Source organism: Nuphar pumila, chromosome 2, assembly GCF_984573655.1.
Source record: "Nuphar pumila chromosome 2, dmNupPumi1.hap1.1, whole genome shotgun sequence".
Lineage (NCBI taxonomy): Eukaryota > Viridiplantae > Streptophyta > Magnoliopsida > Nymphaeales > Nymphaeaceae > Nuphar > Nuphar pumila.
In genome coordinates, this window is record NC_143250.1 from 98,173,365 (window position 1) to 98,245,453 (window position 72,089).

Consider the following 72,089-nt stretch of genomic DNA (forward strand, 5'->3'; position numbering starts at 1 on the left):
AGACCCAGGCCTGAATTGAGTTCCAACTAAGATCCGCAATTTTTCAATATGAAAATGATAAAAAATGCTTTTATTGGGTATGGTCTGAGTCTGATTCATGTAATCCTTATAGGATCTGGGTATGGTTTCTCTTATGGTGTCCGATTAGACCTGGATCTGGACCCTGTACCATCATCTCAAATCAGGTTTGGGTTTGGTTTCACCTGGGTTCAAACCAAACCTGACCAAATGACACCCCTAGGTACAACTGAACCAGGCTCAGTAGGACTCGACCTTTTTTTTTCTTTTTTCAATTTATTACATGGGAAGACTGACACTGAGTTGGGAGACTTGCGAACTAGAAAGAATTCCCGAGCCAGTTTGGTTGCAGTCATCTCCCCATGTTCATACCCTTAATGTCCAAGTTGTTTTGATCAAATCTGACTCCACAATCCACCATTGGATCATATTTTTTGTCCACTGCTGATTTTTGAATCGCCAAGAAATCCAGAACACAGGTCAGAATTTGGTGATTTAAATGGTTTTCACTAAATGAATGATGTAGATCACATCTGTGGAACGTGATTTTTATTCTTTTCCCCACAACAAAGCTGGGGGAGGCCCTCTCCTTTTATAAATTGTGTTTAGCACAGGATGTAGGGCAGATTATACTATGAGGTAGTTATTCAACCACCCATATACCAGAGGAGTTGATTGGAGCCCACATTGGTTGTGGAGTCAGATTTGATCAAAACAACTTGCATCAATGAAATCCCAAGGAGGGGTATGAAGATAGGGATGCCATACAGGTTGAGCGGAACCAATTTGAGCTATGATCCCAATGAGAAGAAGCATAAAATCCCCGAAGCCGCCCCCATCGCCTTGTGGCAAGGCAGGATCTGGGTATCGAACTTGCGATGCCCTTCATTTCATCTTGAGTGTCTTAAGGCAACCCACCTCGTCAGACGTACGGAGCCCTTTGGGCCTGTAGATCCAACATTACTGTGTTTTTAACTCCCAAGATGCTCTGCAGTTTTCATTAGTAAATTAATCGCATTTCTTATGTGATTTGCACGCGGGATTTGGCTGGATTTAAATCATGTTATTTGTCAGATAATGGGAGGTTTCATCAGTTACAAGATCTAAAATAAATGCAAGTGCATATCAGATGCCTTTACACACAGGAAGGAAATGACAAACGTTTAGAACGGCAACTTGGTTGCCCCAAAAATATGATGATATTTTAATCAATTTTTTAGTTTTTCTTACATATTTATGACACTCATGCTTCACAGAAACTATTGCAGGAAATACAATTACAATATACAAGCTGCCTTGATCGTGTGAGCTTATTGTAAGTAGGCCAATATCAGTGGCTGTAGGCGCATTTAGCAATTGGCAGAGAGAGAGAGAGAGAGATGATCAGCATTATCACTCATGATGATCAACAAAATGTTGAACCCATGAACCGAACAAAATAGAAAAACAAAACTAAAATATAGAAAAACAAAAGCAAAAGAAAAAGAAACTACAGCCAGCTAGCAACAAACAACAAAGCCAAGCTCAACCAGGATCCTCTAGATAAGAAGGAACCACCAATGAGTGAACGTTGTTCAGACGGAAGGAGAGGTCTCTAAGATGCGTACGTAGAATGGCGTATACATCAATCAAGATTTTATAAACAAGATTATTAAGGATGACCGGAATTTGACGGAAAGTAGCATCATTGCGTGCCATCCAAACAAACCACCAAGTAGTAAGCAACCATGTCTTCCAGATCAGTCTCCACAGCTTGCAACGCCTAATTTCAATAGGGCCTAGGAGCAGATCAAGCGCAAAAAACTCCTCTTTGACAATTACGTTCGGAGATCTCCACGTGCTATTAAATAGGGCCACGAAGATTGGGCAGGACCAGAATAAATGAAAAGTAGTTTCTTCAGCAGCTTCACACAACACACACCAACTTGGAAACTGAAAGCCCAACTTCTTTAAATAACTGTGAGTCTGAACCCTATCATGCAAAATTAACCAAGCCAAGACCCGAGATCTTGGGGTAGGGCCCTTGCCCCATAACACACACATACGGAACCAATCTGCCCCTGGGGGGAGCAACGATCTATACACTTTGTGGGTGTGGAACGTACCATTTGGTGCAATAGCCCAATGCAACCACTGATCATAATTACCTGCATCCCCAATTTGATCTCTGAAGGACGATAAGGCTCTCAGCCACATGCTTCGCAAGTGCGAGATCGTCAGCCCCCGGGTACCATGACGAAAATTAGATAAATCAGGAGCACCATATTTAGCATGAAGCAAACGAGCATGGGCCATCCAACATTGCTTGGCCACAAGAGCAATACTCCTTTGTCTTGGAGCAAAAACACCTAAGTCAGCCATACGCTTAGGTAACACCACCGTTCGCCAACCAACCAAATGACGCTTACTCTTAAGCTGACATCCAGACCAAAGAAAATCCGTCATTAAACTACAAATCTGCTTCTCCACGCCCACATACATCATGAATATTGACATGAAGAATTCAGGGATAGAAGAAAGAACATGTCTGATTAAAGTCAGACGGCCAGCAATGGAGAGATAAGACGCCTGCCACGAAAAAAGCTTGTTTTCACTTTTTGAATAGTTGGAGCCCAAGCAGCGGAAGAGAGACGCTTCACTTGTAACGGCAGACCCAAATACGTCATCGGCAACTCAGAGATTGCACAATTGAAAATCCGTTGACCCGCTGCAAGCATAGGATACTGAACATTGAACATAGTAATAGAGCATTTGCTATCATTTAGGGAAAGCCCAGAAAGAGAAAGAAAGAACTGGAGAATAAGCTTGAATCTAAGCATTTGCTGCACATTTGCTCGCCCAAAAATAATCATATCATCAACATAAATAAGAATATGTCCGAAAAATCTGGAAGATCTAGAGGATCTATCAGGCGCTTCTCCGCAGCACGCTTGAGCAACACCACGAGACCCTCAACAATGACATTGAACAACAAAGGCGATAGAGGGCAGCCTTGCCTTAGTCCATGCCCCAATTTGATCTGACCACCTCTAGTGCCGTTAATCTTAATCATGACCTGAGCATTAGAGACCAATTCCCTCACCCACCCAGAAAAACGACGACCAATGCCAAAATTGGATAACATTTGAAATAAGAAGGGCCAATGCACAAAATCAAAGGCTTTATGAAAATCTAATTTAAGAGAAAAATAAGCCTGACCACTAAGATGTAAGGAGTGAATGACTTAAGAGGCCAAGATGAATGAATGTTGAATCCTCTTATTGTGGATAAAGGCGAACTGAGAGTTCGAAAAAATTTGGTGAGCCACGACCTTCAACCTATTAGCCAACACTTTGGCAATCATCCGATAAAGAGCACTCATAACAGAAATTGGGAGAAATTTAGAGATATCAGTTGCAACATCATCTTTCAGAATTAAAGAAATAATTGCCAAGTGGGTTTGAATAGGAAATCTGGAGTTGAGATAGAACTCATCAAACATGTTAATAACATCGAGCATCATACAAGACCAAAAAATTCTGAAGAAATCCACATGAAACCCATCATAACCTGGAGCTTTCCACCGTGACAAACCTTTGATTGCCTAAAAATCTCATCTTCAGAGAACTTCATTTGCTTAATTCTAGCTTGATCTTGCCGAATCGAACCAACAAAAACAGGACCAATGACACCCTTCGCAGAAAGTGAAACAGAATATAAATCTTTGAAATACTGAGTGATAACTGAAATAACGTGCTGATTAAGGTACGAAACATTCCCGATGGTGATTGATGAGATGACATTTCTCCTATGACGATGAAAAGCATATGAGTGAAAAAATTTAGTATTACCGTCTCCGGCCGCAAGCCATTTCACCCTAGCCCGTTGCTTCCATCTAATTTCCTCTTTGACCCTCCAGTTCTTCAAAAGCGTTGATAACTCAATAGATCTGACCTGCAAACTTTGCAAGTGTGAATCAGATAGAGACTCTGGGGAAGACATAGTTTAATACAATGCTGAAATCTCTTGCTCCCAAGCAATCATTTGCTGAAATTTAACCACGTCTCGATTATGGAGCCAAGCTTTGATATCCTTAGCGAGACAAGACAACTTCTCATGACACCGGATAGCTGCCCACTGCTCATTAGAGGGCTTGTTCCAAGAGTCTGAAATAATAGTATGAAAATCTGGCTCCTGGAGCCACAATTGTTCAAACACAAAACTCCTGGCATAATTAAAACCACCCCCCAAGTAGTGATTAACTGACCATGGTCCGAGATAGAAGGAGCCAACAAGACACATTTGACATCTAAAATAAGATCCAACAAATTTGGAGTGACAAAAACCCTGTCAAGAACTCTGCAGCATAAGCGAATCCACCTATTCGACTAAGAGTAACGCTCTCCAATAAAAGGAATTGGGTAAAGGTGATGCTGATGAACAAAATCTTGAAAACCTCGCATAAATGGATTGGGAAGAACAAGGTTATTAGAATCCTGAATAGACAAAAGACAATTAAAGTCTCTCATAAGAAAATGGTACTCCCCGTTTGAGACGACGATCCTATTTAAGTCGTTCCAGAAAGCAAGCCTCGTGACAGCGTGATTAAGACCATATACAACAATGACCACAACCCTCCTGTCACTGTCTTGCAAAGAGAAGGCAACAGACAAAGAAAACAGACCCATGTTCAATTGAAAAATATTTAAAGATTGCTTCCCCAAAATAAGGATACCACCGGCATGGTTGACCGCAGACTTAAAAAAATAGTCAGCACCCCTCCATATACTAGAGGCAACAGAGCGAGAAACTTCATCCATCTTAGTTTCACAAATAACAACTTCTCCTGTCTAACCCAATTCGCCAGAAACCTATGCTTAGAGAGGTAATTCAAGCCCCTGATATTCCAGCAAAGAGACTTCATGACACACACTCTGAAAAAATCTGGGGTGTGTGACCTCGCTGACCTTCGTGGAGACCTGCCATCGAAAGTCGTAATATTCAGTGGGTTGATCCTCTTGCTTCTACTACCACTGTTAACTTGCTGGTGCCAAACAACCCCATACGCTGAGTAGCCCTCGAAGGAAAATATTACACACACACAGAGAGAGAGAGAGAGAGAGAGAGAGAGAGAGAGAGAGAGAGAGAGAGAGAGAGAGAGAGAGAGAGAGAGAGAGCTGCAGCTAACTTGATAAATATTACAGATACTAATGCTAATGCAATAACAACTCTCACAATGGGCGACCAGGGGAAGGGCCACTTGTAATACACCTGAGAGTTTATCAGCTGAGTAACAGAACTGGTGACATGAAACTTCTGCAACCTCATACCATTCTTCACCGCCCTGTTGGATCCATAATCTGTGAGAACACAGCACTCGGGTGCATCTTCACTGAATCAATGCTGGTGAAGCTCCCCCCTTCCAAGCTAATTCCGGTGGTCTGATTGTCATCACCAAGCCCATTCAAGTCATCGGTTGGTTTCGACAGGGCAAAGAGTGGCGCCTCATGATCATCAAAGTCTCTCAGAAGACCGGCGGCCATTCCCTCCCTGTTTGCTTCCTCTGCGCTCGACTGCAGGCTGAGAGCGAACTCCAAATTCCACAGCACATTGGCCATAGTTGGACGCTGCGTCCCCTTGTCCGCCAAGCATTTCTCTGCAGTCTCTGCAAACCTCTGCATGGACTCAGGCGCGATCTTCCCTTTCAAGAAGGGATCAATGATTTGCTTAAGCACCCCCTTCCTTTGGCATCGTAGTACCCAATCAGCGAGGCAGATCTTTCCCTGTGGGCGCGACCTGTCGAGTGCAGGACGAGCACAGAGGACCTCAAACAGCACCACCCCGAACGAGTACACGTCTGATTTTTCGGTGAGCTGCTGCATGCGGTAGTACTCCGGGTCGACGTAACCGAAGGTGCCCTTTACAACCGTGCTCACATGGGTGCCATCCATGGCCGAGCCCATCCTCGAGAGCCCAAAATCAGAGACCTTTGCCACCCAATTCCCATCAAGGAGTATGTTGGTGGTCTTAACATCTCTGTGTATGATCGTGTACTTGGCTCCGGTGTGGAGATAGTGCAACCCCTTAGCCGCGCCGATGCAGATATGGAGCCTCTGTCTCCAAGACAAAGGCGGCTTATTGGAGCCATAGAGATGTTCGCGCAGGGTCCCGTGAGCCATGTAGTCGTAGACCAATATCATCTCGCAACTGTCCTCGCAGTAGCCAATTAGCGACACCAAGTGGCAATGGCGAAGCTTCGAGAGCATCTCGATCTCGTTCTTGAATTCGTGAAGACCCTGCTGCGAGAGCTCGCTCCCTCGTTTGATGGCGACTTCGGTTCCGCTGTCCATGTCGCCCTTGTAGACCTTGCCGAAGCCACCAACCCCAAGGAGTAGAACATCGTCGAATTGGTTGGTGGCCGCGACTATCTCCGAAAACGAGAAGTGCCGGCATGGAATGTAAGAGGTGTAGCTTCCAGCAGATTCACTCTTTCCCGATTGCTTTGTGGCTACTGAAAAAGCAGTCGACTTGCCGTTTCTGGCTTGCGCATAGGGCGATGGTGGTATCCACACAGACCCACCACCATCGCTCCCCTTGTCCTTCCTCTTCTGCTGCCGCCTGCACAACACGCAGCATAGGCAAGCAACAACAATAAGGGCGGCAGCTACGCCACCCACCGCACCTGCAATTATCTTGCAGTGTCCACCCCCGTCCCTACCTTGAGAACTCGGACTGGTTTGAGGCGGTGGAGGTGGTGGGAGGTTAGGATTTGGTCCAGCAAGGTTATTGTCACTATCACTGATCTTGAAGACCTCAAGCCCATTAAGAATCGCATCTGCGTATTCCGAATCCGAACCGCTTTTCTCAGCAGGATGGAGAGCAATCCACAAACCACTTTGCCCACCGCCTTGTGGTGGCACGATTATCACGTAGTCTTTGTACACCACCACGCCAGTGTAAGGACGAGAATCAACTTCTTGTTGAGCAGAGTAAATCACATCGATCGCGGACTCTGCGGTTTTGTTGTTCACATACACGTCGAACACCCTCTGGTTCGGCTTGGAGACCTCCAACTGTATCTCGCAGAAATGGAGCCTGATCAGATAGCGGAATCCATTGTCCACCGGAATCGACCAAGTGAGGTTGTAGTTCAAGTTCACAGACGCATTAGGGCCCATCGACCGAGCAGTCGCGTACACGTCCCGAGGAGCAATGTACTCGGGAACGGTGTTTGAGTACCGGATGGTGACATTGCCATCAGCGGGATACGAGACTCCCACACCAGCAGCAAAGATGTAAGGATCATCTTGATCCCAGATCCGGAAGAGGCCCGAATCAGCAACAGGCGAGACGTAAGCCCCACCAACATTTAGCCGAATGATGGTTTGCAGAGCGTCGGAATCGTGTCCTGTGAATTGTAAGGCTGAGTCAACCAAGGATGGGGCTTTGAGGAGAGGGGAAAGGAACAATTCCGGAGAAGAGATAATCTCGATGCCATTTACGAAGGCGAACGAATTTGGGGTGCTTGGTGAGGGAGTGAAGGTGAGGGTGAGGTTGCCAGGAGAACGGACGGTGAGGAAGAATTCACGGACAATGTAGGCCTGGTTGAGAGCAGTGGCGGTGATGGTGGCGCTGAAGTTGCCGAGCAGAGTGTAAGGGCTGGTTGTGACGGAGAAGTAGGCGTTGTTGGGGTCTAAAGAGTTGTAGGAAGAAGGGTAGAAGTAGAGCCGGACGAAATGGCGACCACTGGATAGGTTATTGAACGTGTAGGAAGACGAGGAAGTGAAGATGCGGGCAGTCTTGTAGGGAACTTCAGAAAGAAGGTGAGGGTCGATGGTGGCAGCTTGGGCGGAGAAGGAAGTTGGTGATTTTGAGGGAGCGAAGAGGGCGTTCAAGTCGTTGGTCCAGCGGCGTTTATCGGCATCAGGAGCATCAGAGGACGCCCCACAGTTGAGAAGGATGGTGTCTGCGGGTTTGAAAGAAGAGGCAGAGCGAACCAAAGAAGGAAACGGGAAGAAACAGAGGATACTCAAGAAAAGTAAAGGTGGTGAAAAGGCTGATTTCTTCATTTCCTCGAGCTTCTTAGAACCGACCTGAAACCCAAACACGGAGCTTCTTATTCTTACTTGGAAGAAAAAACCCTGCGTGTAGATTTTCCACAAGATTTCTCTTTTATCAATGAGGGAAAAAATTCAAACAAGAATGAACTTAAATCTGCAACGCCTAAAGCTCGACGAACTAATCGATTTCACAAATTTCGACATCGAAATTTCTGACAGACCGCCGCTTGAACTAAAAATCAAAGTCGACACGAAGTGTTTGGTTATTGGTAAGATTCAAGAACGCAAAACCGACTAAGAAGGGACTCGCCAAAAGAAGAGTGTTCACGTTTACGGAAACCTCAAATCCCAGAGCTAAACTTCTCGAAAATCCCGCAAAAAATGCGAAAAAGCTCATAGGAAGCGAATTCGTAAGAATCCACCCACCGCAAACGCAACTTAACCAGAGCGAGAGAGAGATGGTACGACTGCCGGAAAACTCGGCCGGCAGTTTTAAACTCGTGCCGGAAATGAGACGGATCTCGAGAACGTGACCTCCGGTGGCCAGAGAAAAGCACCAGTCGGAAGCGAAAAGATTACGTCGGAGGTACCTCAGATTCCGACAAGCGACCTGCGGCAGCCAGAGAGAAAGCTACCAGTACGGAGTCAACAAACTACGCTGGAATCGCGTCAGATTCCGGCGATCGATCAGCGGCAAAAAGAAGAAACATATACCGGAGTGTGACGAAGAGTAGGCAGCCGGCTTTCCCTCGGCGACCGGAAAACCGGTTAAGAAGCCGAAGAACCTGGCCGGAAAGAGCATCAGATTCCGTCTAGCAGATGGAAAAAGGTATGAGATTCTCTTCTGCACTGGACGGAGACGACAGTCGACGCCGGATATGGTTGGGATCAACGCTGGCGCGCTCCGATGTGCTCAGGTCGACGTGACCAAATATTCTCTTTATATACATTTTTTTCTTTGGATATTGCTAGTGTTCACCTTTTTCGATACTCTTTTCCAACAAAATAGTTACAAAGGCACTAAGAGTAGAGGGTTGTCTCAAGGCACCTACTTGCCATGAAGAGTAGAGGGTAAGTTGGGAATTTCGATTGTGCAGTAGGATAATATTTTCGATTTTTTTTTTTGTTAATAGGATAATATTTTCAAACTTATACCTTTTTGGACAAGTGCTTAGCTTGGTGGGGTTTGGGCACATCTTTTACGGCCTAGGGTTGTCAACGGGTCAATGTTGGATTTAAATCCGACCCCAATACTAATCCGATAGTGGCATCCAAATTTGGATCCGATTAATAACTGGATCTAGATTTAGTGTCGAGTTTTGCATCCAAGTCCAAATTCGATTCCAACTAAGATCCGAATATGATTATGTGTAAATATTAGATTTTGAGCTAGTCCGATGTGGGCACAGTTTTATTTGATCTCATGCAACTCTAAATCCAATCGGACTAGGTAATGGCTAAATCTGATCTGAATTCAACCTGTTTATGTTAGGGGTGTCATGCAGGTCAGACCCCCGCTAAAATGGGTGGATTCAAACCCGGATCCGAATAAGACATGCGGATTTTGGATCAAGATTTCAATCCAACCGAATTTTTCATAATAAAAACCATACCCGGATTCATAAGAATTGCCGGTCCATATATACCTGGTAAAATAATATTTTTTTAAGTTTTCTGCATTGAAAAATTGCAGATCTTAATCAGAACTCAAGTCAGACCCGGGTTTGGTGTAAAATTTCATAAACCATACCTGACCCATTTAATAATCAAACAACATGGGTCTCACCCGAATAGTTAATCATACACCCTTCTTTGTAACCAAACCCTGACCCTATAAGATCCGGTACTGGTAAGGATCATCCGTTGACACCCCTATATAGTAGCCTAGGGGCCTTCTGTCATTGGTATTAACTATTAACATAGTGGGAGGGGTCCAACCCAGCACTAAGGTAGTGGTGGGAAAAGGGTTTACTTGTGTTCCACTGATATGAGAAGTAGTGCAAGTTGTGGCTGCTTTTTCTTTTGGTAACCAACACAAACCACCAATCGCTCTTTTATCATGACTTATATTAGTTAAAGTGAAGAATAGCTACGCTTTTCTACATTTAAGAAAGTTGACAACACAGTGGGTCTAGATTGCCCAAGCTAACTTCAAAGAGAATGAGAGCCATCAGGTGCAACTTATGAGAGAGAGACAGCATCAGTACTCTATCCTCCACTAATGGACTCACGCAAGTGGGGGTGCAATGATGAGTAGGGGTGTCAACGGGTCCGGTTTACCCAGACCAAACCCCATAGGGTCCGGTATGGTGATAAATAATAAGACTTGATTAAGACCTAAAGGTCTGATTAGTACATAGACCAGGGTATAGTTTGTAAAATTTTATACGACCCAAGTTCCGATTATGACCTGCAATTTTTCAATGTAAAAATGATAAGAAATATTATTTTACAAGGTATGGTCCAAGTCAGGTTCATGTAGTTTTTATCTGGTCCAGGTATAATTTCTCTTATAGTAGACCCGATTAGACTCAAGTTTGGACCTGATACCATACCCAAAAATCTAGTCTAAGTCTGAGTTTCATCTGGGTCCTAACCAAAACCAACCCGTTGACACCACTAATGATGAGGAGAGGATAAAAAAGGAACGTATCTCTCTCTCTCTTTGATTTTCACATCAAACAAACAAAAGAAAAATCTGTGTCTGACCCAAACGGTTTGATTAATATATAGAGCCAGGTATGGTTTGTGAAATTTCATACTAGACCTAGGTCTGACCCAAGTTCCAATTAAAACCCATGATTTTTCAATGTAAAAGAGATAAAAAACTATCTTTTTACTGGGTATAGACCGGGTCTAGTTCATGCAATTCTTATAGGATCTAAGTATGATTTTTTGTATGGCAGATCTTATAGGACCTGAGACCGAACCTGGTACTAGCACTTCAAAGTCAGATCCGGGTCCGAACCAGCTCGGACACATTGACACCTCTGCATATTAGGGCTTGGCTCTATGTTTGCTAACAGGATACACACACCTCACATATGCATGCCTTATCACGAGTACTGTGGCCCAGTTCTTACAGCTCAAACCATAATAGTTCATTTGGGGTAGACCGTTGCATCTTGGCCGTGTTAATTTCATGTGGGCTGGACTAGTGCATCTCAGCCATGCATGTCTAAGGTTGCATGAATCCCCCGGCCTTGAAGGAGACGAACAATGTTGTCAGTGCGTATCGCCCCATACGTATCATACGATACTAACCTGAATCGGCTAATTTTTAATAAATGTAAAAAAAAAATCTTAAAATTATTTTTTTAATATTATTTCATTCTGATTGACACAATATTGTTTAATTGTTTTTTAGCCAATTCAGAACGATTCACTTGAGAATCAGTATGGGCAGATTCTTGGCCAAACGATTTAGGGCCGACACCGATACTGACAAAGTGGCACTATTTTTTTGCTAAAGTTGCGTGATTTTGGATAAAGTAGAGAATGGATCATATCACCACTACTGATTACGCGACCTTGGTGGATGCCATTAATTAATCACTTCAATGGGTGATGATGATGCCAAAACATTAACCAAACAAGAGAATTCTTGAGATTGAAAATTCTCTTTCTTTACATTTCTATGGAATGAGAATTTTCTTTTCCTGAGAATTCTTCTCATGTGTATCCAAACGCACCCCTAAGGGGGGCGTTTGCTTGGCACGGAGTAGGGTGCCGCGGCATCCCTTCCATGGATTCCTCTGCCACAGAAACTGAATCGGACCCCCCTACCCGAACTGTTTCCGCAAAAAAAGGGAGATCCAACGTGTAAAATGGCACATCTGCCACGATGCCATGTTTCTTTTGGCATTGTAGGCTCCTCAAAACATACGTCCGTCAATGCATTTCTGCGAAAAACCCAGTTTTTCCGTGATATGCAAACGCCCGGCCCCTAAAGGTCGGTGATTTGGCATATCATCTGATCTTCTGTTGCAGTGTTGATATGGAGACTAAGTATCCATAATCAACTCATTATCATGCTGATGTCAAATGCACAAAGTCGGGGGTAATTTTGTTACTAGCTTCTAAGTGGAGATTTTGAGAGGTATGAAAAATTTTCAATTTTATAAAATGCGATTGGGTACTTTGAAGGGGGTGAGTTCTCATGGAAAAGTGGATTCTCCCTTTAAAAAAATATTAAGAAAATTCTCAATATCTAGATATCCATCGTTTTGATAACACAAGTTTGCCCAACGAACTCCTTTGAGAATTCTCATGTTATTGTTCGTGTGTGTGTGTGTTTATATATATAGATGTGAGAACTGAACATATTAGACCTCATTTCTTGTTCTACCTCATGGTTTTGAAGTGTTTTACTATAGATCTATATATAGAGAGAGAAAGAGTCGCTAGAATATGAGAACTACAAATATGGGCATTTTCAACACTTTTTTTAGCAAATCCAGCCATGTGTATGTGCTTGGCATGATGAGTTTGCTAGGAATTAACCATTGTACCATGGATTTTCGATAAAGAAAATGTAATTTTTGAATGCTTGAATATTTATGAAGATTATGAGCCATTGATTTTAAAGCCTTAAAAAAGTCCCATTTATGCATCAAAACAGAATGATTCAAGAGCGGGTTCTTATAAAACCAAGCATATGTAAGTCACATCCGTGCAGTTAGATTCAAGATAAAAGAATAAAAAATCTTTAAAAATCATGGTTCATACATTAGTTTTCATATTTCATGTTCTCATATTCTAGTGACTCTCTTTCTCTCTCTATATATATAGAGAGAGAAATGAAAACCTACCATATAGAAACTTACCAACCCTACCCATTAAGAATTTTCTTAGTATTTTTTCAAAATTCTGACCTTACATATGTGTTCAGCATGATCGATTTATTAAAAGTTGAAACTTAGATCATTTATTTTGGATAAAAAAATGGCATTAAGCATAAAAAATTTATAAAAATTGTAGACCGTTGATTTTTTAACCTTATAAAAACCTATCCATGCAACAGAATCAGATGATCTAAGTGTCAATTTCTAGTAAATCAATCATGATCACTGTATATGTAAGGTTAGAATTTGACAAAAACACCAAAAATTGATGGTCGCATGTAATCAGGTACCATCTGGTAGGGATGCAGTTAGGTAGCTTCCCACTACCCATTATATATATAAAGGAATCAAGAATCTCATTATACACAAGCCTTTTAATTCTTTGTTTAGAAATATGACTTAGGTGCTTATGTCATAACAAAGCAGAATTCTCATTTGTCAATTTTTGTTTTGTACCACGAGAACTTAATTGCAAGATTTTATTAAATGAGGCAATAGTATGAAGCAAATAAAGGTTATCAATCGTAGATTTTATTAATAAGATTTGAATCAAGAAATAATTTAAATTTATTATTTTCAAATAAACAAGAATAACCGTATATGTCCAAAATAGAAATAGAAACCAAATTCTGCCTAAAAGACAACACAATAAATGTTTCTTTCAAATATAAATAATTTTCAGTCTTCAATAACAATCTAAATGTCTCTATTGCCTCGACTTCAACTGTTTTGCCATCACCCACATAGATAAATCTTTTAGCATCAATTGACACTCGACAACTTAGGCAACCCTGCATAAACACACGTATGTAAGTGGTAGCAGCAGAATCCATTGACCAAGTGTGCTCGAATACAGAAGTCAAATTAACTTCAGAATAAACCAAAGTAAGGAGCGTACCTTTATTCTCATGTCAGGCATGATACTTGGTACAATCTTTCTTCATGTGATCCTCCTTTTTGCAAAAGAAACAACTAGACTTTGGGTCATGATGTCTTTTTTGTTTCTTTTGCGATTGAGGGTCAACTGTAGCTTTCTTAGTCCTTTTCTTTTTCTTAAACATGTCCTTAGAGGTTACTGCCAAATGAGCACTCTTAGTCATATCTTGCTTCATCATATCTTCTTCTTGCATATAGTAAGAAATGAGCTCATTAAGAGTCTATTTTTTCTTCTAACAGTTATAACTGGCCTTAAACTGGTTGTACTGTGCAGAAAGGTATATCAAAACCAAGTGCATGAGTAAATCCTCAGACAACTCTAACCTTAGTGCCTTAAGTTTTAAAGCAAGATGAGTCATCTCCATGATCCTAAATGTTTCCTTTGCCCTTATACCTTATTGAGACAAGACTCAAAAGAAGAGTACTTGTCTCAGCCTTTTTATTTTTCATAAAATATTTTTCAATTTCTTCAAGAAAACGTTTGGCATTTACCTCTTCGGACATGATGCCCCTAAAGGATTCAGGAATTGCATGTTCATGATCATGAGACTTATGTGATTAGATCGATCACACCGCTCAGAGTTCTTTTTATCCTCAATAAAACTCTTATCCGTAAGAGCAGATAGTTGATCTTCTCGTAGTGCAAGATTCAAATCCATACATCCAAGCACAATCATAACAATTTCTTTCGAGTTCTTAAAATTAGAACTGATCAAAACAAGGATGATATTAATGTTTGCAGATATCATATAAGCAAATATATTAACTGAATAAAGAACAGACAAACTCACAATTAACATTCATATTCACATGCAATAACGTAAAATAACATATTTAAACAATGATGAAACCCATTACAAGATACTCAACACAACATTGACACTTAGTCTTTGGACAAAAGTGTCAACTTATAAGTGGCACTCTCAATACAGTAATCAAAATATGGAGAGTCGGTCCTATCAAATAACAAGTCTTTCTTTGGACCGACTCGTTATTCACATGAAAAGCCGAATGATTGTCTCATATTTATTACTGAAAGAATACATTTGGGTTCAGCCAAATAGTAATCTTTCTTTGGGCCGATTACTATTTGCATGAACCGCAAACATATGAACATCATAATATTTCAATATAAATTAAACTACACAGCAGAGGTTACTTTGGCAGCATGTTGATTCAATTAATTCAATTTTAAATATTGGACCCAGAATAAAAAATTAATACCAACGTTCGAACATGTCAAGTATGCATATAAACATAAAGAAAGGGCAATAATGTACATGCACCGAAAATAACCAAACTGACCCATAATATGCACGCCTGATAGCTTAAACTGTCTCCCTTTTTTTAAGCATAATGCACATGTTCGACCAGTTGGACCTGGTCGGACCCACCTGTAGGTCCCAAAACAAAAACAAGTCTTACCCGATCGGGTCTGACTCAGCAAACCCGAAAATATGTGTGGATTGAAACTGGTTTGATCCGATGATCCGAAATAAGATGTCAGTCTGCGTAGGGATTGGATCTGGACCAGGCTTAACAAACACGGTGCCCATGTCCAATACGGTTCATCCCCTCGATCGAATGGAGATGAACCAAGTCAAACGACTTCAACCTCACGATACATGTACACTGATTCGGTCCACCATCGAGCACCGAACTGACTGGTGTGCACAGGACCAGACTCGTCTTGAGTACAGAGGCAAACTCAGCCCAAGCCCAACGGTTGAAATTGATTCTGGTTCGATCATCAAAAAATGAATTGGAACTGGGCCTGAAACTGACCTGGTTTTGCCCCCTTTACCTAACAGGGACTGAACCCGTTCAGTCCCACCTACTATCCTGGTTTGGTCGAAAAGAACAACACAGTTTGGTGCCCCTAAATGGCCTAAACTGACTTGACGTTCCCTGATGGCCGAACCGGCCTGACGCCATTGTTGTGAGGCTGGTCTCACTCCAGCACCATCCGTAAGGCTGAGAACGGCCTGGCGCCCTTGCTGTAAGGCTCAATCTCACTCTGGCACCGACCATGGCAGCCAAACAATGGCACAACACCATTCGATGGTATCCTACATCAGTTTAGTACCGACGACAGGCTGGACAATGCGTGGTCAGAAGGTGGAGGTTGAAACCCTCCCTGATGACCAGACGGCGTCTGAGCGAACCATATGCCCAGACTATCGATGTCGAGAGCTGAAGAGGGTCAGACAACAATCAATGGCTGTTAAGAAAATGAGAAGGGCCAAAACGACCCTTCCCCTTTAGTTTGACAGTCATCAGGTGTGGTCCGGGCGTCGCCGGCTTTGAACCACCCGATGATGGTGGTGCGGCAAATTGGATGCCCACCGCACATATGCCAGACATGGCCAACCACAGACATAAACCGACGGTGGTTGGGACAAACCAAATGCCCCTGACCACCATCGGTTTCTTGCTGCTGTTCAAAAAACTGTCGTTCGATGGGGCCAAAGAGAATCAAGGGAAGGTCGTAATGGCCCTTCCGTCTAAATCCAAAAAAAAAAAACCATCTTCTTACCAGTTCAACAACTCCAAAAAAAATATAGAGGGTAAACCCCTTTGCCATTCGATGCCGATTCGAAAGAATCTTATGGATCATTGCCGAAAAAAAAATCAAGAAGATCATATATATACAATAAAAATCATATTTTCAACGATTCAATGGGAACAAGATGACTCTGATACCAATTATTGGATTTAAAAATCTACCAAAACTGAAAGAAAGATCAAATATATGTTCTCGTTAAACCGTTGAGATCAAAACATGATAGAACTAAATGCGAAATCGATACCTAAATCCATAGCGCTCCGGTTAATCATTGATAGTATAATATTTCAGAACTTGTATATCCGACTTTTTTCCTTTCTCAAGACCTAATGAGAGATGGACTTAATTCTCTTTCTAATTTATGAGAAGCCTGGAGAAAGGGCCATTATATAAGGTTTGGGGACCATAACCTAATGTGTTTAGGAGTCTGTCTCTAATTCAGCCCATTACAAAATTGTAGATAGGACACATCTCTCCACACAGTGTACAATACCATATGAGATACCACAGGGCTCATCCGAATTAGATCACTGAACCAAGCCTGAACCTAAAATAGTTTTATAACGTGTGGTTCAACGTATGCAAGCCCACACAATTTTCTAACACTAAGCACCCAAGAGAACAAAATTACGACCAAGAAAAGAGAATTTTCATGATAGACCACACATAATAAAACCACCATCAATCAGAATTGCAACAAACGAACGAATTGTTAACATGAATAGTTAAAATCGCGGTGCAAAGAGCCAACTCTGAAGCAACAAGAAAGAGGAGGGAGCGGTTGTGTGATATACCACACACGAGAGAGATTATGATGGGAGTTGTGATTCTGAGCGCAACAAACGACTCCCATGCACCTTCCCATTGAAGTGAGGGAAACATAACGCTTTATATGGAACAAGATGGGTTTTACACGAACAGCGCATCAACACCCTCGAAAATCCAGACAGGGAGCAATGGCAATGGGAGAAGGGGGGATCTTCTGGCTGAAACGAGATGGGTATCCATTTTCTCGCTTTCTCGCCTCTTTTTTCTCACCCTTCTCAGGCATTGGGCTTCAGTTTCCCTCAGGAATTTGAAACCCTTTGCATCGCCAAGAGGCTTGGAGAGAGATAGAGAGGTTTGGTTGCTATTTCTACTCTCCTCTCTACTGGCTTCGGTTTATCGATACTCAGCCTTGTACACAGGGTGTCAACGGGTCGGGTTTGGTTTGGACTCAAGTCAAACCATACCTAAACCTGGTTTGAGATGATGGTATCAGCCTATCAGGTCCAACCAGCGTCTAATTTGACCCACCGTAAAAGAAACGGTACCAGACCCGAACCATACCTGATAAGGTTTATCATCAAACTCTGATCCTATAAGGTTTGCTACCGATTGGATCCAGGTCAAACCTGATCTATTGACACCCCAATGTACACAGCTAGTGTTGCAAACGGTTCGATCTTTATCCCATTCTGACCCAATAAACGAAAATTTGGGCAGATATCGACCACAAAAAACAGGTTTCCACCTTATAAACAGCCTATATCTTATTTTCGTTGGCAAAAGAAGGAAAAAAAAAACAGGTTCTGTCTTATTAGCTTTAATTAATGAGAAAAAGTTTCTAAACACTCTCTTAAGTACGGCTGTTCATTTAAAAAAAAAAAATTTGTTCAGAATCACTTTTTAATTTGCTTGAGATTCAGAATGAGAATCACATGGGGTCTCATGTGATTTTGAATCTCAAGCAAATTAGAAAGTGACTCGCTGCTTATACAAATCAGAATCACTTTCTCATTCAAATGAGAAAGTAAATCAGAATAATCCAACCGAACGTGTGCCCTAAATGTGATTTGAGCCTGGGATTTCATAGTTTTTTTTTTTACCTGACATAACCCATAGTTGAACCCAAAAGCCGAGTTCTTCTTATATGGGCCGCTTTCAGATTTTCGGTTCACCCTCATGGGTCAGATGCCTAAACCCAATTGACGTTTAGGGTGTTTAAAAGCCGGCTTTGGTTTATGTAGTTTTTATCGGGTTCGGGTATAATTTTTTATAGTAGACCCTATTAGACCCAGATCCAGACCTAAAAATCGGGTCCAAGTCTGGTTCTATTGAGTCCAAACCAAACATGACCCATTGATACCCCTCTGAATCGGTTATTTTTAATAAAATATAAAAATTATTTTAAATTAATTTTTAATATTATTTTAATAGTTTTAACAAGTGTCATGTTCTTATTGACACGTAATATTTTTAAATTATTTTTTGACCAATTCAAACCGATACACTTGAGTATGGGTATGGGCGGCACCTGAATCGTTGGACAAACAGTACTACAGGTCGGATTCCGATACTGACCACGTTGGTCGATCATGGACGGTCAGCATTACGGCAGTTTTTATGGAAAAAAATGACTTCATTAAAATATGAAAAAATACTTTTTATTTATTAAAAATTTAAGTCGGTCGTTTTTTTTGTTTTTTTGAAGATTTTCAAACTCAGGTATACCATTCGAGTGGCGTGTCAGGTCGTACCGTGTCTTTGTGACATAAGCATAAAAAGGACAAAGTAAAGTTTACTTGCAAGATGGACAAAGTTTTCAATGAGGCGTCCCCTTCTTCGTTGGGCCTCCTGGCAGAGCAGAATCTCTCTCTCTCTCTCTCTCTCTCTCTCTCTCTCTCGTTGGGGTTTCAGGCGAAGGGCTGCATCATCTCGCTGAAATTCCGACGTCAACTGCAGTGAATTCCGGCGAGGCTAATCCTTGTATTGCTCGTGTGCCAAAAAGCGTGTGAGGTACGTCCCAGATCTCCTCCTAAAGCAATCCGACAGCTAGATTTTCATCTCTTCTTAAAGCCAACCTGTGCCTGTGCAAAAAAAAAAAATTATTTTCACCGTTATGTCTCTGATTTTGATGACAAATTTTCCGTGTAAATATTAAAAAAAATGTCAGTGAAATAAAAGACAAAGTTTCTCTTATTTATAAATAATTAATTAATTACACCTTAAATTTTTTATCATAAAAAGTATTATAAAGGGTAAAATTGTCATTATATCTAATGGGTCCCTTTTTTTTGTCCTTTGACCGGCCCTTCAAGGAGAGGAGCGGTAATCTGCTGGGCGTGGACTCACAGTGATGGATGTCCAGCCGTTCTCATTGTTATGTGGCTTACATCCAACGGCCAGGTAGAAACCCTCACATGTGGGGCCCAACTCGCTTTGCCAATTGCCATCTGTTTTAGCAACACTTCCTTTATGTCACTAAATCACAATCATGTCCTCCATTTTTTGGTTATCTTTATGGCATTTTTTTTAAAGCTTCACACTAAGCATTAATTTACAAGCCAGTTTTATGAAACAAATCTCAATGACATTTTAGTCGCTTTGCCATGTTAAAATATTTTTTTTTATATGAGGAGGAACCCGACGAAAATCCCAAGTAGAGCCCCACAACCACCCTACCTTACATGTCCCACTTATAAAAGCTACAAACATGCCCATGTACCAGTGGGGTGGGGTTTGATGGAACACCTTTATCTCAGTACCCATGCGGCGACTCCCATAGTGGTAACTACCTTAAAAGTTTTAAATAGTTGATTTTAAGAGTGTCCTTGTGATGAAAGAGAAAAATGCAGGTCGTAGAATGTAATTAGTGAGAATGTAGGGTCCTTTCTTTTTGTGAATAGGCTATAAATATACCATTTTTTATGACAATTGGCCAAAATATATAAATTGAATTAGATCCGTTTTTATTGTTACAAAAACCCTAAAAAACTAAAACCATAACTAAACATTTATATCATTCTAAAATACCTAAATCCTAACAAACATCATTCATATATATGATATTAAAAAAATAAAAGCTATGCAAAATCCAACCAAAACTAGGAATACATTCATGGAATCATGTAACATCGATTGAAAAAATTATATAGATATAACTAATTAAATACTCATGTCATTTGAAAAACTAAAATAAAATTTTTTTATGCTTTTTAACTAAACAAAATCTCTGATTAAACATTCATGCTATTAAAAAATAAACAAATAACTTAAACACTAACAAACATCATCCATTATGCTAATTTAAAAAAACTTAGAAGCAAACCTCTATCAAGTAAAAAAATTAATGGATAACCCAACAAGTTTCTTTTGGGACCCATCTAAGAAAACAAAGAGGAAGAAGAAGAAGATCCAATCACCCGGGGTGTCCATTGGAGAGGTTGTTGGAGGGCATATGGTCGGATGCAATCTCTCAAAGTTTTTGGGGGAGAGAGAGAGAGCTCAAGGGGTGTATGTGTAATATTTAAAAATTTTATCGAATATTTTAATGAAATATGGAGGGTTTTACCTATTTGAATACCAGTCTACACTGATGAATTTTAATTATTTAACAAGTTATTCTTGTTTATGATAAATTATAATTAATTAATAAATTTAATTAGAATTTACGATGTTCTGTACGAGATATTTGGATTTTGACTTCAGTAGGGATCCAAGATGATTAACCCGCACTGACACAAATTTGAACTGTCCAAATAAACACATTGGATCCACTGGATCTTAAGTTATCCAGATTTGGATCTCTGAATGATTCAGGTTGACCCAAATGAGTTTGAGTATGATTTAGACCCGTATTAGGGTTTAAACTGGATGTAAAAGTATTCTAGATTCATCCAAGACCCAAATAGGTCATGCTAAGGATTTTGATCTACTAGAGATGCAAACAGATTTTCCAAAGGTAAACAAGATTTTGGATCCATCCGAGGCCTAAATAGATCTCACTAATACTAAATGATGATTTGGATCCATTTGAGACCCAAATGAATCTCATAAAAATTAAGTAAAGATTTGGATCCATTCAAGATAAAAAAGAATTATATATATATATATATATATATATATATATATATATATATATATATATATATATATATATAGGTTGAATTTGATAACACCCGAAAGGGTCTCACCAAATTCAAAACCAAAGCACAAACCCCATGGTTTTTACCATTTATTATATAACTCATGATTTTCATTCCTTGTTTTACAACCCGTGGTTTTCACTCCTTGTTTTTTCTTCCTCTCTTGCCTATAAGATGACTCTCACCCTTTCATTTTTTCATATCTCACTATCTTATAATGGTTCATGATGGCCACCCTCACCCGATGAGCAGAAGTCACCCACCAGCCAAACACCTATGAATTTTCCTCCTGTGTTCACCACCGTGACCACCCTCTTCTCTCTCTCTCTACAAAGGTCGACCCTCCCTGCAGTGGAGTTGACTCCCCTATTGCCACCTCCTGATGTGTGTCATGTTGCTTTGTCATCAATGTCGTTAGACCCGCTTAAGTTTTCATACTTGACATGGGACTCGAGGTGCATGAGCTTACTCTATTGTATTTATATCATCGACAAACATACACTATCCTCGCATGTTTCGAGGTAGGGTAAATTTATATTAACTCTGGTATTTGTGTGATTCTAATGCATGATTTAAATTAAGTAAAATAGATGCTCGTTTACATTGATTATGAATAAAATATGTATATATGTTCGCATGCATGATTTTATGAATATATGTATATATATTCACATGTGTAGAGGTTTAGGTGCTTCGTATTGTGAAATATGTATGTTTAGAATTAAATATGTATATTTAAAATTATGTACACATGTTATGAAGTATAATTGATTTCGCATATCGAATACACATGTTTTGGATTTTCGTGCGCATGCTTTAAAGTTTAATTTACGAACATATGAATATTATGAAATACGATGTTATGATATGTTGGTATCTGATGTGATGCATATTGAATGATGCATGTATAAAATGATTAAATTATATCATGATAGAAATGAAATATGTGATAGTTTCTTTTGATATGAGATCAACTAATTGATCAAGCCTAGACGGGTGACTCTTAACCTTGCGTATGGTCATCTGAATTGATATGTGTTGGTGCTCTAAAGTTGTGGCCGATAATCTTGTGATTTACATTATCATAAGACTGAATTTATGATATAATGCATATTGCATGTATAAATGTTTGTGTTCGAATTGGTGGTCATCAACCCTGTAAGCAGTCAACTCTGTTTATACATGTATGGCAATTGAATCTACTTGATAAAATAACCCTTTTAGAAACTATTCTCAAGAGGAGGATCATGTGCAATTATACAAGTCCAACATCAGGTAGTCCGCTTAAGTGAGCCTGTGAAGATGTACAAATCCAACAATAGGTACTCGAATAAGATAATTATGTGAGGGTGTACACGACTGAGATCCAGATATGATCCGACGAGAACGAGTCTATGAGAGTGTACATTTTCAAAATCCAGATATGATCCAGTTTGGATGAGCCTATGAGGGTAGGTATTTCCAATATCAAGTGATCTGGCATGAAACTTATTCCAAGATGCGGTAATTCTCTAAAAGATTGAACAAATTAAATATATTGATTGTGATGGATTGTGATGATCGAATGAGTTGGTTAAGATAGCAAGTTGTGAATCCATGAATTTAATTGTACTCTAATTATTGTAGCATGATTACATGCTAAACTAAGATTGACTATAGATCATAGTATGGTTGAAATAAATATGTTATATATTAGGTGAATGACATATCATGCTTATAAATGAATATATTGACTTATTATGTAAATGACACATCACACCTACCTATTCATGTTGCTCATAAATGCATTATGTTTTCTTGATTTACATATATCACGTATGTGTACCATGATGGATGTATATTATGGATATTTGATTAGATGGATTATGTTATCATTAAAGAACATGCATTAGTTTTATACACTCACCATGTGTTCTTATGTAGACCTACTCAGCTTTCATGAGTTTATGGATGCAGGATGCTGCGATGACATCGATGAGTCAATCACTTTTCTTTTTTCGGACACTAAATTCAGATACATGTTACTATTGTGTTGGTTTCGTAATACTCTGTTATTTTAGAATTGAAGTATTTTAAATGAGTCATGTTATTCACATTTAAATTTAGTATAATCATTTTTATGTGAAATGTAACTCGCTTGAGGTTTTGAACCAAAGTTAAAAATGTTTTTCTTGATTATTATTCAATAAAAAAAAGTTTTAATTTTTACATGTTTTATAAGTGGTTTAAAATCTAAAGGCATTACAGTATACATCACCACTAGTACTGCCCAATGATCAGATGGTTAGGTTGCTCGAAATGGTTAGGTTGCTCGAAGGGCCATGAGAAGGGTCGAAGGGCGAGAGAGATTGGGGGGTCACGTGGAGTTGTGAAGAGGGTTGTAGAGAGAGGGAGTGGGGTTAGGGTATCAGGGAGGGAGAGCAAAAGGGCTAGGCCATCAGGCATGAGTGCCTACCTTGACCTGGGACAGGGTGGGCACCCATACCCGCTCTACATAGCACAAAACAAAGCCAAACAAGGGTTAGGGTGGGCATGTATCCACCCTCCCCACAACGTGGCTTCGCCATTGCATTTTACCTACTTTCACTTGATTTAGTACAACGATTCTCACATATAACCTGATGCAGAATCATACTATGATATACATATTCGACATGGGTCTAGAACTAGTTTCATTCTTCGAAATCCATATTCAATACTGTTTCTATCCCAAACTAGATGAAAAATTGAGTCTTTTCTTGAATTCTTAGGAACAGAAATTCATTGGGAAGAGAGAATTAGGATAATGTTTGGCTTACTTTCCAAAATCTTATTTATCTCAAAATTCTTACCGATTAAATCGTGATAAGTATTGACCAGACATTATGAGATAAAAACCCACGGGGAGCATCCCTTGTGACAAGGTTGACATTGGGTATACTCTTTGGTGGGCAGGGGGACCTCAATGGGTAGTCCTATGCCGGACCCATGACAAGTGGGGTTTGATCTGCCACGTGCTGCCTCCTGATAAGTCCGATCAAGCATGAGCCTGACAATAGCTGAGTCAAGCTTTCAGCAGGCCAGAGTTTGGGCCCACCCAAAAGAAGTCTTTTTCCTTTGAAAGGGTCACTTTGGAAGGAAAGTCCTCCATAAGGTAGGTATGAACTCATTTTGACAGAAAAGCTGTTTTTTGGCTTTTATATTTCTCATGGACATTCATGTTTCACATTGAAAGAGACTACATTTCTTATGAAAGAGAGTCTCTTTTATAAGAAAGGATATGAAATACACGCCCCTTAAAAAAAATCTATGGATTTCCTCTTGACTTCATTTGTCCACTGATGGGCAGCTAGGAAAATACTTTAGTTGTGCATTAATAAGCAGTTGGGTAACATGCATGTTGGCTTCAAGCCTTAGTGGTTTGATGGATTGCAGATCAAAGGAGATATGGCAAAACAAATGCTTCAAAACCACCATCTATGGCCATTAGAATTATCTGAACCTGCAAATCTATGTATGAGCATAAAAAACACCAATCTTAAATGTTATTCAAGTTGACCCAGACCCAACCCAAGTAACATATAGGTCACATTTGGGTAGGGATGGAAGTGGACTGGGGGATAGCGGGCCCTGCCTTGCCTCACCCCGTTTGGACCGATGAAGGGCATGAAACAGGAAGGGAGGCGAGGACGAAGGTTAAAATCTATCCCCATGCGGGGATGGACTTATGCCCCGCCTCACCCCAAATCCTTCAAGGGATGACTATACACCAAGGAGAAATGGGGTCCCACCCCCCTCGCCCAGTTTGGATCGGGGATGGAGGGCATGAAATATGGATCGAGGCGGGGTGGAGGTTAAAATTTATCCCCATAAGCGGTACTGCATTCGCCGATCCTGCAGCTTGCTCAGGAAGCCCACTATCACTGTCCAACGTAGGGGTGCCAGTAGTTGTTCATAACTATTCTTAGGAATGACGATGCGAGGTTTCTGGTGGTCTAGGGTGCTTCTGTAGGTCTTGATCGGAGTGGTCCCTTCCTTCCCAAGACCACCAACCACCTTTGCCCAAGAGGCCTGGATAGGTAGGAGAATTGATGAAGGAAGTTGCAGAGTGTTTTTTTTTATATTTATACTAGAATTTGCTAGAACATAGACCCAGTGGTGTTGGCTTTGGCTGTATACTTACGGTCATTGTCTTGACAACATAAAACTCTATAGGCTTACTCTTTGCTCTCAGTGTGAAATAACCAACTAGGTTATCATATGCAGAGATGACAAGAGAGTTGCGATAAAAGTTGTTCTTTGTATTCTCAACACTGAATATATACATCCGGAAGATTACAAGATAAGCAAAACAAAAAAAGGAAAAGTTATAGTGACCAAAAATACAATAACTGAAAAAGATCCGTCTAAGATATTTTAAGATATTCGGTTGAGGATGATAGAGCCTTCCAGAAATAACCGCTATCCTGAAATCACGGTAGCAATTGTGATCAATAGCAATTTTATGGATAACAATTTACACTGTGTCGATTTACACTGTGTGGTGGAAAGATGATCACGATTTGCCATAGCTCATATAACGATTTATACTATGTGGTGGAGAGATTGTCACAATTTGTCATAGCACAGAGAGTTAGATCTTAACACTCCCCCTCAATCTGGAGCATGTAGATCACGAAGGCTCAGATTGGAAACCAACTTCATGAAGAGATCATGTCCAAGAGGCTTAGTAAATAAATCAGCTAGTTGTTTAGATGTGTGTACATAAGCAGTGTGAATGAGCCCTTGACACAATTTTGAATGAACGATATGACAATCTATATTAATGTGCTTTGTGCATTCATGAAAAATAGGGTTGGCAGCAATGTGAAGCGCAACTTGATTGTCGCAGTATAGCATTGTTGGCGGTACATGAGATACCCCTAATGATAAGAGAAGAAGACGAATCCAAGTGACTTCACAAACAACATTAGCCATGGCTCTATATTCGGCCTCGGCTGAGGATCTGGACACAATAGGTTGCTTCTTGGTCTTCCAAGACACTGGTGTAGAACCCAAAAAAATACAATAGCCAGTCAATGAAAGTCTAGTTTTCGGACAAGCAGCCCAATCAGAGTCACAATAAGCATGAATCCGAAGAGGAGACGAAGAAGACAAAAACAACCCTTGACCTGGATGGCACTTCAAGTATTTGACAACACAAAGTGTTGCATCCATGTGAGGTTGCCATGGAGCATGCATGAACTGACTTAAGATATATGCTGAAAACAAAATATTTGGTCGAGTTATAGTCAAATAGATGAGACGCCCAATACGACGTCGATAGATGGTTGGATCATGCAATAAATTTTTCTCGATACTTGTGAGATGTTGTCGTTGCTCCATAGGAAAATTAATAGGTTTAGCTCCCAATAAACCTGTTTCATCAAGTAATTCTAGAGTATATTTTCTTTGAGAAAGGAATATACCCTCCTTTGCATGAGCCACCTCGATTTCCAAAAAATATTTCAAGTTACCAAGATCCTTCATATGAAACTGACTATGTAGATATTTCTTGACAGTTTGAATGACAGACTCCTTGTTTTCAACAAGAATGAGATCATCTACATATACAAGTAATACAATGAAGGCATCATCTTGTTGAAAAGTAAATAGAGAATACTCTGCTGGAGATTGATGAAAACCAAAGTTAAGGAGAGCAGAGGAGAATTTTGCAAACCAATTTCTGGGGCCCATACAAGGACTTGTGAAGTTTGCACACTCGATGCTCCCTCTGTCATGCAAATCCAGGAGGAATAGACATATAAACATCTTCTTTCAAATCTCCATGAAGGAAGGCATTATGCACATCCATTTGTTGTAAAATCCAATTTTGTGTGGCCGCCACAACGAGAAGACATCAAATGGTAGTCATCTTCGCCACAGGGGTAAATGTTTCATGATAATCGAGACCCTCTTGTTGATAATATTTTTTAGTGATCAACTGAGCCTTATAGCGTTCAATGGATCCATCAGATTTATATTTAATCTTATAAATCCACTTGCTCCCAATGGGTTTGATTCCTGGTGGTAATTCGGTGATAGTCCAAGTATGGTTTGCTTCAAGGGCCTGAATTTCAGCAGTCATTGCCTCTCTCTAACAAGAATGTTTCATAGCTTGGGTGAAGGTTGTGGGTTCAACATCATTGAATATGTTAGCAAGAAAGGCTTTATAAGAGAGAGAAAATTTATCAAAGGAAACAAAATTGGACAAAAGAAAACACGTACCTCCAATCGATTTTGATGATGGTTAAGGTGAGGAATGAATCAACGCATAGTAAAAATCCTTCAATTGAATAGATGGTTGACGTTCTCTGGTAGATCGTCGTAAATGGGATGATAAAACTGGTTCAGGAGAAGTCATGAAGGTGGGAACTGGATTTGGAGAAGGTTCATTGGTTTGAGGTTGACCTGGAGATAACTGAGTTTCTTCTAGATTTGAAGTAGCAGGATGACAACTTTCAAGTGATGTTGAATTATGAAGAGGTGAAACATGGTGGTCCCCAAGAGGCACAGGTAGCACTGGTTCAGACAGGGTCTCTTTACTCATATGAAATGAAAAAAATTGTTCTTGAAAAACAACATCTCAACTAAAAAATAATTTGTTTTTTTTCCAGATCAAAAACTCTATAAGTTTTTTTTCCATGAGCATAACCAAGGAAAGCACACTTTGAGGCTCGAGAATCAAATTTGGTCTTGAATTCATTAGTATTAGTAGCATAACACAAACATCCAAACACCTTGAGGTGCGTATAACTCAGTTTTTTTAAACAATTTTTCGAATGGAGTTTTGCCTCCCAGTTTTAAGGTAGGGATGCGATTGATAAGATAAGTGGCTATTAGGATACATTCACCCCAAAATTTTAGAGGGAGATTACCTTGAAAATGCAGAGCCCGAGCATCCTCAAGGAGGTAACGATGCTTTTGTTCAACCACATTGTTCTGTTGAGGATTTGCAACACAAGAATGTTGATGAACAACTCCACGAGATAAGAGAAAATCTTGCATTTCATTTGAAAAAAATTCAGACCCATTATCCGTTCGGATGATTTTGATTGAGCCTTTATGTTGAGTGTCAATCAAGCAGAAGTAAAACTTTAATAAACCCTGGGTTTCAAATTTATGTCTCATTAAATATATCCAGGTGCATCTAGTAAAATCATAAAAAATGCTTAAAAAATAGTGGGCACCATTCAAAGAGGCTTGGGAATAAGGTCCTCAAATATCACAATGAATTAAATTAAAAGGTTTTTTTATAGCAATTTCACTCAGAGAGAAAGCGAGTCTTGACTGTTTTGCTCTAGGGCAAATTTCACAATGACATTAATTATTCATCTGAATACTAAAATCATAACTATTACAAAGTTTCATTCGAGAAGGAGATGGATGTCCGAGACGCCAATGCCAGAGATGTATGATTGATTGTTGTGATGATAAGGCTGATGAAATAGGTGAAGAGTGATTGAAGTAGTATAGTTCATCTTTTTCCTCACCCACTCCAATCGTCAACCTTGATTGTAGGTCTTGAATAAGACAGTAGTTCAGAAAAAATGTCACTGAACAATTTAATTGTTTAGTTAGTTTACTAATTGAGAGTAAATTGAACCTAAAGAAATGAATGCATAATACATCATAAATATTTAAATTGGAAGTGACATAGCCAATATGGGAGACTGGAGTAAAACTACCATTTGGCAGTTTTACTGGAGGAACTGAAGAATTCTAGGATGATTGAGTCATGAATGTTGGAGAAGCAACCATATGATCACTTGCTCTAGAATCTATAACCCAGTTACATGTACACAAGGTATAGTTGGAGACTGATAGACCTGCAAGGTTTGCTGATGGAACATTCTGACGAAGAAGCGACATAAGCTGATGATATTCTTCTAAGGTGAATGAAGGACCTGATGAGCTTGAACCAGCAACCATATCACCATTGCGAGCCTTTCCTTCAACACCAATTCCACTATGGTCACGTGAAATTGAATTTGCAGCTTCTGTAATCCTTTGATTTGCATTATGAAGCTTATGACTTGGCGGGAACCCATGAAGAATAAAGCACTTGTCTTTCACATGACCAACTTTGTTGCAATGAGAGCACACGGGTCTGCCTTTTTGGTTTCCCTTCAGATTTCGATTTTTAGTTTTTTGAAAGGTATTTGTAGTCAGCCTATTTGCATATCTTGAATTGACATTACGTGTAGTCCTATCCATGGATTGAATCGGACTGTGTCTAGATTCTCTTTGTTTCTCCTCTTGGAGCACTAACGAAAAAGCCTTTGCAATAGAAGGTAATGGCTCCATTAATAAGATTTGACCTTTTACAGTGTTGAACGAATCATTCAGACCCATTAAGAATTGAATGGCATGTTCTCTATGAAGTTGATTAATCATGGTTCTAGCAGCCTCACATGTGCAAGTCGGCATGGGAGAATATAAAGATAGTTGATCCCAATATCCTTTAAGTTTAGTAAAGTATGATGCTACTGAAAGAGATTCTTGTTGATGTTTCATAATGGTAGTTGAATTTGATATATTCTAGGGGCAACACTCTGAGTAAGTCTCTCTCTAAGAGCATCCCAAACTTCTTTAGCAGAGGTAGCATAAATTATGCTATTGGCAAAGTCTCTCGAAATAGAATTTAAAATCCAGGAAAGAATCATATGATTGCATCGTATCCACAACAAAGACTCAGATGATGAAGAATCTAGTTTAGGTATTATATCGTCTATGAAGCTGATTTTATTCTTCGCACTCAACGTCATTGTCATTGCCCTACTCCAAGTGGGGTAATTATCTTTGTCGAGCAGTTGTGTGACTAGGATTGAGCCTGGACTATCTGAATGATGTAGATAGTATGGGCTCGCTGGATCTGAGTTGGAAGACATCATGGAGCTACCTGTAGAAGTGTTACTTGTAGTACTATTGGTTTCATTGCGTTCCTTCATCAATGATCACGTCAGAAACCTGTAATAGAGTCTTCTTAATGAAAAATCAAATAAGCTCTGATACCATGTAAAATAACCAACTAGGTTATCATATGCAGAGATGACAAGAGAGTTGCGATAAAAGTTGTTCTTTGTATTCTCAATACTGAATATATACATCCGGAAGATTACAAGATAAGCAACACAAAAAAGGAAAAGTTACAGTGACCAAAAATACAACAACTGAAAAAGATTTGTCTAAAATATTCGGTTGAGGATGATAGAGCCTTCCAGAAATAACCGCTATCCTGAAATCACGGTAGCAATTGTGATCAATAGTGATTTTATGGATAACGATTTACACTATGTCGATTTACACTGTGTGGTGGAAAGATGATCATGATTTGTCATAGCTCATGTAACGATTTACACTGTGTGGTGGAGAGATGATCATGATTTGTCATAGCACAAAGAGTTAGATCTTAACACTCAGGAAGTGGCCACGCTTCTGCTTTGACATGAGGTGACGCCCATGAGATTTAACCTAAACTTCTTGCCTAATGGCTTAGACCCCATCCCACTACGTACACCAAACCCCTTTGGGGCAAGTTGCAAGGTGATCTCATTCGGCAAGGTGCAAGGGGGGGCAGAGGGCCCGTGGGTTTATGTAGGAAGCGGTGGCCAGTGTCCAACTTCCACTGAGCGCCATTCTCTCCCTCTGCTTGTCAAAAAAGGAGAAAAAAACACAATTTCCAGATTGATTCATGGGTTTCAGCATATTAAAAATATGATTGTATGTCTCAAAAGTCTTAAGTGCGCTAAGGATAATTAAAAATAATAATAAGATTTTTATAGCAAAATCTCAAGTATGCCCTCTAAAATTTTGTTCTGCTTTTTTTTATTATTCCTTCCTTGTTTTAGTTCACCCAATTTTGTTGTTGGCATAGAGACAATGACAATCTAGAGATCAATATATTTAAGGTTGAATAAATGATAACAGGAGTCAAAATTAATGAAGAGAATATCTAATCAAAATCCACCTAATTCCTAAGCCTCCAAAGACAAAGTTAATATTTGAGACCATGAGGTTTTAACTTAAGAGGTATTTGATGTTGTCGTTTTTGTGTGGGGCACATACAAGCTATCAAACATGCATAGTGACAAATCTTGCGAGATTTATTAAAAACTCATGATATTTAATTACTCGAGTTGAAAACGGTATTTTTCATGAGTTTTTGGTCAAAAGCATAAATATTGCATTTTAAACATAATATTTATATTTTTATAGACTATCTATTGTAAAAAATTGTGTAATTTTTATTTTTAAATATTTGTATTTATCTTTTTTTATAAAAATTATTTTTTATATTTTTATTTACTTTTTATTGCCAAGATTTTGCTAAAAAATGTGAGTTTTTTCACAAAATTTCCAAATTCTCATGAGTTTTTGGCTGCCTTGGTATTTTTTTTATAGAGAAAGCTAGGGTTAAGCAGACACCTACCAGTTATACAACCATATACCATTGGGATTCGAACTTGCAACACCCCAACAACAAGGTGACGTGCACTAATTGCTCCTGCCATACAAGTCTGCCTTGATAGTTTAGTTACAAAGGTTTGGTGCATCTCTGAATGATGCCAAAAAGTTAAATGGCATTTTGAAATTTTCTTTTAAGAATTTAATATTTTAGCATTAGTTTCTCCAAAAGTGATTTTTCTCTTCCAACTTGGCCATCAATGATATGATAATATTACAATAGTGTTGCTGGTACTATCATTTACTGGTAAGGTGTTGCATTTAATGTTGGCGATACCCTTGTAAAAACAACATGACAGGGAGCGTACCTGGATTCGCCATTGATCGTGTAGGTGATTCGGCGTTCTCCTCAGCCGGTCGACACCCACAATGAGCCCAGGCCTTATGTCGACGGTGAGCAGGACCCTTTCCGCAGCGTCCGAATGCGGAGCAGAATTTGGGCAGGGAAACAACTACAAGTCACTCATCATCCCAGTAGCCCCTAACCCCTTATTTATAATGGGAGATTAGGCAGTTACGTGAATGTGGTCTCTCCACATTCACGTAACTCCCACCCACTATCTCCATTACTTGGCCAGTTACAAGACCCACTAATGGCTGTGTCAAACCGGGTCAGACTGCGGGTTGGACCCGTAAAACCCAAAATGTCCAACATTCTCCCACTTGACCCATTGACACCAAAAGTGTACTAAATCGAGGTGTATACCGTTATCTCGATTTAATTCTTCATGTGGGTTCACATGCCACCCTTTATCACAAGGATAAATCGTATGAGTCAAGAATATGAACACCCCTTTATGAAATGTCATATTTTCTTGTACTACACTACAATTCACCTTCAGTGCTTAGGCATGTAAAGAAATTACCTTTATGAATAGGTTGGTCTCTGACCTATTCTATTGGTCCTTTAATATTGTTATTCTGCTATTCTCTCTAACCCATATGAGAGATTCTTTATGCAAAATCAACAATAACACAAAACTTTAGAGAATCAAAACATAAACACAAATGTGATTACATAATGTATTGTCATACATCAGAAGGAATCAAAAAGACTCATCCCCTTTACATGTTGGGAATACAATCCCGGTGCTAGCCCTTTAGTAAGGGGATCCGCAGTTATTTCCTTCATCCCAATTGTATCAATACATACCAGATGATTCTCAGTCCTTTCCTTAACAACAAAATATTTTAACTCCATGTGTCGACACGATGTTGAGCTCTTGTTGTTATTTGAAAAAGACACGGCTGCTTCATTATCACAAAAGATCTTTAGTGGTCTCTCAATAGAGTCCACTATACCAAGACCCATAATGAAGTTCCTTATCCAAATGGCCTGTGACGAAGTCTCGTATAGAGCAATAAATTCTGCCTCCATGGTATGAGCAGCAGTGGTAGACTGCTTTCCGCTTCTCCATGAGACAGCACCACCTGCTAGAAGGAAAATGTATCCAGTAGTGGATTTTCTACTGTCAATACATCCTCCTAAGTCCTCATCAGAGTATCCAACGACCTCTAGGTGGTCAGCTTTCCTGTAGATCAACATATAGTCTTCCGTTCCTTGTAAATAGCGCATGACCTTCTTCGCTGCCTTCCAGTGCGCAATGTTTGGATTTGACTGATATCTACCAAGCATTCCCACAACAAATGCTATATCAGGTCGAGTGCAGGTCTGCGCGTACTGTAAACTCCCAACTGCTGAAGCATATGGGACAGCATCCATCTGAGCCTTCGCAATATCATCCTGAGGACAGTCCTTCAAGCTCAATTTATCCCCTTTCACTATAGGTGCCGAACTAGGAGAACAATTCTCCATCCCATATCTTTTAAGAACCTTAAGGATATAGGATTTCTGAGATAGGCCAAGGACACCTTTAGTTCTGTTACGACGGATCTCAATTCCAAGGACATAAGTGGCCTCACCCATGTCTTTCATATCGAAATGAGAGGAAAGAAAATCTTTTGTTTCATGTAAAAGACTCAAATCATCAGTTGCAAGAAGAATATCCTCAACATATAATACCAAAATTATGAACTTACTCCCACTAGTCTTAATGTAAATACACTGATCAACAATGTTTTCAGTGAATCCAAAGTTCATAATTACCTGATTGAACTTCTTATACCACTGGCGGGAGGCCTGTTTAAGTCCATAAATTGACTTATTCAATTTGCAAACTAAGTTATTTGAGTCATTTATACTGAAACCAGGAGGTTGTTGCATGTATACCTCCTCATCCAGATCCCCATTCAGGAAGGCGGTTTTCACATCCATCTGATGCAGCTCTAAATCAAAATGAGCTACGAGGGCCATGATTATTCTTAATGAATCTTTAGTTGAGACAGGAGAAAAAGTCTCATTATAATCAATGCCCTCTATCTGTGTGAAACCTTTTGCAACAAGCCTAGCCTTGTACCTCTCCACATGACCTTTAGAGTCTGTTTTGGTTTTGTAAACCCATTTACAACCAACAGGTCTAACTCCATCAGGTCGAGGTACAAGATCCCACACTTGGTTCTTTGCCATAGAGTCAAGCTCTTCTTTCATGGCATTAATCCAATGTGTTGATCTTTCACTTTCAATGGCTTCTGCAAATGTGAAGGGATCTTTATCAATGTCTATGAAATCATTTGACTCTTGTAAATACACCACATAGTCCGGATGGATAGCAGATTTCCTAATTCTAGTGGACCTCCATACAGGTGCTACAGGTGGGTCAAAATGAACCTCTGTATCCTGTTGTTGTTGTATATCCTCATCAACAACCGGATCTAGTTGGGATTGATGTTCATTGACTGGACTTTCTCTTACATTACTCGAAGGAACAATGATAGAGAAAGTCGGGTCATTATCCTTAGCAGGTGAGAAACCTGAATCCTGCATTTCCTCAAAATTAATATTTTGAGATGCATCTATCCCAACAGAACCATTTTCAAGAAATCTTGCTTTATCTGTTTCCACTATCTGTGGTGTATGAGATGGACAATAAAACATAAAGCCTTTCGATCTTTCTGGATAACCAATGAAGAAACCACTAGTTGTCCTAGGATCAAAAGCTTTTATATGTGGGTTATACAATTTAGCTTCTGTTGGACATCCCCATATGTGCATATATGACAAAGAAGGTTTTCTACATGTCCATAACTCATAAGGAGTCTTTTGAACAACTTTCGTAGGAACCTTATTCAAAATATGCACTGCAGTCCTAAGAGCTTCACCCCACAAGGTTAAAGGAAGGTTTGAGTGATTCAACATCGCTCGAACCATTTCTTTAAGCGTACGGTTTCTCCTCTCAGCTACACCATTCTGATAAGCACTACCAGACATGGTATACTGAGATACAATGCCTTCCTCTTTTAGAAACCGCGCTAATGGACCTTCCTTTTGTCCCATCTCAGTGAAACGACCATAATATTCGCCACCTCTATCTAACTTGACAACCTTAATAACTTCACCGGTTTGTTTCTCTACTTCTTTCTTGAAGTCTTTAAAAACCTGAAAGACTTCTGATTTTTCAGATAATAAGTAGAGATACATATACCGTGAGTAATCGTCTATAAAGGTGACAAAATACTTTTCACCCGTATAACACGGTGAAAAAGGGCCGCAGACATCCGTATGCACTATTTCTAACTTTCCATTGCTGCGTTTGGCATCTTTCTTATATGTGTTAGACTGCTTAGCCTTTATGCAGTCAACACATGGCTCTATATTCGTAAAATCAAGGGATCCAAGGATTCCCTCTTTTACGAGTCTTTGGACTCTCTCTTTCGAGATATGTCCTAACCTCCGATGCCAAAGCAAATAGGATTGATCATCCTTTAGACCACGTTTATTGTCAATCATTGTGTTCTCAATGGAGTGAGATTCCTGAATTTGGAGTTTGGTTCTTAATCGATACAAACCATCACACATATATGCAGAACCTATATTCATTGAATTTTTTATAATAATAAGTTCAAATTTTTCAAATTTAAATACAAAATCAAACTTATCAAGTTTTGAAATTGAAATTAGGCTCCGACTATAAGATGGAACATAAAATGTATCGACCAAATCCAACATGAATCCCGACTCCAACACAATTCTGCAGGTCCCAACGCTTTTGACATGCGAATGCATCTTATTTCCTAAGAAGATGCTTCTTTCATGCTCTGTTGGTTCCCTTTTGTTCAGAAATGCCTGCAAAGAGTTGGCAATGTGCACCGTGGCACCAGAATCAATCCACCAACTATGCAATGGAACATGAATTAAATTGCACTCATGAGAAACAAATGACTTATTACCTTTATTTTCGAGCCACTTCTTGAACTTCAAACAATCCACCTTCTTATGCCCTTTCTTTTTGCAGAAGAAACACTTTATAGAAGGGCCACCAAACTAGGATTTGGCTTTCGTCTGAGAGTTTGAACTCTCCCCAGTGGCTCTCTTCTGATTCTTCTTTTTGAAGAAGCTTTTCTTTGGCCTCGACCTCTGTTTATCCTTATGAGAGGCCATATGTGCACTTGGCACCCTCTCACCCTTCAACCTCTCCTCTTCCTCAACACACTTACTCAAGAGGTCATTAAAAGACCACTCATCATTATGTGTGTTGTAGGAGATTTTAAAGGGTCCATACTCAGTAGGTAACGAGGTTAAGATCAAATGGACTAAAAATGAGTCAGAGATGGCGAACTTCATGTCATTCAGTTGAGTCGCAATATTCCTCATTTCCAAAATGTGCTGTCGGATGTGACTGTCACCAGCATATTTCATAGACACTAATTTGGACATAAGGGTACCGGCCCTTGCCTTATTAGAAGTGATGAATTGAGCCTCAATGGCTCCCAGAAATTCCTTCACAGTCCTACAGTGAGGAATTGCGCCTCGAATGTTCTTAGCCACCCGAGATTGCAAAAGCAACAGGCTAAGTCTGTTCGAGCGCTCCCACTTCTCAAAGGCAGCCTTCTGATCAGCTGTACTCTGCTCTGTAAGAGTGGGAGGTTCGTCAATTCTAAGGGCCAGATCTAAATCCATATAGCCCAAAGTGAACAACACAATTTCTTTCCAATTAGAAAAATTCGATCCGTCTAAGATAGGGATACTACTAGAACCGTCGATATGGAAGGAACCTGATAAAAGGAACAAAAAACGGAAAGATGTTACTATTATTGCTCAAACGAGACTCGTGTTGAAAAGGTAAAAGTGAGACCCTTTATTTTCACCTTTTCTGAGACAAGCATAGTTGAGCCATTATCGTTTCACTTTGGTAAAAACGATAATACTCATGATTGCTCCGTCTCTTCAATTCCCAAGGAATTGACTTCAGTTGGTGAAACTAGTAGATCATGAATCCAGAGGCAATTCAGCACTGTACCTTTGGGTACGAACATGCTTCATGGGCTGGAATGCATATCTACTATCACACCCTGTGTAAATTTGGAACACAATGACCTACCTTTGGGTATAATCGATGTTTCATAAATTCACACACAATCATAATTACGAATCTTAATACGGTTCAAAGAATCCTCAATTAACACGACTCAGATCACTTTGGTGATTACATGAATCGGTTAATCAAAATCTTTTACCAAAAAATTTATTCGTATTATGGAGCACACCCATGCACACATTTTAATGCATGTATATTCATGACATAATATTAGTTTATACAACAAAAATGCATAAACTAATTATCATAAATTTAGTCATAATTCATGCTTAAAATCATCATACATAACTTAACCAACGCTAAATACATGAATTAACATGCATAAGTCATGCATTATTCAAAATAAATACTTTATAAAGCATGAAAAATAACAAAAGCATGCTCATATGGGTAAAACCCAGGGTCCATATGTAGGAACCGGTCTTAAAACACTCTGAACCGGTCTGAAACCGCCCCGAACCGGTCATCTAAGGGTCCGAACCGGTTCTGAACCTTATAAACCGATACATAATATGAACAAAAGTTCATAAAACCCTATAACCGTATGCCAAAATCCAAATATTTCTTTATATTTATGAAAACAGGGTCTCAGCATCCCGGAACCGGTGCAAAAATGGAAAGAACCAGTCAAAAATAGCTCCGAACCGGTTCCGGAAGGGGTCGGATCAGGTTCCTGATCCGATTCAGTCTCAATAGTGTTTGGATTCTGTTTTTATGGATCCAACCCAGTTTCAAATGGGATCCGGGTCTGACTCGACCCATACTTAATACGGGTCGGACCCGGCCCGAACCAAAACCCAGGTTAGACCCGGTCTGAAACAGGCCCGGGTCGGACCCGATCCAAAACAGATACCGGGTTAGACCCGATCAAAAATGGATACCGGGTTCGACCCGGTCCATCATGGACCCGGATACGGCCCGGTTCAGACCAGATACCGGGTTCGACCCGGTCCAACATGGACCCGGGTATGCCCCGATTCAAACCAAATACCGGGTTCGACCCGGTCCAACATGGACCCGGGTATGACCCGGTCCTATAAGGGACTCCGGGTTCGACCCGGTCCATTATGGACCCTGGGTCGACCCGGTTCTTAATGGGTCCGGATCAGACCCATTCCAGAATGGATCCAGACCGGACCTGATATTAAATGGAGACCCGACCTTTTTTTTCGGATCAGACCCAGACCCGGTCCCATTATGGTCCGGGTTAGATCCAAAAAAAAAATAGCAGGCCCGATCTATTTCTGGTTTGGATCGGGCCTGATATCGGGTCTTCACACGGGACCCGATCCGGTCCCCACATTGAAATTAAACAGAAACCCGATGGGTTTCTGTTTGAGATTTCAGGGAAACCGAAAAGGGTTTCCGCCCTTTTCGGTTCCACGGCGACCCACGTCGCCGTAACGGCGACTGACGTCGGTTGCCGACGACCGACGTCACCCCACGGTGACGCCGGTCCGGCGACAACCCTCCCGACAGAAGACGTCGCCCGACGGCGACGATCCACGGCGTTGTCGTCCGATGTCTGAAATGCATGGCAGCGCCTGCCAGTCCGGCGGCAGCCCCGGCGACATCAGCAAGGATGCCGCCGGCCAGTGGCTGCCCCTCCACGGCGAATCGCCCCACGGCGATCAACCCAGCCCGATGGCTGAAGGAGCAGGGCAGATCAAAAATGGGGTTTTAAACCCCTTTTTGCCATCGGTCGACGACATCTTCCGGCGAAAGCACACCGGCGACTGACGGCGCCCAACGACGACGCCCTATTTGCTGGCACCGGCTGGAATCAGCGGCAGACACCCCGGCGATGGCAAAACTGGCCTGCAGCCCAACAGCCACAGGTATAAAACATTTTTTTTTTAAGGTTTGCCAGAACAGGAAAAAAAATGTCGCCTTTTTCGGGTGACTTTTGTCGGTGATGACTGTCGCCTCACAGCGACAGTCTTTGGCTAATCGGTGGTTGTCACTCCACGGCGACTCCACCGATGCCAAAACGCCGTTTCAGCCTACACGGCGACGCGCAGCGGAAGCGTGGTGGGCCCATAACCCATTGTTGGTGATACCCCTGTAAAAACAACATGACAGGGAGCGTACCTGGATTCGCCATTGATCGTGTAGGTGATTCGGCGTTCTCCTCAGCCGGTCGACGCCCACAATGAGCCCAGGCCTTATGTCGACGGTGAGCAGGACCCTTTCCGCAGCGTCCGAATGCGGAGCAAAATTTGGGCAGGGAAACAACTACAAGTCACTCATCATCCCAGTAGCCCCTAACCCCTTATTTGTAATGGGAGATTAGGCAGTTACGTGAATGTGGTCTCTCCACATTCACGTAACTCCCACCCACTATCTCCATTACTTGGCCAGTTACATGACCCACTAATGGCTGTGTCAAACCGGGTCAGACTGCGGGTTGGACCCGTAAAACCCAAAATGTCCAACATTTAACTCTTAAGTGCTTGACAGTATTATTACCTTGAACCTTCGTATATATACATACATACATATATATAGTAATGCACTGGTGTTTCTCACTTTTTTGTTTTGACCCCCTCAAAATCGCTTGTTTTTGGTATTTTTTCTCACATTTAACACCATAGATGAAATCTATAGGTTTTGTTTAGTGGGAACCGGCTTTTGGATAACCAGAATCTAACCTGTATACAGGTTTTTCCGTGATCCAAAATCAATGGCTATGAAGGTATCAATCTTTTTTGGCTCATAAAAATATGTTTTTTCGTAGAAAAAACATGATCCAAGAGTCGATTTTCATCATGCTAAATACATCCAATGGTTCAAATCTATAATAAAACAGGGCAGAACGAGAAATGGGGCCTAATATGTTCAGTTCTCGTGTGTGTCTTGTGTGTGTGTGTGAATTAAACATATAAAATTATGTTCTAATGGCAAGCTCATATTGGCCCTACATTCATTGAAATGGCTAAAAGCTTCCTTCAAGTATTCCCTAACAGACCAACAGTGGCTCCACTTGTCTGGTAGGAGCTGCTAGTACACGTCACCTTGTGTTGGGGGTGATGCAGGTTCAAAACCCAATAGTATAGTTGTATAACTGGTAGGGGTCTGCAGGTATTCACTTGTGTCAATCACCTTCCAAAGGGAAATTGGGATGCTTTGTCACCTTAGGGGGCAATCAAGTATATTCTTCCATGAAAAGGTAAATAATATCTTAAGAGGCAGAGTTAGTGTCACCACTCACTATCCCCATATTACTTAATAGTTTATTTCAAGAAAATATTTCATGTAGTCTCTTAATTATATAAAGTTTGGCAGACCCCTACCAGTTATTTGAACTCCCAACATAAGGTGACGTGCACTAACTGCTCCTGCCAGACAAGCGGAGCACCAATGTTTTTTTTTTTTTGACAAAGTTCTTTGCTGAAGCGGATAATCTTTGAGTGGATTTCACCGACACCCAAGTCGTTAAGAAGCCCGCCTGTTAAAGGCACCTGCACACCAGTGAGAATCGAATATGGAGATGAAGGATAAGCACCTTCGTCCTAGGCCTGCTGTCACTCGGGCGATCGGTCAGGAGGGCGGGTATTCCAATATCAAACTCTTTGGTCCAAGAAACTTCTAAAAAGATTAAAGAACATTAAAGAAAGCATATTTGCTAGTTTTTTTCTTTTTTTATTGGTTGCTCACTCCTATAGGGTGTATGCTACACTCTACCCTCTTGAAAATATCACAAGATTTTTCCTCGGCCATATTTTCCTGAGGACACGATTCCTGACTATGATCCAGACTTGGTGGTATACTGGCCTTTGGAAATGATTGAAAAAGCTGTCAACCAAGTGCTTCCTGTCAAATTGTCACTTTCTTCCAGATTTCCCAATTAAAAAGAATGTAATAATGATAATAAGTCCTCCCTTCAACGTAAAGCCAACCATGTCCTCTCTGTTCTTCCACATTACTCAAATGACAAGCACTCATTTTCATGCATGTACTAATATATATATATATATATATATATATATCTTTCAAATGAAAAAGGCATTACCATAGGAAAACATAGATACCCACAATGGAAAAACCATTCATTTCTCAGATTTTATGCATACATTCTTCTTCTGTATATTGATTATCCTGTTGGGTTCTGCTAGATTCTGCAACTGTGAAGAAGTGGGTGATGAAGAATGGGCAATGGTTGGTAAAAAAGGGAGCCAGTTTGTGGTGAAGAACAAGCCTTTCTATGTTAATGGCTTCAACACATACTGGCTGATGGTCTTTGCTGTTGATGCATCAACAAGAGGCAAAGTTAATGAGATATTCGAGCAGGCTTCTTCTGTTGGTCTCACAGTGTGTAGGACGTGGGCCTTCAATGATGGTGGATGGAGAGCTCTGCAGAAATCTCCTGGTATTTATGATGAAGATGTCTTCAAGGCAAGTGATCAAAGTCCTGGTTTCCCTATAGTTTTTCTTTCTTTCATTGCATTCACTATATTATAAGGTAGCCTTCTTTACTACATGGACGTCGCGGCGCCATGACCAAATATTATTCATTTTTTTAAATAAATATTAGCCACCGTTATATTATTTTAAAAGGTAGTATTTCTTTCAAAAAAAAGAGAAGGATAATATTTAGTTTTTGTCTTTTTGACACCATGACATCAATTTAAGTAAAAAGACGCTATCTGTTTTTCTATACTTTTCTCTAATTTTTGCTAGATCCAAGACAGTATAGATGTTAATCTGCTTCATTAGTTCAGCAGAAAATAGGTTTTCAATGATGTAAACGTAACATGTCAGAAATTAATGGTTCACAATGTACTAAAATTTGACGACTTGAAAAGAGAGAGAGAGAGAGTATTTAGCTTATTGATACCGCATAAAGGATCCCGTCCTTTGACATACGACGGGCTCCATCCTATGCTGATCCTAGCTGTCCAGATAAGCATCTGGACGGCTAGGGTCAGTTCACATCCAGGTGAAAATGTGGGCAAATCCTAGAAGTTGATTGGACGGTCAGGATTGGATGTAGGATGAAAGCCATCGTATTCCAAATGATGAGATCCGTAACACCATGACATTAATCTAGTAAAAAAAACACCATATTTTTTACTACTTTTCACAAAATTTTGCTAGATCCAAGACCCTAGTTTAGTAGAAAATGGGCTTTGAATGATGTTAAAGTACCAGAAGGTTTTTCAAGAGCTTCAAAAATCAATGGTTCACGATGTACTAAAATTTGGCGACTTGAAAAATTGTACTTTATGAAAAAAAAACTACCCACCCTATCATAAAAGTTGTGATCTTATGCTGAATCCTTAGTAACAACAAAGATATGTGGTTTTCAAGGCTAGCTTTAGCATTATAATTGATCCACAATATCACTTTTAATGTTCTATATGAAGGCAACTGGGTAAGCATAGAAGCCACATATGCTGTTAGAACTATGTCAGGGACATGTCATTGTTAATTCAGCATGAAATCATGACAATGGATGGTCACCTAACTAATTGATGCTCAAGATGGGGTGGTCCTATTATGTATGGAATCTATGGATTGCCATCAAATCATCATTAAGGGCACGTTTGGAAGCGAGAAAGGTGTAGAAAAAGTGATGCAAAATGGAAAAAACCCGTACAAATTTTTGGCCCTTCCAAACGAAAGACATTTTTTTGTTAAGAAAGTTTTTCTTAAAGTACACTTTTTGATAGGAAATATTCTTCTTGGGGGGAGGAATGTTTCCTATCAAAATAAAATGATGATCTACACTCTCCACCACCCATCTCACCACCACCACCCGTCGTCTCACTATCACCACCACCATCCATCCATCTCACCACCACCCATCGACGATCTGAAATTTTTTTCTCATGCTATACAAACAAGAGAAAACTTTTCATTTAGAAAAGGTATCATATCAAAACTTCTCATAGGCAAAACTTTTTTTTCCTATCGGAGTTTTTCTCGCTTCCAAACGGGCCCTGAGGGTATGGCAATATCAAGGGACCATATATCATCATATAATGAGCGACATAGGGGACCAATGTTGTACCCACTGGCATAGGATCAATGTCATGTTCAGAGGTTTCTAATGCAGTAATACTGACCAGATCATCTTTGGTTGAATGATATTGATTATAATCTGGATGTTCCTGCAGGGATTGGACTTTGTCATTAGTGAGGCTAAGAAATACAAAATCAGGCTTATTTTGTCTCTCTCGAATAACTGGGAAGCTTATGGTGGCAAAGCTCAGTATGTCAAATGGGGAAGATCTGCTGGCCTGAATCTTACTTCTGATGATGATTTCTTTTCTGACCCAACTCTGCAGGCCTACTTCAAGTCTCATATCAAGGCAATTTTTATACTCTTCCATCCCAATGAAAATAGACTAGGAAGCATCTAAAGAATTCACATACATGGAGTTTATGTAATAATCCTAGGTAGGGGGTGTCAACAGGTGGAGCTCGGGCTGGTCCTGTGTGGGTGTGGACCTGGATCCGACTTTAAGGTGCTGGTTCTAGTCCAGACCTACCGTAGGAAAAACCATACCCGAGTCGGATAAGGATTGATAAACCAAACCCAGTCCTTACCTGGTAAAATAATATATTTTATGTCTTTTATGTTGAAAGTTTGTCTATCTTAATCAGAATTTGGGTCAAACCCTGCTGGTACGAAATTTCATAACCATACCTGGATCTGTATAATCAAACCCTTCGGGTCCAACCCAAATTCTTAATTGGACATCCTTCTTTATCACCAAAAAACCATAGACCCTATAGGGTGTGGTATGGGTTGGGTCTGGGTCAAACCCGACTCATTGATACCCCCTAATCCTATTCCTAGGGAAACCAATTTAGAAAACCTCTTCCATAATAGGAGTTTACATGCATCCCTTATTACAATGTTGTTAAAGGCCATGAAAGATTCTAGCTTTCCGCTAACCAACTATTGATTAATTCTCATCAATTTTCACATTAAACCAAGATAAAGGCCCCATCTTTTAGTTGTTTTGGGCATTCATTTGTAGGACCCTATGGCCACTAATTTGGATCCTAATTCCTCAGTGCCCGGATCCAGCAATACATAAGGTGGTAATCACCATATGCTCATTTGTTAGGGGCAACCTATTAATGTCACCAAGTTGACAGGACATCACAAATTCGAAATCCACTGGTGGCATCCCTTGCCACAAGGTCGAAGTTGGGTGTACTCCCTGGTGGGCAGGGAGGCCCTCAAGGGTTTTACCAACAGCCAAGGCCAGCCAATGTGCGGTCAGTGGGTGGGGTGCTGTTTTTCCTTGGACTATCAAAATAGAAAAAAACGTGGTATGAAGAAATTTTTTTTTTAATGACGAGGAGCCCTCACCGAGAGCCGGACTGCTTAATGGGCCTGCCCTCTGCGAGGTAAACCCCAGGTGAGGTCACCGACACCCAAGCCCCTACGGAGCCCACCAGTTAAGGCACCTGCACATCCGGTGGGAGTCGCTATGAAGAAAATATGCTGGCCTGTCTACTTTTACATTGCATTTATATAAGTCCCATTTTGGATCAAATTTCAATGCATGTCTTCTTGAAATGTCTTGCCTCTTATTATGCAATTCATGAAGTGTTAATGCTGCTTCTCTCTGTTGTTTTCATGAAGGCTGTTTTGACGAGGGTTAATACGTTAACTAATGTGACGTACAAGGACGATCCGACGATTTTTGCATGGGAGTTGATGAATGAGCCTCGGTGTTCATCAGACCCTTCTGGGGATAAACTGCAGGTTAAAATTTTCACATGGTAAAATAACATTTGACTACATCTGCAATACTATATGACAAAGATTGCAGATCCACAAAACAAGTTTAAAAATCAAATTTAGTTAGCATATGGTTTGGTACAGCTCAAAAACTTGGGCATGTAATTACATAAGTCTCTCTCTCTCTCTCTCTCTCTCTCTGTGTGTGTGTGTGTGTGTGTGTGTGTGTGTGTGATGTTTCTAAAAGAGAATATTTTCAGGCATGGATAGAAGTGATGGCAATGTACGTGAAATCAATAGACCAAGATCACCTGCTAGAGATTGGATCAGAAGGATTTTATGGCCCTTCTAGCCCACAGAAAGTGCAATTCAATCCAAACACATTTGTTCAACAAGTTGGAACAGACTTTCTCAGGAATCACAGGGCTTTTGCCATTGATTTTGCTTCGGTCCACCTATACGCTGATACATGGTCATCTCTCTCTCTCTCTCTCTCTCTCTCTCTCTCTCTCTCTCTCTCTCTCTCTCTCTGCATGCACACACATGAATGAGACATGAGATGCCTGAAGCAGCCATCGTGATTCATGTATTCGTACTTCATAGGTCTATGTATTCCTTAGGAACAAGATTTTCTGGTTTATTTATTATTTATATACTTCACCATTGGGTAGCTTATATACTATCATACTATTCACAAGTGAAGATATGCATGGAACATGTGCTAACTTGCCTATGCATGAAAGGATCTCATCATCCATCTCTGATGCTCATCTTCAATTCGTGAGGCCATGGATGGAATCACACATTGATGACGCAGAGAATGCACTCAACATGCCAGTTCTGTTCTCAGAGTTTGGTGTTTCGGCGAAAGATGGCGGTTACAATGACAGTTTTCGGGATACACTCATAAGCACAGTATATCAAACACTGCTAAACTCAACAAGGAGAGGTGGAGCTGGGGGAGGAAGCCTCCTATGGCAACTCTTCCCAGTGGGAACAGAGTACATGGATGATGGATATGCAGTTTTTCTTCCTAAATCACCTTCAACAGCAACAATCATCTCTCTCCATTCAAAGAGACTCGATTTGTTTAACACCTTGTGTTCCTGGAGATGCCATTGGGGTTGCAAGAAGAAAAAGGGATTTGAAGTATTTAAGCATGCAGAACTGTAATGATATGCAGTCCTTTTATTTTCTGTGTTTGCCTTTATGAGATGTAAATGACTGTTCTAATTATTTGTTGCAAGTCGAGTTCTGTCACAGTGGTTATGAGAATTTAAGCTTCTAGTGCAGAAAAAAAATGAAGGTCCTGCTTTTTGTGATATGTTTGGTTGTTTCCCTGAAACCTGCAAGACGTAAGAAATTGTGCAAAGAAAGATTCAGTATATGATTGTTGCCTGGAATCTGATTTTGATGAGATGATATTAAGTTTCCTTCTCTACTTGAACAAACTCACTATTAAGCTTCATGATAGAAAAAAGAGTCAGACTGAAGTCGAACTTGACTACCAAAGGGATCCCTCCACCTGTTCGAGAGCACTTGCATTTTCAGAACTATTTTGAAATGTGGAAGCACACCATTGTATGGGTTGATTTTGATTATGTCAAATGGATATGGATGTAGGAAACAATGATACATGCATTTTTATGAAGTTTGCCAAGATGACTAGTATATTAGAGGATATAGTACGGGAGTAAAAATGGAGTAACCGTGTGACAGAGATACAGCAACTTTTCTTACTTGTTTTCCTCCAAAATTACATAGCAAAATCAGGCCAAACCAAATTATGACCAAAAGAGGAGACCTCATCTAGCCTTCCAAGCTTCGTGGTTACTGCGAAGTAAACTAACTCATATTAAAACAGACAAGTTTCATGGCAAGTTTCAGCTTTCCCTTAATTTCCAAGCAAAGTGTCTGGGTTTCAGTGCAAACATATAGGTTCCAGATGATGGATCTGACCCAAGAAAATGCAACTGAAGAAGAAAAGCATATACTGTGGTCACAATAATCTTTTTCAGCTCATATCTAAGAGAAAAAATTTCATTCAACTTTCACGATACACGTATAACATTCTTAAGTATATATATCTGATTTGGTTTCTGCCGACTTTAAGAAGATACTAAATTAGGTTTCTACTGCTCTCTCTGCTGTGAAGCATGAACAAGTAGACCGCCAATTGAGAAAGCCTGATCCTGACTTCATCATAAGCAGCTAAGCTGGCAAAACACATACATTTATTGATCCAGACTTTGTGGTTTACTTCTTTGGTTTGCTGGCATGTTCTTTATGAGGAATCTTCTAGGTGCTCCTAGTACAGTTGACTTCTCTCTTTTTTCTTTTCTCTTTTATACTTTTTGAGATTCTTAAATTTGTGAAATGAAATGCGAGGTACTCTTCTTCAACTGATAATGGTCAATAACTGCAAACAGCAAACAGCAAACAGTCACAAGCAAAATAAATATTATACCGTGTACATTCTGTTTACAGAAAACCATATATATATATATATATATATATATATATATATATATATATAGAGAGAGAGAGAGAGAGGGGGGGAAGGGGGGGCATCCAACCAAAGGAAGGTCCAAAATCTACAATCAATGACGATTGAACGGCTCCCCTTCTCCAATGCTTGAGCATCTCATTGGACAGACCTCATATATTTGTTCTTTATAATTTACTAAGAAATATGCTTTACATGGAAACTTTACGACATAGACATTTTTCGAAACGTGAAAAATTGACGGCTCACAATGCATTTAAAACTTTACAATACAAAGTATAGTAGGCCATTGCTTTTTGATGCTTTCAGAAATACATCTAAACATTGAAAATTCATAATCCAAAACATGTCACTCACTAAATGAATGACAAAACTTCAATATGTAAAGTCCGATCGTTAGAGAAGGAACATTGATTAGCGATTATAGATTTTGGACCTTCCTTTGGTTGAATGGTCCCCCTTAGGTGCGAGCTACAATGGAATGACGTTGGCCGTCCATCATCGCTCGTGATGGATGGCCAGCACATGAAAACATCACAAAAAATGTGCAAAAACATGTTTTTGCGCTTTAGCGGCGTTCAAAACCGTCACTAACGCCTACAGGGGATGTGCCTGACATTAATAAAAATGTTTTTTAGTGGCGGTTTCGAACACCTAAAGGGTGTTTTGCGAGTTTTGAAAGCTGTTTTCAGTGTTTTTTGTGGGAAAAACACAAAATTCCACTGTGAGTGCACTTCTCTGGATTGCGCAACTACACACTACTCATATATATATATATATATATATATATATATATAGAGAGAGAGAGAGAGAGAGAGAGAAGCATGTCCATTAAACATCATGCAATGAGGGAAGGGTATCACAACCTTGAAAAGCTGTCACATAGGTGTGGGTGCAGATGTGGATACAGGTGCTGGTGTGGAGGGTGCGGAACAACAATTTCAAAAAACTTGGGTGCAAGGGTGTGTGTATGTGTACATATATAGGGATGGGAGTAACAGAGAACGAGGTTTTCATCCACTGTTACTCGGATGTGTGCCCATCGCTGATCGTGCACATGCATTAAAGGTCGTGACCACCGCTGAAGGGGTTTTTTCTGCCCAACTTATTAGCAGCAGTCAAGGACTGTCGCTAATGATCCCAACTGTCGCTAATGATCCCAGCTCAACATTGGGTGAATGCGCGTCCAATGTTTTAGGGGTCCGACACTACCCCCTTCCCTATATATATTTGTGTCCCTGTGTGTGCATTTATCTATTTAATTATATGCGGTTGACTTCATCTGACACAAAGGAAGTCGTGTCTAAGTGTCGCAACTGCATCGGTGGGGTGTGTTTCCCTGCTAGAAGTGTCCATGTTACATAGCTGAATAGGATTACGCTATTATAAATTCAGGTATGAAATTTTTTTTTGTCATATCCTCAAGGATGCAAAACCATTGATTAGTGCTTATATGTGTAACGAAGTATGCGAAATTGTTAGAACAAAATGCAAAAGCACATACAAGTCCAATAGTAGACAAGGGCACGAAGGCACAACAAGCACAAAAGAACACAAGTCTACTATGGGACAAGAACCAACAAAGGGGAACAACTAAAACATATATTCTTTATTGAATATATGCTTGGAAAAGCTTAAGAATAATAGGGGATGAAGACCCTTATTTATCCACAACAACAACAACAAACAAGGAGGGAGACCCTTGGGAGCTCCCAAAGAGTCGTTGGGAGCTCCCAACGGTCGACTCTATGGTCTGAAAAGACCATAGAGCCCCTATTGATCTCCCTTAATTACATGAAATAAAAATAAAAAGAAAAAAAATAAGAAAAAAAATATTTTTTTAATAAATAGTATTTATATACATGTGAAAAGACAAAAATGCCCCTATAGGGCATTTAACTATTACAAGACAAAAATAAATATATATGAATATATATATATATATATATATATATATATATGCACATACATATATTTTAACATCCCCCTTCAAACTTACGATGAAGTAACCGAAAGTTTGTTAAGGAGAAAAATAAACCTAAGAGCAGGAAGAGCCTTGGTGAAAAAATCAACCAGTTGATATTCTGATGTAACAACAACTCAATGGTTCTTCTTAGATATTCATCACGAACATAATGACAACCCATTTCAATGTGTTTGGTTCGCTCATGAAAGGTGTGATTACTTGTAATATAAATTGCACTCTTATTATCATAGCACATTTTCGAAAGTTTTGAGATTATTATCCCCATATCTCTGAGAAGACCTCTTAGCCATATAAGTTTCATAGTTGTCATAGTCATCACATGATATTCGGCTTTTGTTGAAGATAGAGATACCTTTTATTACTTCTTGTATTTTTACAAAATCAAAGAGTCACCTAAAAATACACAAAAACCAGTAGTTAAGACTCTATCATTGAGATTTCCTCCCTAATCAGCATTAGTATAGGCATGTAAATCTAATGACAAAGATGAGGATAAGAAAACTCCTTTGGTTATAGTATACTTGACATATCTGACAATTCTTAATACAATACTCATATGCATAGTGGTCGGAGCATGCTGAAATTGACTGACAGAGTGAACTGCATGAGCTATATCTAGCCGAGTGATAGACAAGTAAGTGAGAGACCCAACAAATTAGTGGTAAGGTGTAGGATCTTATCTTCCAACCTTAATTTAGCATTAATCACTTTAGGTGTTTCTAACTTCTTGTCATATGAAATATCAGACTTAGTATAAATATCAGCAACAAGTTTCATTTGAGAAATAATGTATCCTTTAGGAGAGTAAGCAACTTCAATGCCTAAGAAATATCTTAAAAAGCTTAAGGCATACATATCAAAATTTTATTTTAAAATATTCTTAATATCAATAACTCCCTACTTGTCACTTCTAGTGATTATCATATCATCTACATAAAATAGAAGAATAACAAATTTAGAACCTATACTTTTGACAAAAAAAACATTGTCAGTATAGCAAGAATGAAAACCCAGATGAGTCATTACACTACTAAATTTATCATGTCAAGCTTTAGGAGTTTGTTTAAGACCATACAAAGTTTTTTTAAGTTTACGAATTTTACCTTTTTCAATACAAAACCTCGATAGAGGATCCATATAAATCTCCTCATTTAATTCACCATTTATAAAAGCATTTTTAACATCTAGTTGCTATATGAGCCATTTTTTAATAGATGCAACGGTTATGAGTGTTCTAACACTAGTTATTCTAGCTGCTGGGACAAAAGTTTCTTTATAATCAATTTCGTATTCTTGGGAGTACCCATTTGCCACTAACCTAGCTTTATATTTTTCTAAAGGGTCATCACTCTTGGTTTTAACTTTAAAAACTCATCTACGTCCTATAGATTTCTTCCCTATAGTTAATGAAGTTAGTTCCCATGTTTTAGCCTTTTCAAGGGCTTTAAATTCTATATTCATTGTTTCAACTCATTGTGGAAGATTTTGGCTTCATTATAATGTGATGATTCATGATAGGAATGTAAAGTTATTAGACATGCTTTATAATTTGGTGTCAATGTGTCATAAGATACAAACCTTTATGGTGGGTTGGAGACACAATTAGATTTTCTAAGTGAGGTTTCTAGTAAACACAAAATTTGTGAATATTTTTAAAAAGCATTTAGAGGATTCTTTGCTCACACCGGGTATATATTTGTATGGGTTTATCAACATTATCATCATTTCTTATAGGTGATTCTGCATTCTCATCATTTGAATGCACATTATTATCATCATTTTCATTAACATTACCTTTTGCAACCAAACGGGCTTTGAATCTTTCTAGAGATCCATCGCATTTGGTTTTGACTTTATATACTCATCTACACCCAATTTCCTTTTTTCCTAAGGGTTGGCGAATAATGCTCTAAGTTTGGGCTTTGTTAAGAGCCTCTAATTCAATTTTCATAGCTTCAATCCAATGTGGATGATCCTTGGCTTCTTTAAATGAGGTGGGCTCATGATACAAATGTATCAACATAAAACAAGTCCTATAGTTAGGCAAAAAAGTTTCATAAGACACAAATTTTTGTGGTGACTTACTTTTACGAGAGGACCTCCTAAGTTGATTATCATTAATAGGTTCTTCTAAAGAAAAGTCTTGGGAATATCTTTCAAGGGCAGATTGATGTTCATTTCCTAACCGTCGGGTATATACATTGATATCATTAAGGTTCTCATTTGGAGGAATATCACCATGTTGTGGTATATCATTATGATGCACAATACCATCACAAGAATTATCGCAAATAATTGCATCTTGGGATTCAGTTCTAGGAGCTAAGTCAAACAGGAAGGAATAATCAATGTCTTCTTTAGATGTGTGGATATCAAAACCATTTTGTTCTTGAAGAAAGTTTACATTTCTTGATACGTAGAGTTTATTGTTTCATATATCAAAACATCTATAGCCCTTTTGATTTTCACCGTAGCCAATAAACACACATTCAAGAGCTTTCGGTGATAATTTGTCTTGTCCTTGAACAAGCACAAAGCATTTACATCCAAAGATCCTTAGTCTATTAAAATCTGGAGTAATTTTGAATAATTTTTCAAAAGGTGATACATTTTTTAAAGAAGATTAAGGCATACGATTTATAAGATATGTTACAGTAAGGAGAGCTTCAGCCCAAAAGTTTTTAGGAACATTTTTAGAGATACGAAGTGTTCTTGTAGTTTCAATTAAATGTCTATGTTTCCTTTCCGCAAGACCATTTTGTTGCGGAATTTTAGGACAAGATCGTTGGTGTAAAATTCCATTTGATTTGAGGTAATTTTGAAAATCTTTAGACATGTACTCACCTCCAGAATCGGATCTGAATATAGCTATATTGTTTTGAAATTGATTTTGAATAAGAACATGAAATTCTTTAAAGTTAATGAAGACATCAGATTTGTTTTTAATAATATATACCCATGTATATCTAGTAAAGTCATCAATAAAAGTAACATAGTAAGAATAACCCCCCTTGGACATGGCGGGTGCCAGGCCCCATACATCGAAATGCACAAGTTCAAAAGGTCTTTTTGACACAAAATTATTATGCGAATACGGAAGCGAGTGAATCTTTCCAAGAATACAATCATTGCATGTAAATGTATTTGTATTACAAAATTTTTCAAAAAAAGGAAAGAGATACAACCTAGAAATACTAAGATGTCCAAGCCTCTTATGCCAAGTCTCAATATCTTTAGATTGAACATGATTACAAAAAGATTTTGATGGAAAAGACAAAAATCCATATAATAAAGATCCCCTCTCCTATGGCCTTGCCCAATCCGCTTCCCGGACTGAAGATCTTGCACATAGCAATGGGTTAGTGAAAAAGAGACATCACATTCAAAATCGGTAATTTGAGAAACGAAAAAAAGATTTAGATTAAGTTTTGGGATAATTCGTATTTTGAGAACAAAAAATTCTTTGTTTTGATCATAAGTTTTCTCAAGGTTTCAATGCCTTCAACATCTAAGGATATTCCATCGACGGTGGAAACGTATGATTTGAATTTATTAAAATTTTGTTTTGACAAAAGTGATGCATTCAGAGTCATATGAAAAGAGACACCCGAGTCAAGAATCCAATAGGTCATACCTGGAAAGGAAGAGATGGCGGCACCGGAAGTGGATGGTGTAGAGGATGATGGAGTGGAGTTCATCTTCATGAATTGTTGTAGAGTTTTGGTAAGATGAGCAATTGACTCCTTTATGTCTCCATCTTTCTTTGAATCTTCATTTGGAGGAATTTTTTCAACGAAAGCTACTTTCTTCTTGAACTTGGGGCAATCCGCACGAATATGACCTGGTTTATTACAATTATGGCAAATAATTTTTCTTCCTCCACCATCATTATTTTTTCAAAAATGGGGTGGTTTGTATGGCCTTACATTGTTGTCGGGTCTAGACACGACATGAACTTCATCAACATCCTTCTTTAAGGCCAAACTAGTCTCTTCTTGACATAAATCGGCCAAAATGTCACTTAGAGGAATAGAGGCCCTATGAATGAGGGATCCTCTTAATTGCTCAAATTCGGGACGAAGCCCATGAATAAATTGAAAAAATCTTTCTTTCTCCATTTGATCTTGCCTCATGGCAATAACACTACCTTCTCATTATAGTTCTAGAAGGACAAGTTCATCCCATAAAGAAGATAGGGTACTATAATAGTCCCTAATACTCATATCACCTTACTTGGTTTCTCTTACTTTTTTTTGTAAGAAGAAATGTCTAGCAAGATCTCTTTGAATGCACATGTCTTTCATAAAGAACTAAGCTTTGTTGGCCTTCTTGAACTTTGCTAGGTTTGCACAAATTTTTAATTCAACATTATTCATGAACCATGCTAAAATTTTAGCATGCTCACTTTCCCAAACTTCCATTTTTGAAGAAAAGTCAAGAATAGCTTTCTCCTTTTCTTCTTTATTCAATGCTCTTTCTTCATTGCCTTCAAACTTGGTTAATTTCAATTGTGGTTCCGGAACGGTTCCACACACATAACCTCAAAGTTTTTTACCTTTGAGGTTATTTTCCATGGCGGCTGCCCACATACGATAGTTGGTCCCATTCAATTTGAATGAGGGATCGATTTTTGCATCCTTGTTGGCCATTTATAGAAAAAGAGTTTTGAAAGCAAGGGAGAGAAGAGACATTACTTGTCAAGAGAGGATCCAGTGAAGCTTTCACAACCTCGCTCTGATACCATGTAATGAAATGCCGAATAAGAGGAGCGATATCTTCAAGAGCAAACAAGAGAGCACGCACATACACAAATAGCCACTAATGGGCAAGATTATAAAAAAACCACAAAAGTGGCAAAACACCCAAAAGAAGAGAAAAAAATATATTTCACTTAAGAAGGCTTCAAAGAAGCATACATACAATGGGGGAAAACCCCTTTATTTATAGGCACAAGGAGAGGACCCTTGAAGGGCTCCTAAGGGGCGTTGGAGCCCTTCCAACGGTCACAAATGTGACCGTTGGAGGCTCCAACATCCCTTAAGGGGGGCTTTTCCAATGTAAAAGGAAAAAGGGAAAAAGGAAAAAGAATAAGTAATAGTAAAATGACTATATTACCCCTAATGGGTATTACAAAGGGAATACATATATTTATATATGTAGATAGACACAGACATATATACGTAAAGTATATATGTGTATATGTCATAATCTATATATATAAATATATATAGCAGATTTTAACAGTTATGCCTTAGCCAAAGAGCTCATTTCATGGAAATATGCCCATTGTTTCCAACAAAAACACTGAACAAGAGATGTGAATCATGTTCTTGAAATTCAAATGTCTTCTGGTTTATATTTATGCACATCCTGCGATGTACATATTTATTTATGCACACATGCATGTACACGTATTAATACATAGATATATGAAAATGAACTAATATCAGTGATCTTCATGACTATTTGTAAGTGTTTTGCACACTGTAAAAGCATGTTGTTCATTAAGGCTCCAGTTTCAATGCTTATGACCTTTTCTTTTCCCATCTTGCAACATATTACTTGGAGAAGGCACGTTATGATCATGCAGACACCTTAATTTGTGTACTTATAAGAGAATCTGGTAAATATCTTATAATACAAGTTCAACCAGATTACCCTCCTATGTGTGAGCTACTTCACTATCCAATATCCAACACCAATGTGGTTTGCTTAGGCTTGCTTTCAAGACAGATCATATTAAAACAATAACCTACCATGAAGTAAAAATCAATATATTTGGCAAATAATGTGAGTATCACCAGATTATCTTTTCAAGTTCTGTGAACTATGTTGAACAGTTTAAACCAGGAATGTTAGTGACTTGCCTTCAACATTTTTGCAACATTATGACTAAAAAAAAGTTCTCACATGCATTAACATTCTAAATGACAGTGATAAAGCTGATGCATAATTCCTGTCCTGAAAAGTGAGGTTAAGATAACACCAGAATATTTTGTTGAGACCTGTGAAATAGGTTGAACAGTTTGAACTAAGAACCACAGGATTACCTGGGGTTGCCTTCAACATTTTTATCAACACATGAATTAACATTCTAAATGACAAATGTAAAGTTAATGCATAACTTCCATTCCAAGTGAGTGAAGTGAAGATTAAGAAGAAAATATTTAAAATACATTTACATGATGGGTCAGTGAGGAAATGTTAGATAAAAAGAGATGAAATTCTTACATTGATGCACTAGAAAATTTCACTGGTTAACAATGCTTAGCTTTGAAAGTGCAGCAGCTGCTCGGTCACCACCCAGCAGAAAATAAGGATGCCTGAGAGCAGCAGCAGCAGATAAACGCCCCCGTCTAAGAAACCCTCTCTCTGAAATAAGCTTTGTGGCCAAGTCCCAACCTCTCCCAGAATCAAGATCAAGTATGCTCAAGTCTGGCCTCATTCGAGTGTATTCCCTCCATTTTTTTAAATCATACCCAACATTTTTTATTTCAGTTTTGAAATTCTTTAAACCTGATGTTGACCTCAGTGTAGGACTTGCCATCTGCAGAAGTATCACTCCAGCAGAGTACATATCAAACAGATCAGGACTGTTTAGCTGCAAAACATGCAAGAACATTTGAGAATTGGATCACTCTAAAAGGCAGAAACATCTCTCTCTCTCTCTCTCTCTCTCTCTCTCTCTCTCTCTCTCTCTCTCTCTCTCTCTCTCTCTCTGTCTCTCTCTCTCTCTCTCTCTCACACACACACACACACACACACAATCTAGTTTAATTCCTGTTATTGATTTTCCAGTTTTCAAACTTAAGCAAGAAAGCATGTGCCTATCAGGAAATCATCCTTAAGATTAAACATCTGTTTGCATTTGTTTAATATTTGTTGGCCAGGGGAAAACAGAATGAAGAAAAATATAAAGAAAAAACAAAAGAAAACCAAACTATGTAAAAAATGAATCAGATGCCATATCATTTAGAAATTTAATGAGTTTGTCACAGTAAAGTGCATAATCGCACCTGCCAAAGAATTGGAGAAAGAATAGCTGCAATAGGTTCTGGAGGAGGACTTGGTGTCTCCTCTGGAAGCACAAACAGCTCTGGAGGACAATAGTCTGGATCAAGCAGTCCACGATCTGGTATGTAATTCTTTCCAATTCGGAGATCAGTTGCAGCTCCAAAGTCAATAAGCTTGATCTGTCCCTTTCTAGTGATCACCAAATTTGCTGGCTTTACATCTCGATGAACAATGCCTGTATCATGGATCTTCTTGAGAGAAGTAATGATTTGACGCATTATCTGTTTGATGATCAATGAGGTCCTCTTAACAGAGTCCATTCCTTTTAAAACACGTCCAAACATAATGGACTCCAAGTTCATAGGGAAGTTGGGATATCTCATATAGTCAGCCAGGTTTTGATCCCCCTGGTGCATGTTGGCATTATCAGCATAAGTCCACGATTACAATGATCTAGAAATATAGGGGATTTTCATTTTAGCAACAGTAATTTGGTGCACTCAACATAACAGCAATGATAGGATCTACATATTACAGTAAAAAATTAACAATAGTAGTGTGAAGGTCCAATGCACAACTCAACAAATGACTGCAACTAATTTGGATCAATTTGAGGGCATTTGCCATTAGGATTCATAGATTCTACTACTTTTAGCAGCTTGAGATCTAACTAGGGAATACAAACTTCATGAACTAGCTTGTCAATTCCTGAGTTGGGCATCGTGTTTGAAACAATGGCGGTGATTGCAGTACCAGTAGCACATCAGGAACTTGTTGAAAATAAAGGACACAAACACCGACATGAAACTTTTTTCAAACCAAGGATGAGATCATGCATATTCTTGTAGGAATTATTACAGCATTGACAGTTGAATACCTCAAATTTCCAAACAAGCCATTTTCCACCTTTAGTGAATTGTGAAAGTGTTTTATCAGAAATAAAACTCCCAAGGAATTCAGCACATGCCTCTGGAGCAGCTCGTGAAAGTCTGTAGTTGAACCACTCCTCGAAATCACCACATTCTTTGGCTCCTTCAATTTCAACCTTGACCTGACATAGCAGAAAAATGGTTGATCATGCATGCACAGACAAAAATCACACAAAGTAGCAGATGTTAGTAAGGCATTATTTTGTTTGGATATAGAGATGCGAGAAGTAGGCACACATGCTAGGAAATAGAACATGTTGCCAATCAACATCACCAAATGCCCTTCGCAGCAGATACATGATACATTCAGCTACTTAGCAATTATGTTACCCAGACACGGCACGGGTTATTGGTGCCGGATACATTGAGGCTTAAAAAACTAGTTACATAGGCACAAAATATTTACTCCACACACAAGATAGAGTAAGATATAATTGAACCTGAGACTATAAAGAACGAAGGTAACACAGTTGAATATTGAACTACAATGAGAGAGGCTGAGGGGTGACAACCAATGTCCGCACTTGTGGAGGGGTGACAACCAATTTTTTTATAACGGTTGGGTTACATCAAGGATCTGTTTTAAGCCCTTTCCTATTTGCTATAGTGATGGATGAGCTTACGAGATTAATTCAAGAAAATGTGCCATGGTGTATGTTGTTTGCTGATGATATTGTTTTGATTGATGAGTCTAGAGCTGGGATTAATGCTAAGTTAGAATTATGGAGACATACATTGGAAGCAAGATGTTTTAAGTTGAGTAAGAGTAAGACAGAATATATGAAATGTCGGTTTAGTAAGCAATGAAGTAGTGATGAGAGTGTAGTGAAGCTTGGTGAGCAAGAAATACCGGTGGATGATTGTTTCAAATATTTGGGATCTATCATTCAAAAGTATGGAGAAATTGATGGAGATGTAAATCATAGGATAAAGGTTGGGTGGATGAAATGAAAAAGTGCAACTGGAGTGTTGTGCGATCGTAGAATGCCATTGCGGTTGAAGGGAAAGTTTTATAGGACGACTATTAGGCCCGCTTTGCTATATGGTACGGAATGTTGGGTTGCCAAGAGACATCATATTCAAAAAATGAGTGTAGCTGAGATGCGTATGCTTAGATGGATGTGTGGAAATACAATAAAAGATAAGATTCGGAATGAGGAGATACGTAAGAAGGTAGGCGTTGCACCCATTGAAAATAAGATGAGAGAGTATCGTTTACGGTGGTTTGGACATATTTGGCGAAGGCCTAATGATGCTCTAGTTAGAAGGATGGAAAAATGGGAAATATATTAATTAAAAGAGGTCGGAGTAGACCTAGGAAGACTTGGATGGAGATGATAGGAAAGGATATGAATGCTTTGAACCTCACCGAGGACATGGCATTGGATAGAAATGATTGGAGGAGAAGGATTCATGTGGAAGACCCAGAATGATTTTCTTTTTTGGTTCATATCGCCGACCCCAATTGTTTTGGGATGAAGGTGTAGTTGTTGTTGTAATGAGAGAGGTTGAGGCATGTCTGAACGTTGCGCACCAAGGGCAGAGGGTGCCAAATTAATAATGAAATATATAAAACTAAAAACCAATAGATGGGACTATTTTATTCAATAACGATTTTTTATGATTTAGACAGAACCATGATATGGTCATTATGAAGCCAGTAAGTTGCTTATAATTTTACATAAGATTAAAAAATAAATAATAAAAAATAAGCAATAAAAAATAAGCTTAAATTCAAGGGGAAAAAGGAAAGTCCAAAAATAAACTCTAAAGGAGACTTGAATACGAGATGAACTAAAACTGTGAGGATCGCCAAGTTTCAAAGACTGACATGGTTGGCTGGTAAGATGGTCAATAACATAGCTTCTCAGCATATAGAAAACTAATACTATAAATAAATTAGTTCTTTTTATTCTCAGACAAACCGACAGAACAGGAATTTCACCTAAGGATCAATATCTCAAATTCTTTCAACTAGAAATTCTTAGAAACACAATGTGCATTCTTGTTTTCTGTAGAATATACTAGAAATTCTTAGAGACACAATGTGCATTCTTGTTTTGCATAGAATATAGTTGATCCCTCTAAACTAACCAATAGAGGCCAACGAAGTAGAAGTACCTAGAGTAGCTACAAGGCAATGGTTATGCAATCATGTCAATAAACAGACAACAGTTTTACTAGGAAATGCGTACTCTTGTGGCAGAAACAAAACACAAGATGTGGACAAAATTAATAAACCAAATTACTAAATCAAGTGTAAACATTTAAAGAAAAACATAACAAGAATGAAGGTCTACTCAATCAAGGTGTTCATGGATGAGAGAGAGAGAGAGAGCTCTTGAACAATCAACACACCAACCTTCTTCAGGATGACCTTCTGTGAATTCTTAAACCTCTCATCCATCTCCGAGCTTCTGACCCTCCTCCCTATCCTCCTCACCACCTCCTCTTCTTGCCCACCAGAATTCTTGGGCACCATTGCCCCATAATAAACCACACCAAATGTCCCTTCTCCCAACCTATCCCCCAAAACAAAATCCGTCCTCTTCAAATTCCTCCTCCCCAAAACAATATCAAAACCCACTTGGAGGGGAGCGAAAACATAAGTATCAATTCCACCCATCAACACCCCAGGCCTTGCATTCAAGTAAATCAAACTCAAACCAATAAGAGAAAGAACCCAAAACCTCTCACCCTCTGGCAAGCCTTCAATGGTCTCAACCAGAGACAGCCCATATTTAATCAAGGGAAACACAGAGCCAGACTCGTCCAATCCTGAAGAGCTAAAACCACTAATCAAATCTTGTGGGAGGTCTCCAAGAATGGCATTTAGTCTTGTTGGGTGTTTGTGTGAAGGGCCTTTGATGATGAAGGAATGGGTTGTGAAGAGTTGGGTGGTGAGGGTGGTGGAAGCAAGACAAGGTGGGCAAGGTGGGAGAAAAGGAAAGTTGGGTTTTGGAGAGGATACAGTTGGGAAGAGAAGAGTGGAAGCCATAGAAGCAAAAGAAACCGAGATGAAAGGAGAAAGGAGAAGATGCGTGGTGTTGGTGGAAGTTGGGCTTTGTGTGTGAGAATCTAGCTGTGAATCCTAGTAGGAGAGGTGCCTTTTTGGCCACGTCGGATTTTCCGGTTATCTAGAATATAGGGTCAGCATAATTCCCAAGAAAGACTGATCAACGACCCCCTCCCTCACCTGCGCTCATTTTTTTTGGATAGTTCAAGAAAAAATTCCAGACCTCTCAAACTGGCCTCTGGTGGTAAAACCTTTTCCTGAGAGTACACCCAACTTCCACTTGCGAAAAAATGGGTTTCTAACTTGTGACCTCCCATCAACTTGGTGACATTTACAAGTTGCCCTTGTCAGATCAGCGGAGCGCTTGTGAGCCCCTTTTAAACAGGAAAAAAAAGGGCAGTCGAAAAATTGAGATGTTTTATTTATCTACTGTGTAAATTGAAAAAAATTAAAGGGAAATTTTCATAAACATACCTAATCTTTTGACAATAATTAAAAGGCACCTTAGTTTTCTCATGGTTAATCAAAACCATCCTAGAGGGTGTAGGAAAGTGATCAGGCCAAGTACTTTACAAAGTACTCGAGCCACACAAATCATAGAAAACCCTAATGCAAAGTACTCGGGTCCGATCAGTAGTTCTGCTCTGATCCTAGAGTTATCTTTCCCTCAACATTGCTGTTAGAGGTGTAATATAGTTATGGTTTTACCCCTAGCTCTCTCTTTCTCTTATTCCAGTTCTCATCACTGCCACCAACTCACCTGTCTCTCAACAATTTGGAGGCTCATTGAAAAATAAAGGTGGGTATATATATATATATATATATATATATATATATATATATATATATATATATATATATATATATATATATATATATCGAGAGAGGGAAAATTAGCAAACCTAGGGTATTAACCCAGTTTGAGTTAAAGATAAACCAAGTTACTTTAACAGAAATTGGTTTTGATTAAGAGAAAAAACTTACGTGTATCTTTGACATTTTTCAAAATGTAGGTGTTTATTTAATTATTGCTAATAAGTTAGGCATTTTTTTGAAAATATCCCTAAAAACATATAATTATATAAAGATTCAAAGAAGGCTACTTTTTATTGAGAAATAGCTCATAAAAACATAGATATTGCCATAAAATCATGATAGATTTTAAAGGAAAACTTAAAAAAAAACACAAAGTTTGGGCAGTAATAAAAAACACATCCGAGTTCTCAATATTGTTAAAAGGACATTTTTTATGCAGTACCACTGCTGTCACTGACAACCACCCATCTCAACATTTCTCGAGATGGAGGCTATGCCCATCTCGAGAAATGCTGAGATGAGTGGCTCTCAGCAGTGCTGCATCATGCAGCAGCACTGCATACAATGTGAACACTTGTTAAAAAGATGTGTAAACTTGTTCATGGTTAATAAAAATACTCAGGGCTTATTTCCATCAAAGTTGCCAGTAAATGTGTGCTATAATTGCCAAAAGTTAGATGTCTTTGCAGACACAAACGAAAAGAAGATGCCCCAGGTATAAAACAAGTTTATATATGATTTGCAAACTATGCAAATAATAAGAAGACTCGCATATATGTAACAAATTGGTAAATATTTATTATGGATATTTGCAATATTATGACATTCAGTTTAAGTGGTGGTTTGCACATATATTTATGCAAATTCATGAGGTATATACAAATAAGTAGGATATTTACGATTTTAGTGGTTTTAGTCTAACTGGATGTGCGCAAATATATATTTATGTGAATTTGTAAAGTATATGTGAATACATAGGATATTTATGATTTTAGTGGTTTCAACTTCACTGAATGCTCACAAATAAATTTTATGCGAGTTCTTGAGGTCCGCAGAAAAACATGTACAATTCTGGATTTAAGTGCGAGTAGATACTATCTGACAAGCGATACAATTTTATTTCAATAACCCATCAATTTGCACTTGCGGAGAGTAAAAAGGTCCTAACAAGGTTAGGTATTGATGATTTTGGATATCAAGAGAATAACAAAAATTATCGGGTTCTTAGGAAAACATGTTAAATTAACCATACAGTACGATCAGTTTTCGATTATCTTACTTATTTTTAAATGAAACAGATGTTAAGAATATGTTGATTAACTAAACAGCAGCCAAACCTACGTGGATAGTGCGTTCAAGAAACTGATTATGGTGGGTGGACATTGCAATGCATGACCGGAGGCTAGAGTCTGCTTAGATGTGGATCTTGCAGCAGATATGAGGGAATTATGGATAGTCTCTGGTAGGGCGTATTTTGCAACCAGCTAATAATCCTTCCCGGGTTGTGTATGGAGTGCATCTGCGTCTCGTAGAACCAACAAGTGCGCAATCAAATTCTAAAGGAGTCCAAATGAGAGGCCCCAATGTCAGGCTTTTTGTTATGCACAAGTAAATAACTAAAGCCAAAAAAAAAATGGATGTACATAAATAGGTTACAAATAATATTTCATCTTTTTGAAATGCAAAAATCTCCAATAACACAATATAAATTTGTTTTTCATAATCTACGATTCAATTGTAGAATTTCATATGATTATCATTTTCCACATTGCATTGGATGATGTGATCGAGCACACAAATAACTCTTTGAATAAGCCAACACCCGCTAAAGTTGTGGAAGGATCAGACTAGATCCAATATGTGCATTCTTTGCCAACATAAACAGATAGGCCTAATCTGATATTAATCTGGTTCAGACTTGTTTGGGATTGAATATAAAAATTTAAAGAAAAAATCAACTTGTTTAAGAAACTGATCATCTTGACTATTTCCGGCACCAATCGTTTCAAGAGATGGATGAAGCTACCAGTGACTAGTCAGCTAGTCTTTTTAACAAAGTTGGGTTTGTGATTTGAAACTTGTTTTTTTTTTCCTAGAATTCTCTTCTTAATGTGCGTTTGTATGCAATCAGCAATCACTGAGCCCACAACTCACACATTTTCCTCACCGAGCCCAAGATCACACATTAGCTTGAGGGGGAAGAGGAAAAGAACTATTGGTCTGTCCAATTCCATAAATTTTTGCAAGGGACAGTTTGCTTCATGGGAAAACCAGCCACTTTCATATTTCCAAGGGACGGTTTATTTCATGGGAAAACCACTGTGGCTGAAAGAAACACGGCACAGGAAACAGGTGTGGCCTATGATGCAGCCCATGTGGGCCCATACGTATGGAAAATTCTTCCGCAAAGCCTTCGTGGTAATAAAATCAGACCACCCCCCACCCCACCCCACAGGCGATAAGATCGTTGATCCATTTTCCATGAAACAAATTCTGCATTAAGAATTTAACAATAATGACAATAACTAAGCAAACAGAGTGAGTAGCAAGTTCCACAGCTCCATCTGCACAAACTAAGTCAAAGTTACATTATAACAATATAATTGGCATCTCACAGATTGAGAAAAGAGTATGGCTACACCAAAGAACCAGCCTTCAGCAGATACGGATTAGGCCTCACATATGTAAACCCAGCAAAATTGTTCTCGCCTGGCCTTGGGCTTGCTGCTGGCGAGTCCAGCAGAGGCATGTTTGTCCACCGCTCATCAAAGTTGGCAACACAGTCTTTGCCACTAACATTTGGCCGAAAGCCAGGATCAATCTCTCTAGCTTCAAGCTTTCGCCAGTTGATGGACTTGAACCATTTATGGCGCTTTATCTCTTCGATGCCACCAGGGCCACTGCCAAGGCGCTTGATCACATCCTTCTGTAAAAGCTGAAACACAAGTCGCCAGAGGATATGACTAAACAGTGGAAGAGAGCAAAAAGAATGCAAGGGAGATTTAGAAGAATAGCAATCAGTAACAATTAACAAATACAACGAACTGACCCCTTTAAGCAAAGAATGAACATCGCTTGATAGAAATGCAGGCAGTCTGATCTTATCCTTGATTATTTTCTGTTGAATCTTCTCCCGGTTCCCTCCAATAAATGGTGGCTGAGAAAACAGAAAGGGGAATTCGGATAATTAACAAATTAAAAGATAAGGAATCAGGTCATGTTGCACATCCCTAATTGTCTCCCCTATTCACAGTGCCAAACACTTCTTTTTAATACCAGATTCAGCATATTCCGTCATTATAGATTCTACTGATCTAAGTCAACAGAATAAATTGCACAGATCGACAAGGAATTAACAAACTGAGACACCAGATCAGATGTGATCAAAAGAACCTAACCTTCCAATAATAAAAATGATCTAAGCTAAAAATTTGATCATAGGAAGCTCACCCTTCCAGTCAGCATTTCAAATAGCAGGATTCCAACACTCCACCAGTCTGCTGCTTTATCATGCCCTTTTCCAAGAACAATTTCTGGTGACATGTACTCCACAGTCCCACAAAGAGAGTTTGATCTGGTGTTCTCCTCAAATTCCTTTGCCAGTCCAAAATCTGTCAACATGACCTACAAACAACAAGATGTTTATCATATCAGACTCATGCGGGCCACTGTACATAGTACCATGGTTTTATTTGGCTCAGAGTTGTACATGGCCATCAGCATCTAGAAGAACGTTCTCTGGCTTGAGATCTCTATGCATTATGCCATTTGCATGGAGGTGAGATACAGCAGAAACTATCTCAGCAGTATAGATACGTGCAACATCCTCCCTGGAGACAACATAATTAATAAACCAAAAGCTATTTCAGTATTTTAACAATCACCATTGCATCTCAAAACATTAAGCTGACTTGATGGAAACCCATGTCTAGGACCAGGTCTGACTGAGGCTAGCTTGAAGAACTTAACATGGGACTTGGATGGTCAGAAATATGATTAGATTTGAGAACCTTCCCATCTGTTTTCTGACTTGAATGCAACATAAAGGCAACTCATCTTAAGTTTTCTTTCATTAATAGGTCACCTTGAAACTACTTTCAAAGTTTTACAAATGATCTGTCACCTGGGTAGGGTTACATAGGGTACGACACAGCAATTTAAAAAAATGAGGGTATGGAGTGTATATATATAAGGTATGTACGTGTAATTTTCAGAAAAAAGGGGAGGGGAATGAAAATTTAAAAAACAAGGTCTATATGTGTAACTTTCACAAAAAAGGAGGGGGAATGAAAAGTTTTTATATAAAGGAAAAAGGTACCTCTAAGTTTCTAACCCCCTTCCCCATGTTATATATATATATATATATATATATATATATATATATATATATATATATATATATATATATATATATATATATATATATATATATATAGTTTGCCCGATAGGGGTATTTTTGTTTTTTTATATGTAATAATAGTTGTTTATTATAAACAACTATTTTTTTTTACTTTTTTTTTAATTATCTTTTTCCTTGCATTGAGGCCCCACTCCGTAGAGTCGTTGGGGAGGGGAGTGATCCCCATGTATTATTCATTCCTTTCCCATCTCTTTTCAATAATATTTCCTTTTTGTTAGCTTTTGGCACTGTCCCTTGGTGGACTTTTCGTTTGTGCACTTGTATGTGCATTTGCACTTTGTTATTTGTAATTAAGCAAATTTCATTACATGGTATCAAAGCCCGTTGGGTTTTCTTGATCTTAGAAGTATTTCTTATGGTGATTGAAGATCGTGACAAAGGTGCTATCACTTTCTTTGTCTTTATCTATCTCTTTTCATCATATCAAGAGTGTAGCTCTCCTTCAAACTTAATGGATCCAATAAATTGATGTGGGCGTCGGCCAAGGAAAATCATATTAGAGGAAAAAAACTTTGGGCCTTTGTGATGGGTACTTCTCTTGAACCATCATTAAAGCTCGCCAAGGTTGAAGGAGGTGTTGAGAAAGCTCTTGTTGAAGATGATCGTGTTAAAGCCATCAATGAACATCAAATAAAGGTAGAGGATTGAGGAAGTAACCATGCCAAAATTTTGACATGATTTATAAACAATGTTGACATAAAAATATGTGCAACATTGCTAAATTTAGAAAAGTCAATGAAGCTTGGTTCTTTCTTAAGGGTATGTATACCCAAAAGGATCTAGCTAGACAATATTTTTGTCAAGACAAAATTAAATCCACTAAGCAAGAGAACATGTGTTGTCTGGGATTATTTTAACATTTTATCTCCTCTTTGGGATGAATTATCACTTTTTGAGCTTAAATGGGTGGCTCCCGAAGATGTTGAGATTATGAGAGAAAATTGAGAAGAAACATTTTTTTCAATTCCTTCGTGATCTAAGACCGAAATTTGAACAAGTGAGATCTTCTCTTTTTCATAGAACCAAAGCTATGCCTTTTGAAGATACTTTTGCCGAGGTATGTCACGAAGAAACTCGTCTTGGCATGACCAATAAGAATGATGGATGATGTCTTGGTTGTTACTAGGCCAGGTTCCAATGTAAAATCCTATAAGCCACCCCACTTTGTAAAACAAAATAACTATAGTAAGATATAGGAAGGGTGTTATTTGCTACAACTGTAATGAACCGGGACACGTTAGACCGATATGTTCAAAGCTTAAAGGTAAATTAGATTCCGTTGGAGAAATCACACCCAAAAAAAGAAGTAAGCAAAAATGGAAGAGATATTAAAGACACACTTAACCAAATATCGGAAGTTACTCTACTTCGAGTGTTTCCATTGCATTTTCTTCATCTCCTCCAGGTATGCAGATTCTTGATTCGAGTGCTTCTTTTCATATGACACCACATAAGAATGTTCTTTCCAAAATTTACACTAATCCTACTTCATCTTATGTTTCAGCGATCGATGGAACTTTTTTAAAAATAGAAAGTATTGGAACACTTACTCAAAATTCTCAAAAATTTCTTGTTTCAAAAAATAAGGGTGGTTGTAAAATTAAATGTAAATCTTTTTTGTCTCTCAAATTTTCGATCATGGTTGCAAAATTTCTTTCTTACCTAAAGATCGCACCGTGTGGGATCTTCAATCAAGGAAGCAGATTGGGCAAGGTCATTGGAGAGGTGATCTTTACTTTATGAATTTTTTGTCTTTTTCACCCAAGTCATTTTGTAATTTTGTACATGACAAAAGTGTTGATACTTGGCATAAGAGACTTGGGCATCCTAGTTTTTCGAAGATGTCGCCATTTCCATTTTTGAAAAATATATGTAAAGAAAAAGACTTATATTGTAAAGATTACATGTTTGAAAAAATGAAAGTCATTTCCTTTCCTCAAAGAACTTTTATTTATACACAGCCTTTTAAATTAATGCATTTGGATGTATGGGGTCCTTCATCGATCATATTAAAAGGAGGTTACTCTTATTATGATATTTTTGTTGATGATTTTACTAGATACACATGGATTTATTTTTTAAATCATAAATCTGTTGTGTTCTCCTTTTTCAAGAAATTTCATATAATGGTTAAAAATCAATTTCTAAGCAACCTATCTATTCTTAGAACGAATTCGGAAAGAGAGTACATGTCAAACAATTTTCAAAGCTACTTGAAACAAAATAAAATTTGTCATCAAAAGTCTTGTCTTAAAACTCCGCAACAAAATGGATTAGCGAAAAGAAAGCATAAACATATAATAGAAACCACTAGGACTCTTTTAATTTCAAGGGACATTCCAAAAAAAATTGGGTCGAAGTCATTCTAACCTCAACATAATTAATAGAACTCTTTCGTCTTCATTAAAAAATGTTTCTCCATTTGAAAAACTTTTTTAAATGACTCCCAATTTTAAAAGACTAAGAATCTTTGGTTGTAAGTGTTAAGTTCTTACTCATAAAAATAATAAACTATCCCCAAAAGCCATTGAATGTGTTTTCTTGGGCTAATATAGAAAATTAAAAAAGATATCGATGTTTTGATCCAATAAATAACAAACTTTATGTTTCAAAAGATGTCACTTTTCTTGAAAATGAAAATGAGTTTGATAGCAAAAAACCTAAAGAAGAAATTGATTACTCATTTATATTTAATCTATTACCAAGACATGATAAGTCTAACTCTATTGAAGTGTTTGATTCTTTTGACAATGACTCTAGTATTGAGCATCCAATTGTTGGGTGAAGGTAAATCACCTATGTGCCATTGACAAGTTCTCCCAAAACAAACCTTTAGAAAAAACCGAACTTAGGAAATCAAATCGTATCTCTCGTGCTCCAAGTAGATTTGTATCATATAACTCATTTTTCTCAAACTTCAAAGCATGTTTAATAACTCGACTTTTATTATGAATCATCTCATTATAATAATGCCAAACAATACCTTCATTGAAATGAAACAATGAAATTTAAACTTAATGCTCTTAAAAAAGCCAACACATGGGAAACCTATAAGATGTAGATGGGTGTTTAAAGTCAAAACCAAAAGTGACGGATCATTAGAGAGATATAAAGCAAAGTTAGTTGTCAAAATATATGCTCAAGAATATGGAATAGATTATGAGAAAACCTTTGCTCCAGTAGCAAGAATGACTAGTGTTCGAGCTCTCGTTGTCATTGCCCCTATTAAGAAATAGCCTATTTTCTAATTAGATGTTAAAAATACATTTTTAAATGAAAAACTTGGTGAGAAAGTCTACATGGAACCTCTTTCAAGAGTTAATTTAAATGAAAAAAATTTAAAACTTAAAAAGGCTTTGTATGGTCTTAAACAAGACCCTAAGACTTGGTATGATAAATTTAGTAATGTTTTGATTAATTTAGGATTTATCTCTTGTTATACTGACACTGCTCTCTTTATCAAGAAAACAGATACTACAATTGTGATTCTTCTTCTATATGTTTATGATATGATCATCACAAGAAATGACAAAGAAAGTGTTATTGAAATTAAATCATTTTAAAAAAAACTTTTGACATGTCTGACTTGGGTTTCTTGAGATACTTCTTAGGAATTGAGGTTACCTAGATGGTGTATTGCTTGAAGATCCTACTACATATCATCAATTAATTAGATCTCTCACTTGCCTCTCCATCACCCGACTTGATATCGCTCATGTTGTTCATGCAGCAAGTAAGTTTCAGCATGCCCCTACTATAGTGCACATAGTGGTAATTGTGAGGATTGCGCAATACATTAAAACCACCATTTCAAAAGGGTTTTTCTTATCCTCTTCATCATCTTTTGATTTAACTGTTTATACTCATGCAGACTGGGGTGGTAACCCAAATGATAAAATCTTAACTACTGGTTTTTGTATTTTTTAAGACATTCATTGATTTTTTAGAGGTGTAAGAAACAACAAAAAGTATCATTATCTTCAACTGAAATCGAATATCATGCAATGGCTACAACGACAATGAAAATTGTGTGGCTTAAAAGTCTTCTCAGGGATATGAGAATCATCATCTCAACACCATCGAAGATGTGTAACAATAAGAGTGCAATTTACATTGCAAACAATCACACCTTCCATAAACGCACCAAACATATGGAGATGGATTGTCACTATGTTCATGATGAATATCTGAGAGACTATTACGTTGCCGTATGTCACATCGGAGTACCAGTTGGCCGATTTCTTTACCAAAGCTCTTCTTGCTCCTCGATTTCTCTTTCTCCTTAGCAACCTTTTGGTTCTTTCCCCGTAAAGTTTGAGGGAGAGTATTATATATATATATATATATATATATATATATATATATATATATATATATATATATATATATATATATATAAAATAATAATAATAGTTTGCCCGACAAGGACATTTTTGTCATTTTACATGTAATATTAGTTGTTTATTAGAAATAACTCTTTTTCAACTTTTTCTTATTTTTCTTTTTCTTTTTTTTAAATTATCTTTTTCCTTGCATTGAGGCCCCACTCCATAGAGTCATTAGGGCCCCAACGGTCATAAACATGACCGTTGGGAGCTCCCCAACGACTCTATGAAGGGGAGCTCCTAATGGTCTCCTCCTCTACTTTTTGTATATAAATAAGGGAGTGATCCCCATGTATTATTCATTCCTTTCCCATCTCTTTTCAATAATATTTCCTTTTTGTTAGCTTTTGGCAATGTCCCTTAGTAGATTTTTTGTTTGTGCACTTGTGTGCTTGTCTATCTTTTTTGTAATTGTTCATTCTTGAACTTATACGTGCTTTTGCACTTTTTTATTTGTAATTTTGCATACTTCATTACACCCCACTCTCTCTCTCTCTCTCCATAGAGAACAAGGAGAAGACGAAGAAGAAGGTGAAGATTGGGAAATTCCCAGCCAAATCAACATCCAAACAAGTTCCAATTTTAACATGTAAAATGCCTTCTCATGATTTCAAAGCTTTAGATGATTTGATTTCAGAAATCTTTTACCAGATACAACTATTTACCACATATGGACGGCGGGCTACATGCTACACCATGCACCAACATCTCTCTCTCTCTCTCTATGGACGGAGGGCTACATGCTACACCATGCACCAACATCTCTCTCTCTCTCTCTCTCTCTCTCTCTCTCTCTCTCTCTCTCTCTCTCTCTCTCTCTCAAGGGTGGAAGGGGGAGGATTGACAGAAAAAAAAATGAAAGTGTGGGTTTTGGGTTTGGTCTTAGTTGGAGCCGACCCAACCCCCAAGCCCACGTACCCATGCCGCACCCGATATTCGTACTCGGGTTGGGCCATGTCGACACGGGTCCATGGCCTGTTTTGCCGTGTCCCGGTAACATAGCAAATGATGTGCCATGAAAAATACCAAGCAACCAATTGCAATACCTGAAAAGACCTTGATGATAGAGCTGAAAGAATAGGTGACCACCGTTAATAAAGTCCAGCACAAGATAAAGTCTGTACTTTGTCTGCAGATGACGAAAACAATCAATGGGATATTTCAACCGTCAAATAAAGTTATGCTTAAACCATCAGTAAAAAACAGAGTACAAAAACAAAAGACCTAATCATTGCAAAACATTGTCATGTACTCTTACTCAAAAATTTTGGTCAATATTATTGCTTTCTACCAAATACTACCAAAAAGAAAACAGAATTCCACATCTCACAGTTTCAAGGGCAATAGAAGAATCCCCTGAAAATCTACAACTGCCAAAAGTCTCATATTTCAGGAAAATTAGCATGGCTTTGGCAACCACAGGTGTTGCATACGGTATTTTTCACTACGGCTATTTTGGAATATCTCAGATCTTAATTCCTACTCAGATTTAAATCTAGACATTATTGGCCCGATCCCACCAGGTTGTACCAATGACCTGTGTATCTTGCCCTGTTTTCCCTTTGAAAAGGGATATCAAGTCCCTGAACTTTGGAGCTTTAGGATTCCCTGTTTAAATTGCTCAGATCTCTGTGTGGATCTCCACATGGGGCCCACACAGTGATCCTTCCTTGGGTCCATAGTCCAAGGTGATCAAATGCCCCTTCGTGAACTTTCATAGCTATTGCCAAGATAAGGGCACTGATATCATTTGATTTGAGTCATCAAAAGGAAAATATGCAACCACACCAACAACACCGGGAAAGTAATATCAAGAATATCATAACTAGGAAGCATTCCGTGTACCAGAAGATGTTCCCATTTTGCAACAGCACCCAAGAGTATAATGTGCATAGTAGTTGGCCAAGAATCCCCTTTTTAATCTCAACAAAATACAGTAGATGTTCCAAAGTGAGGCAGACTATTCACAACACTTCATTAAAATACAAAGACCTTTGGGAGAGAAAATTCATTTGCCAAACATTGGACAATTTAGAACCATGAAAAGCTTTTTTCATCAGAAACTCAAAGTTGCCAAGATCTAA

General features: G+C 38.7%; 3 protein-coding genes and 1 pseudogene across 4 annotated transcripts in view; 1 reads left to right on the forward strand and 3 right to left on the reverse strand.

The window, feature by feature from the left end:
- Nucleotides 1-5,129: 5,129 nt before the first annotated feature.
- Nucleotides 5,130-8,967, reverse strand: LOC149846336 (receptor-like protein kinase FERONIA pseudogene; annotated as a pseudogene). The gene has a single exon (XR_016430518.1). The product of XR_016430518.1 is annotated as a receptor-like protein kinase FERONIA pseudogene (transcript).
- Nucleotides 8,968-19,105: 10,138 nt separating this feature from the next.
- On the forward strand, nucleotides 19,106-46,199 carry LOC149846337 (mannan endo-1,4-beta-mannosidase 6-like). The gene is made up of 7 exons (XM_089997956.1): nucleotides 19,106-19,181; nucleotides 19,484-19,571; nucleotides 41,346-41,625; nucleotides 43,350-43,544; nucleotides 44,834-44,956; nucleotides 45,193-45,404; nucleotides 45,676-46,199. The coding sequence occupies exons 2-7, from the start codon at nucleotides 19,522-19,524 to the stop codon at nucleotides 46,103-46,105; spliced, it is 1,290 nt and encodes a 429-aa protein (XP_089854082.1). The 5' UTR covers nucleotides 19,106-19,181; nucleotides 19,484-19,521; the 3' UTR covers nucleotides 46,106-46,199.
- Nucleotides 46,200-46,952: 753 nt separating this feature from the next.
- Nucleotides 46,953-60,410, reverse strand: LOC149846338 (serine/threonine-protein kinase STN8, chloroplastic-like). The gene is made up of 5 exons (XM_089997955.1): nucleotides 59,731-60,410; nucleotides 57,317-57,490; nucleotides 56,442-56,846; nucleotides 55,657-56,026; nucleotides 46,953-47,351 (listed from the first exon to the last, which is right to left on the reverse strand). The coding sequence occupies exons 1-4, from the start codon at nucleotides 60,364-60,366 to the stop codon at nucleotides 55,676-55,678; spliced, it is 1,566 nt and encodes a 521-aa protein (XP_089854081.1). The 5' UTR covers nucleotides 60,367-60,410; the 3' UTR covers nucleotides 46,953-47,351; nucleotides 55,657-55,675.
- Nucleotides 60,411-63,675: 3,265 nt separating this feature from the next.
- LOC149846339 (serine/threonine-protein kinase AtPK2/AtPK19-like) overlaps nucleotides 63,676-72,089 on the reverse strand; it is an 11,963-nt gene continuing 3,549 nt past the window's right edge. Inside the window, exons 3-7 of the mRNA XM_089996303.1 lie at nucleotides 71,052-71,134; nucleotides 64,910-65,030; nucleotides 64,651-64,824; nucleotides 64,250-64,357; nucleotides 63,676-64,135 (exon numbers count right to left, since the gene is read on the reverse strand). Coding sequence (XP_089852429.1) covers nucleotides 63,836-64,135; nucleotides 64,250-64,357; nucleotides 64,651-64,824; nucleotides 64,910-65,030; nucleotides 71,052-71,134 — 786 coding nt within the window. The 3' untranslated portion in view covers nucleotides 63,676-63,835. The remainder of the gene's footprint in view (nucleotides 64,136-64,249; nucleotides 64,358-64,650; nucleotides 64,825-64,909; nucleotides 65,031-71,051; nucleotides 71,135-72,089) is intronic.

Bases quoted from the DNA above. Each gene is read 5' to 3' on its own strand.
- LOC149846337 (XM_089997956.1), top strand. From the start codon at position 19,522: ATGGATGTCCAGCCGTTCTCATTGTTATGTGGCTTACATCCAACGGCC. The intron at 41,626-43,349 runs GCAAGTGATCAA...ATGTTCCTGCAG, and splicing joins ATGATGAAGATGTCTTCAAG to GGATTGGACTTTGTCATTAG. The intron at 43,545-44,833 runs GCAATTTTTATA...GTTTTCATGAAG, and splicing joins ACTTCAAGTCTCATATCAAG to GCTGTTTTGACGAGGGTTAA.
- LOC149846338 (XM_089997955.1), bottom strand. From the start codon at position 60,366: ATGGCTTCCACTCTTCTCTTCCCAACTGTATCCTCTCCAAAACCCAAC. The intron at 57,491-59,730 runs GTTGGTGTGTTG...CTGCTATGTCAG, and splicing joins AGAAGGTCATCCTGAAGAAG to GTCAAGGTTGAAATTGAAGG. The intron at 56,847-57,316 runs GTATTCAACTGT...AACATGCACCAG, and splicing joins GGCTTGTTTGGAAATTTGAG to GGGGATCAAAACCTGGCTGA.